Consider the following 64,864-nt stretch of genomic DNA (forward strand, 5'->3'; position numbering starts at 1 on the left):
AAGGATTTGGGGGTGAGGGGGGGGACAGGAAATGGAAAGCATGGTGGAGTGATTGGGAAAAGGGGTGAGGAAAGCAAAGAAATCAGCAGGAGAAATGGGGGCGGGGGGAGGAGTGGCAGGGGAAACAGCATGGAGACAAAGAGAATGGCAAGGGAAGCGAGGGAAGTAGTGAAGGCAGCTGGAAAATGGTGAGGGGACCGAAGATAGCAGTCTGGAAAGCAACATGGGAACAGTGAGGGGAGTGGGGAGAATGGTTAGCGGATCAGGAGGGGAGTAGGGAGAATGGTTAGGGGACTGGTGAAGGGAATGGGGAGAATGATTAGAGGATCAGGAGGGGAGTAGGGAGAATGGTGAGGGGAGTGGGGAGATTGGTTAGAGGATCAGGAGGGGAGTTAGGAGAATGGTGAGGCGATTGGGGAGAATGGTTAGGGGAATGGTGAAGGGAATGGGGAGATGGTTAGAGGAATGGTGAGGGGAGTGGGGAGAATGGTTAGAGGAGTGGGGAGAATTGTTAGGAGAATGGTGAGGGGAGTGGGGAGAATGGTTAGAGGATCAGGAGGGGAGTTAGGAGAAAGGTGAGGCGACTGGGGAGAATGGTTAGGGGAATGGTGAAGGGAATGGGGAGATGGTTAGAGGAATGGTGAGGGGAGTGGGGAGAATGGTTAGAGGATCAGGAGGGGAGTAGGGAGAATGGTGAAGGGAATGGGGAGAATGGTTAGAGGAATAGTAAGGGGAGTGGGGAGAATGGTTACAGCGACGGTGAGGGGAGTGGGGAGAACGATGAGTGAACAGTGAGGGGAGTGGAGGAAGCAGCAAAGGGAGTGGGAAGGTCAGGAGGGAAATTGGGGAATGCAGAAACAGATTTTAGAACACGCAATGATGATGTAGCAATTGGAGAAAGTTCTGTTCACTGAGAGCTGGTGTGGGAGCTGAATTTCTGATTTTCATTTCCTGTTTGTCAGTGGCTGGAGTTAGGGTGTTCATTTTTCTCTGAGGTGTGATGCTGGAAGACTGGTGGATTACTGATATTGCATTGATGTTTTAAAAGAGGAGGAAGATTTACCCCGAGTAATTACAGGCCAGTCAGCCTAGCCTCAGTGGTGAGGAAATTATTGGAAAAAAATTCTGACAGACAGTTTCAATCATTGATTAAAAACTGTCAGCAAGGATTTGTTAGGGATCTGACTAACATTATTGAATTTTTTGAGGAAGTAACAAGATGAGTACTACACATTTTACGTAGTCTGCTGGATTTTAGAAAGGCTTTTGACAATATCTCACATGACACCCTTATGGGATCCAAGTGAAAGTGAAAATTTTATCGCCAATTGGCTTAGTGATAGGAAGAAAAGGGAATGCATGTCGGGTTTTGTGACTGGGCTGTATCCAGTGGGGTTCCATTGGGCTGTGTAGTAGGTCTATTGCTTTTTGTAGTATAGAAGCAGAGAACTGACTCAATCTCTCCTCGTATATCATTCCCACCATCCCAGGAATCAGTCTGGTAAAATTTCTTTGCACTCCCTCCTTCCTCCGACAAGGACACCAAAACTACCCACAATATTCCAGGCGTGCCCTCTCCAAGGCCTTGTATAATAGCAGCAAAACATCCCTGCTCCTGTACTCGAATCCGATCACTATGAAGACCAATGTACCATTTGCCTTTTCTACTGCCTGCTGCATCTGCATGCTTATCTTCAGTGAGCGGTGTATGAGGACACACAGGTCATGTTGCACATTCCCCTCTCCTAACTTATAACCATTCAGATAATAATCTGTCTTCCTGTTTTTGCCACCAAAGTGCAGAATCGATGACTTAACGTTTTATATATAGGGAGCATGATTAACAAGTGATATGAAAGTGTGCAAATGATATGAAGATGGGCTGTGTGGTGGATAGCGAGGAAGCAAGCTCTAGAATGCAGGAAATTATCAAGTAAGAAAGTGGCATTTGGGATTTGATATGAAGAAATGTGAGGTAATGCACATGGGGAGAGCTAACAAGGGAAGGGAAGGATTTACACAAGTGTAGAGGAAAAGAAGGACCTTAGGGTGCATGTTGGCAGATTTCAGAAGGCAGCAGGAGACATAGATCTGTGGTTAAAAAGACATACGGAAAACTCTTCTTTATTGACCAAAGCACAGAATATAAGAGCAGGAGGTTCTTGCGGACTTGTACAGAGCACTAGTTAGATCATAGCTGGAATGCAGCAGCATTCAGTTCTCGGCAAAAACAGAAAATGCTGGAAAAACTCAGCATCTGCGGAGAGAGAAATAGAGTCAGTGGGTAGGATTTTACAGCCTCGCTCAGGTGGGACTGGAAATTCCCACCCAACATCAATGGAGATTTCCATTGCCGGACCCTCCCACGCTACAATTCCATGGCACGAGAGATGGTGGAGTTCCAGGCTATGTTTCAAGCCTGTACAGATTTGAAACATTAACTCTATTTTCTCTCTCCATTGATGTAGCCAGGCAAACTGAACCTTTGTAGAATTTTCTGTTTCTGTTTCAGATTCCAGCATCTGCTGCATTTTGCTTTTATAAGGTTCTATGCACCGCATTTTGAGATGGATGTGATTGCAGTGGAGAGGATATGCAGGAGATTTATGAAGATATTGCCAGGAATGGGAGTTTTAGTAATGAGGAAAGATTGGGTAGGCTGAACAGAGGAGACTGACTGGTTCAATTGAGCTGACTGAAATGTTGAGATAAAGTAGATAGAAGGACCTCTTTTCCATTAATATAGAAGACAATAACAATACAAGAGATTTAAAATCATTGAGAGATGGATCAGTGAAGCGGAAGCAGAAGAGGGGGAAAACATTGAGTTTGTGAACCAGCTACCTTGAATTGCTGATCACTCACTGTTACACCAACCACTAACCTTAGCCGCATGAGAACAAAATAATTTTAATGATCACATTCCAGTTAAACAGAATTTCCCTCTCATCAGTTTGCTTTAGAATGTTTGTTTTTTGGGCCACAATTTGTGTGTATACAAAATAAAGTTTACTTTTGAATTGAGTAACACCACAGAACAAAATAATATGAACAAACATCAGCAGCAACTGCAAGCGGAGAGAAATCAGATAACAGGTGATCAAATATTAGCACAGCGACTGTGCTACATACCAAAACACAAAGATTCAAAAGGTTTGTACACTGCACAGACTCCCAGTGAGGGAGGAAATTGACTGAGAAGCACACTGCACTTCCTCCAGTGAGAGAGAGGAGACACGGTGAGGTACACACTGCGCTTCCTCCAGTGGGAGAAAGAGGAGGCACTGTGAGATACATACTGTGCCTCTTCCAGTGAGAAAGAGAAAACATTGTGAGATACACACTGCGCCACCTCCAATGAGAGAGGAGACACTGTGAGACACACAGTGCACCTCCTCCAATGAGAGAGAGAGGAGACATTATGAGATACAGACTGAGCTTCCTCCAGTGAGAGAGAGAGAGATGGCACACTGTCAGATATACACTGCGCCTTCTCCAGTGAGAGAGGGGAGAAACTGTGAAATATACAATGCACTACCTCCAGTGAGAAAGAAGAGACAGTGTGAGATACACACTGCACTTTCTCCAGTGGGAGAGAGGGAACAGTGTGAGATACAGACTGCACCTCCTCCAGTGAGAGAGAGAGGAGACACTGTGAAATACACGCTGCACCTCCTCCAATGAGAGATGGAGACAGGACACTGTGAGATACATGCTGCGTCTTCTCCAGTGGGAGGGTGGACAGACTGTGAGATATACATAAAAACATAGAAAAACTACAGTACAATACAGGCCCTTCAGCCCACAAAGTTGTGCCGAACATATCCCTACTTTAGAGATTACTAGGCTTACGTATAACCCTCTATCTTACTAAGTTCCACGTACTTATCTAAAAGTCTCTTAAAAGACCCTATCAAATCCGCCTCCATTACTGTTGGTGGCAGCCCATTCAATGCACTCACCACCCTCTGAGTGAAAAACTTACCCCTGACATCTCCTCTGTACCTACTCCCCAGCACCTTAAACCTACGTCCTCTTGTGGCAGCCATTTCAGCCCTGGGAAAAAGCCTCTGACTATCCACGCGATCAATACCTCTCGACATCTTATACACCTCTATCAGGTCACCCCTCATCCTTCGTCTCTCCAAGGAGAAAAGACCGAGCCCCCTCAACCTACCCTCATAAGGCATGCTCCCCAATCCAGACAACATCCTTGTAAATCTCCTCTGCACCCTTTCTATGGCTTCCACATCCTTCCTGTAATGAGGTGACCAGAACTGAGTGCAGTACTCCAAGTGGGGTCTGACCAGGGTCTTATAAAGCTGCAGCATTACCTCTCAACTCCTAAACTCAATTCCTCGATTGATGAAGGCCAGTACACCATATACCTTCTTAACCACATCCTTTACCTGCACAGCTGCTTTGAGCATCCTATGAACTCGGACCCCAAGATCCTTCTGACCTTCCACACTGCCAAGAGTCCGACCATTAATATTATATTCTGCCATTTTATTTGACCTGCCAAAATGAACCACTTCACACTTATCTGGGTTGAACTCCATCTGCCACTTCTCCGCCCAGTCTTGCATGCTATCAATGTCTCGCTGCAACTTCTGACATCCCTCCACACTATCCACAACACCTCCAACCTTTGTGTCATCGGCAAACTAATCAACCCATCCCTCCACTTCCTCATCCAGGTCATTTATAAAAATCACAAAGATTAAGGGTCCCAGAAAAGATCCCTGGGGCACTCCACTGGTGACCGACCTCCAGGCAGAATATGACCCATCTATAACCACTCTTTGCCTTCTGTGGGCAAGCCAGTTCTAGGTCCACAAAGCAATGTCCCCTTGGACCCCATGCCCCCTCACTTTCTCAATAAGCCTTGCATGGGGCACCTTATCAAATGCCTTGCTGAAGTCCATATATACTACATCTACTGCTCTTCCTTCATCAATGTGTTCAGCCAGGAATCAAATTCAGGTCCCTGGCGTCGTGAGGCAGCAGTGCTAACCACCGTGCCACCCCTGTGCTACTGTGCCACAAGGAAAAAGATGGCTGACATCTTTTAGTAAAGGACATTACTGAATTTGATGGGCTCTTTTTCAACAACTGGATGGCATCTTATTCCAGGTTGATTTAACTCCCCAGTTGTTGTGATGGGCTATGTCTCTGGATCATCCACTGATATGACCATCATGCTACTGTTCCCACCTAAAATTAAACAATGATTACATAAGATAAACCTGCACATTTACAGACATTACTAAATTTCATAACTAATGTGATGTTATTTGAAATTCATGTATCTTCCTGATGCATTCAAGTTGCCAGCCAATTGTGTAGGAATCCATCATTCACTGTCCCTTAGGTCAAACACACTCACAGCTTCAGGCCGCACCGTCCTCTGGGAATGATAGTTCCCACACACCCCTGGGCACAGCCGGAGAAAGGGGAGTCGCGAAGGAGCAGACTACAATTCCCAGCTGCCAATGTGTGGAGGCTGCTGCTGGTTCTGGCAGTGAATTGAGGAAGGAGTTGTCTAAGTGTAAATATTCTGTGTTCATTTGCATCAAAGTCTGGACAAGAAGATCAGCCTGTTTCCTTGGAAGGGATTATTGAAATAGTTGTTATTAATTCCCTACAGTAAGTCTGACATTGTTAATGCAGCTCTGCATTGTTTGATGCTTAGCCAGGGTGTGATTGGGTAGCAGGGGTACTTATCTGGTTGGGCCATCTATGTGTCTGCGTTATAAAGGGATGCACAGAATGGACCCATTACAGTGTGCATCTTCACCAAACACTGATGTTAACAATTCAAACACAATCTGAAATTGGAAACAATTGATCTCATCTCATATTTTGTCATTTTTTTTGTGTTTGTTACTGATTGTTTTACTATGTTTCCAGTTTGTGCTCTGTTACCACTGCTTTCCTTTTCACATTCCCTTTTTTATATTTATTTTTCTTTTGTTCAGATTTTGATTTTTCTGGATCCTGTGACATAGGTGAAGTGTTGAGACCAGTCATGCCTGGCACCCAGATGGGAACAGATGAAAGCGAAGACTCAGCAGGTTAAAGAGCAGTGATTTGGAATTCTTTTCCAAACAAAACAAACTAACAGTTTATAAAAGGAAAGGCCAACAATGAGAGCTAGAGTCCCACAGTTTGAAATAGAGTGGGAGGTCGTTTAAAGAGGCATCGGGGTGTAAACAGCAGGAAGAACATACATCACAATCTGGAATTCAGGAGGGACAAAAGAACGCTCAGGAGGGCATTGCCCATAGTTACATTGATGTGGGTATGCCGGCGTTGGACTGGCGTAAACACAGTAAAAAGTCTGACAACACCAGGTTTTAGTCCAACCTATTTATTTGATAATATACTCACTAGCTTTCGGGGTTACCCCCTTCGTCAGGTGAATGTCCATTCACCTGACGAAGGGGGTAACCCCGAAAGCTAGTGAGTATATTATCAAATAAATAGGTTGGACTAAAACCTGGTGTTGTCAGACTTTTCACCATAGTTACATTGACAGTGCACTGCAGATTATCTTCTGTGAAGAGCACACAAATTCACAAAGTGACCAGGTTACATTGTGCAATGCCATTGTTATGTATTTAATGCATTGAAGCCATTTTTTATGGTACAGAGTCTTTAATGATTTCTTTAAGTGAGTCTCATCATTGGTTTGCTGGTCTTATCACTTGCTGCTGTGTAATATTATTTGATTTCTGAAGGTACCAGGTTAACACTACACTACACCATGACTTGGCTTTTTACCTGCCAGATTTGTGGAACTGATAGAATAAATCATCAATAACTAGCAATGATGCCACACAATGCTTATAGTAGTTATTAAATTTAACTGTTTTCAGTAAGAAGAAATAAATAGCTGTAATAAATAAAAATAGGTGAAGTGCTGAGGCCAGTCATGCTGGGCACCCAGATGGGAATAGATGAAAGTGAAGACTAGGCAGGTTAAAGCATTCTATTCTGACAAAAAGACTTCAACTTAAAACATTAACTTTTGTTTCTTTCTTTAGTGATGTTGACTGACTTGCTGGATATTTCCAGCATTTTATGTTCTTATTTCCAGCAGGCACAGTATTTCTTTGCTTTTGTTTAAATAAATAGCTATGATTCCTGTGCTAAACTACAACATTGTTTTGATGTGTCATTTTGCTTTCTTTCCTCATTATACATGGAAGTTATCTGGCTTGACTATATTTAGCAGAATGCTTCAGAGAAACTTGGCAGTTTGAATCAGCTAAGCTGAGAAGTACTTTCCAGAGACTGATGGGGACCAAACAAATTTAAACAACCAGGACCGGATTGCCAGGACCGGATGGAATGCATCCGAGGGTTCTGAAAGAAATGGCGGAGGTTATAGTGGATGCCTTGGTGGTTATTTTCCAGACGTCGCTGGATTCCGGGGAAGTGCCAGAAGATTGGAAAACGGCTAATGTTACGCCGTTGTTTAAGAAGGGTGCCAGGCAAAAGGCAGGGAATTATAGGCCGGTTAGTTTAACGTCTGTTGTAGGTAAAATGTTAGAATCCGTCATCAAGGAGGAAATAGCGAGGCGTCTTGAGAGGAATTGCTTGATAGAGCAGACGCAGCACGGTTTCCTTAAAGGGAAGTCGTGTCTGACAAATTTACTGGAGTTCTATGAGGATGTGTCTAGGGCGGTGGATAGGGGAGAGCCGGTGGATGTGGTCTTTCTGGATTTTCAGAAGGCGTTTGACAAGGTACCTCACAGGAGGTTATTGCAGAAGGTCAGGGGACAGGGAGTTGGGGGTAGGGTGTTAGCGTGGATAGAGGATTGGTTGTCAAATAGGAGGCAGAGAGTGGGGGTCAATGGGTGCTATTCGGATTGGCGGATGGTGACTACTGGAGTACCTCAGGGGTCGGTGCTGGGGCCTCAGCTATTTACCTTTTATATAGATGATCTGGAGGAGGGAACCGAGTGTAGGGTGTCGAAATTTGCTGATGACACCAAGATTGGAAGAAAGGCAAATTGTGCGGAGGGTGTGGAGAGTCTGCAGAAGGATCTAGATAGACTGGGCGAATGGGCCAGGAAATGGCAAACGGAATTTAATGTTGGCAAGTGCGAGGTGGTCCACTTTGGTAGGAATAATGGTAGGAAGGATTATTACTTACGGGGCGAAAAACTGCAGCAGGCGACAGTGCAGAGGGACCTTGGGGTCCTTGTGCATGAGTCGCAAAAACCCAGCTTGCAGGTGCAGCAGGTGATCAGGAAGGCGAATGGGATGCTGGCCTTCATAGCGAAGGGGATTGAATATAAAAGTAGGGAGGTCTTGCTGCGGCTGTATAGGGCATTGGTGAGGCCGCAGCTGGAGTACTGTGTGCAGTTTTGGGCACCGTACTTACGCAAGGATATTTTGGCCTTGGAGGGAGTGCAGAGGAGGTTTACTAGGCTGATGCCAGAGTTGAGGGGGTTGAGCTATGAGGAGAGGCTGAATAAACTAGGCTTGTACTCGTTTGAGTTTAGAAGAATGAGGGGAGATCTCATTGAGACGTATAAGATGATGAATGGGATGGATAGGATAGAGGTGGAGAGACTCTTCCCGCTCAGAAAGGATAATAGGACTAGGGAGCACAGCCTCAAGATAAAGGGGGGGCGGTTTAGAACGGAGTTGAGGAGGAACTTCTTCACTCAAAGGGTGGTGAATCTCTGGAATTCTCTGCCCGTTGAAGTGGTGGAGGCTACCTCGCTAAATATTTTTAAGATGCGGGTTGATGGGTTTTTGATAAGAAAGGGGATTAAGGGTTATGGGGAGAGGGCGGGAAAGTGGAACTGAGCCACGACAGATCAGCCATGATCTTATTGAATGGCGGGGGAGGCTCGAAGGGCCAGATGGCCTACTCCTGCTCCTATTTTTTATGTTCTTATGTAACTGTTCTTTTTAAAATAAACCCTGCCAATCAAATGTAAATTCAAACAAATCCTACAAATCATAATTGAACTGAACGGCTTGACTCACCCCCTGTCTGACCTGTAGAAGGACTGCCAAAACAACATTTCAGTGAATAAGTGGTCAATCTATGGGCTAGATTCTTTAGGGAGACAACTAGAAACAGAAGAAAAGGCTGAGGGACATTACATGGAGGAGCATTAGATGAATAAATTGGTTGACGAAGGAATGCTAACCAGAATGGTGGGACCTTGACCTTTTTACATATAGCAATGTGTCTTAAGAAATAAACTGATGGGGTTTCATTTTGTGTGGGAGTTTGGGCACTGACCACTGTCCTATTTGAAGGTATGGTGCAACATTCACTGGTGGAGAGTAGGCTGGTTCTAACTCAATGTTCTTTCAGTGCTTTCTTGTGAAGTGTGCCTAGTTATTTGATGATTCAAATATTTTATTTTCTGCAGGTTCTCCCCTTGCTCCAGGTTCTAGAAGGACAAGCTTAGATCATGTCAAGCGAAGTAGGGGTGAACACTAGAATCTCGATGCCAGAGCAGGAACAGCTGCATATGTTTTGTAGGGTCTGCTGTGCTTGGATCTCAGAATGGTACATCTCTCTTTACTTGCTATTGTGTTGTAATGCCAGTGAGCCTGGAGTGAGCCTTTAGCAATCCAGCCTGTGACTCATAAAATGGCAAGGTTCAGCCCCTGATAAAGACAATCTTAGCAAGTGGCAGCTGGAACTCTGGGCTGACATTCAGCAGGGATGCTCTTGTTCTGTGGCTGTGAAATGTGGGAGCTCATAGAACCCTTCTAACCAGCCAATCTGTCAGATGGTAGAAAGATGATTTGGGCTATGGGTGGCAAAGTGGCACAATGGTTAGCACTGCTTCTGCACAGTGCCAGAGACCCGGGTTCGATTCCAGCCTTGGGTGACTGTCTGTGTGGTGTTTGCACATTCTCCCTGTGTTTGTGTTTCCTCCAGGGCCTCTAGTTACTCCCACAGTACAAAGATCTGCAGGATAGGTGGATAGGCCATGGTAAATTGATCCTTAGTGTCCCAAAATGTGTAGGTTAGGGGGATTAGTGGAATAAGCTGGAAAAAGGAAAAGGGAAAAGTTAGCCAGAGTTCTCTCTATAAATTGGTGATTCTCTCTTGATAAGTGTATGTGTGTAGTTAGGGAAACGCAGAACCAGACTCTGGTTTATTGACACCTGCAGTCATATTTTCAAGACATGAAAGCTGGCACCTGGGTGAGATGACGGGCAGTGCCCATGGGTAAGTTAGTTGACATTGTTTGTGGGTCAGATGGTGGTCCATACTCATGATGACTGAGTTGGTTACTATTGTCCATGGGTAAAATGGTTCACAGTCAGTGCCCATGGAATTATATCCTAGTATGAGTCAATATTCCTCACTCGTGATGAAACTGAAAGAATATTTCTTTCCTATGCTACGTATAAGATCAGTCTTTCTTTACTAGAAGCTTGTTTATGAAAATTCTGCTGTTTGCTATGAAGGTGCTTTGTCTTGGAAAAACTGTAATTCTTTGTTTTTTTAGTTTGTGAAGACTGCCAGGAGTTCTTTGTGGATATATGCCCAGTACATGGACCCCCTTTGTTTATCAAAGATTGTCTGTGGCACACGGAATACCCTATCAGGCACTGCATTCACTTCCATATGGACTGGCATTGGGCCCTTTTGAAGATCCAGACCAAGGACAAGGAGTTTGGTGTACCTTGAAAACAAAACCTGAAGAAGCTATCTTTGGTCCTTTGCAAGGGGATATTTTTGATAACAAAAGTAAAGGATCTGCTCCGCACTCATGGATAGTAAGTTCAGCAATGTTCTTAATCTTGGGTTATTGAGTATTTTAAGTGGACTATTCTTACCCGTGTAGATTAGTGCATTGAACTGTAAATTCGGAGCCAGGCATCCATTCCCTACATTCTTTTATACTTGTGACTCCCTCCTCTTCCTAATTTCCATCTTCTGGTGAGATTTCTTGTCTAGATCCGATTACCATGAGGAGAAGTCATTGGGAAACATTATTTTCTCCTGTAATCTAGCAGGTGAAGCAAGGAACAAAATGAATGAAATCCCTGAACTGAAGGACCTCATTTGTGGGTAATGGAGTAACTCAAAGAAAATTACAAATAATGCTTTTGTACATTCATTCAAGGATATGGGCTTTGCTGGTTGGTCCAGCACTTATTGCCCTTCTCTAATTGCCTATGCAAATATATTCAACTTTTTAATTATGTAAAAACATAGGAATATAGGATTAGGAGCAGAAATAGGCAAATTCAGCCCTTTGAGACTGCTCTGCTGTTTAATCAGATCATGGCTGATCTTTCCCTGGTCTCAAATCCACCTCCCCTTCTGTCCCCCATATCTCATTATCCTTTTTTATTATTAACAATATATTTATCTCCTTCTTGAAACATTCAATGATTCAGACTCCACCGCACTATGGGGCAGCGAGTTCCACAAATTCACCACCCTCTGCGAAAAGTAGTTCCTCCTCATCTCAGTTTTAATCTACTACCTATACCTGTGAACTCTTGTTCTAAGCTGCCCCACAAGGGGAAACATTTGGTCTATATTTACTTTATCAATCCCTTTTAAAATTTTGTACACTTCGATCAGACCCTCTCTCATCCTTCTAAACTCCAGTGAGTATAATCCCAAACTATTTAATCTCTCCTCATGCATCAACCCTTTCATCCCTGGAATCAACCTGGTGAACTTCCTCTGAACTGCCTCCAATGCCACCACATCCTTTCTCAAATAAGGAGACCAAAACAGGATACAGTACTCCAAATGTTGTTTCACCAACACACAATAGAATTGCAACAAAACTTCTCTACTTTTATACTCCAGTCCCTTTGCTATAAGTGCCAATATCCCATTTACCTTTTTTATTACATGCTGTACCTGTGTACTGACTTTCTGCGATTCATGAACATAGACACCCAAATCCCTTTGCCTTTTTGAATCTGCTTTCCTTTTAATGATAGGTAATAATTTGCCTTTTTAATTTTTCAGCCGGAATGATAGCCTCACACTTATCCACATTAAACTCCATCTGCCAAATTTTGGCACATTCTCCCAGCGTATGAATATCCATCTGTAAAATCTTTATATCCTCTTCACAGCCTGCTTTCCCACCTATTTGTGGTATCACCACCAATTTGCTATGTCAAATGCTGTCTCTGCTTGCAGATCATTTATATTGATTGAAAACAGTTGAGGTCTAAAGACTAACTCCTCTGGCACATCACTAGTTACATTTTGTCAGCCAGAGAAGGACCCATTTATCCCGATGCAATGCTTTCTGTCAGTCAGTCAATCCTTAACCTAATGTAATATTCTACTTCCAATCCCCTGCGAGCTCACCTTCTGGATCAATCTTTTATGTGGCACCTTGTTAAATGCCTTCTGGAAGTTGATATGCCACATCCACAAGTTCTCCACTATCCACCTTGCTGGTATTGTCCTCAAAAAACTCAAGCAAGTTTGTCAAGCATGACTTACCCTTTTTAAAACCATGTGACAATGGTGGATTGAGCTTTGTCTTGCTAAATGCTTATTCATCTCCTCCTTAGTGATTGATTCCAGCAACTTCCCCACCACAGAGGTCAAGCTAACTGGCCTATTGTTTCCTACTTTTTGCCTCTCTCCTTTTTGAATAGGGGCATGACATAGACATTTTCCAATCTACCGAGACCTTATCAGAATCCAAGGAATTTTGAAATATCACAACCAACACATCCACTATCTCTGCTATCACTTCCTTTAATACCCCAGGGTGCAGGCCATCAGGTCCCAGAGACTTAGCTGCCTTTAATCCAATTAGTTTATTCAATACCTTATCTCTAGTGATGGTGATTGCACCAAGTTCCTCTGCATTAACTACAATTTTTGGAAAAATATAATGTGAAACATGTAATGTGAAAAAATATTTTTAACCAAGGGAACAAGTCCACTCACATTCAATTTGAGTATCCCAGATCCATTCACCTCTTGCTGCTGAGAGCACGGGTGTGCTGCTGTGGGACCTTTGCCAATGCCGGTCTCTTGGCTTGTGTAAGACCTGCCTAGAGACTAAATCTTCTGATTTTCCTTCTTCATCTGAGCACTTGCTTAGCTTCTCTCATATATCGGCTTTGGTGAGTATGAGATGTAGGACCCCCTTTATGGGGAAAATGGCAGATTTTTCACGATTTAAGAGCATCTCTTTCTCATATGTATAGGAGTGTAAGAAGCGAGCTCTTCACTGGAGTCCTGAAATTTTTAATGCTGCTGTTGGGAAGTGCAAAAAAAGTGATTGCCCATCTTCCAAAATGGGGAGTTGCCTGGCCTCTGCCCCTTCACAGCATTGTTGCGATCAGGACCCTGCCACATGGAGAAACACGTTCTAACGCTTGTTCCAACTGAGCCATTCGGAATTCCAAAATGTTGCATTACAGTACCTTGATGCCACTGTAGTTATTATTTGAAATAACTTTCCTACCTTCCTTTTGTTAATATAGATGTGCCACTTTGTTGCAAAATGCAAGGCCAAGGAGTCTGAATCAAATTGGATAAGATATGACATGTGGAGCTATTTGTGTAGCAAGTTGTGCTCGATGTGTGCTCGACTTTATCGGTCTGCAGTCTTTTAATGGTTATTTCTTACCCTTTTTTGAAGTATTTACTGAATCATTGTATGTATCTTCAGTGATAGTAATCTTTGCGTATTCAGATATGCCAACTGTGCCTGTAATAGGACTGAGGAAAATGCAGTTCTTATACAAGGACCTGGTGTATTTCCTTGTATGCAAATTTATAGAGCCAGGCTCAGCATTGCTGATGTGGTTCGGTGGCATTGGTCAAAGTGAGGCCTGGGAGAGTCCATTGAAGATCACAGCTTCCAAGATGGAATGTGGTAAGTCGATGGTTTTAATGGAGCAGATGAAGGGACAGGAGATTGGGAAAGTGTTTTCTCTGATCAGAAACGTTCAACTGTTCAGGAACTGGTTCTTCCTTGTCTTCATGCTGCTTCATGAACCAGATGAACCAACACAAAAATGCTACTAATTTAAACCTATTCCATGATATAATCTAAACTTGGTGACTTTTGTTAAATTAGAAGTATTGGTTAAGATCAGTGTTCACTAATTTAAAACAGTGTAAAGTGTCAACCTTGGTTCAGTGCCAGCATCAGTCTCTCCAAGTCAGACAGTTGTGAGTACAAGTTGTGCCGTAGTGAAATGAGCAGAAAATCTAGACTGACACTTTAGTGTGGTGCAAATTGAGGTGCTATCTGCTGTCTCAAATGAAGGTAGAAGATCCCACAATGCTGTTTCAAAGACCAGCAGGGGAAAGCTGTACATTGTCCTGGCCAACATTTAATCTCTCAGGTAATATCACTGAAACAGATTATCGGGTTGCTATCACATTGCTTATTGTGAGACCTTGTGCAGCAATATTTCTCCACATTGCATCACTGGCTATACTTTAAAAGTATTTTATTGGTTTAAAAGTGCTTTAGAACATCTTGAGCTCTCTAAAGGCACTATTTAAATTCAAGTCTTTTCCTTTTAATTGGAGTGGTGAATGTGTTAATTTTTTCAATGATTGATACTGCCCACAATTGCACACGTAGAAACATGGAAAATAGAAGCAGCAGTAGGTCATTTGGCCCTTCAAGTCTGCTCTGCCATTCAATATGATCTCAAACACCATGCTCCAGTGGTCTCCCCATACCCCTTGACATCTTAGAGCCTATTTCCTTCTTAAATATATTCAGTGATTTGGCCTCCACAGGCTTAGAAGCATAGAGTGCCTACAGTGCAGAATGAGGCCACTGGCCCATCAAGTTTGCAATCATTCTCCAAAACAGCATCTTACCAGGAACATCCCGCCCTTTCCCCATAACTCCTCGGATTTACCAAGGCTAATCCACCTAACCTATACATCTCTGAACACTAAGGGGCAATTTAGCACAGCCAATCTACCTAATCTCCACATCTTTGGACTGTGGGAGAAGGTTGGAGCAGCCGGTGGAAGCCAGAACAGACATGGGGAGAATGTGCAAACTCCACCCAGTCACCCAAGGCCGGAAGCTTTCTACAGTAGAGAATTCCACAGGTTCATCACTCTCTGAATGAAGACGTTTCTCCTTATTTCAATTCTAAATGGCCTACCCCATATCCTGAGACTGTGAGCTGTTGTTCTAGAGCCCCCTACCAGAGGAAACAACATCCCTGAATCTGTCCAGCCCTGTCAGAATCTTACAGGTTTCAGATTCCCTCCCATTTTTCAAAACTCCAGTGAATACAGGCCCAGTCAACCTAATCTCTCCTCATTCAACAATCCTGCCACCCTAGGAATCAGTCTGGTGAACGTTTGCTGCACTCTGTCTTTGACAAATATACACTTCCTTAGAAAAGGAGATTTTCATGGGAGGCATTAGAAGCTGGATTCCTTATATTGGAACCTTGAACCCAGTTTTATTGCTTTTAGGGATCTGTGTGGTTTGATGGACTTTATGGTGATGCAGTGACTCAGTAAAATCAGGCATCATACCTATGTCGGGTCTTCCATGGGGCAAATCCAGTTAATCTCACTCCCTGCTCTCTCCCCAGTCCTATTTTTTTTCCTTTCAATTACTTCTCTAATTCTCTTTTGAAAGATAGCTTTGAATTTGCTCCCACCAACCTTTCAGGCCGTGTATTTCAGATCATAACAACACTGTGCTGAATGAAGTGTTTCCACCTGCTGCCTCTGGTTCTTTTGCTAGTCAACTGTTACTTCCCTTTTGCCACTAGAAACAGTTTATCCTTATTTACTCTATCAAAACCATTCATGATTTTGAACATCTCTATCAAATCTCTTCTTAATCTTCTCTACTCTCAGGACAGCAACCCCAGCTTCTTCAGATTCTGTACATAGCTGGGTTCATCATCTCTGGTAGCTACTCCAGTAAATCTTTTCCTCATTCTTCCCAAGGCTTTGACATTCTTGTTAAAATGTATTACCCAGAATTGAACAAGGATGTCTAGCAGAGGACAAAATAGTGTTTTTTATGTAAAAAAGCAACATGTTCTTTTGTACTCTATACTTTCATTAACATTGTCTGAGATCCCATATGATTTTCTTAAACAGCCTTCTCAATTTTTCTTGCTATCTTCAAAGATGTATCCGCAGGTGTCTCTGTTCCTGCACCCCCTTTAGAGTTACCCTTTTTAGTTAAATTGCCTGTCCTCTGTCTTTGTACCAAAACGTTTTACTGCCATATGCCTGCCATTTCATCCGTCTATATCTACCTGAAGTCTGTAACTATCCTACTTGGTTCCCTATTCATTGTTACATCTACAGCTTTGAAATTATGTCCTGTATAACCAATTCCAATTGATTAACACATATCAAAAAGAACTGTGGTTCCAATTCTGATCCCATGTGAACCCCTCTGCACACTCCAAAAGCAAAATACTAAGGATGCTGGATATCTGAAATAAAAACAAAGCGCTTGAAATACTCAGCAGATCTGGTAGCATCTGTAGAGAAACAGAGTTGATGTTTCAGACTGTGATGAGTAGCATCATAACTCTTCTATCCTTTAATCCTTTTTTTTATTCGTTCATGGGACATGAGCATTGTGGTAGGCCAGCATTTATTGCCCATTCTCAGTTGCCTGAGGGCAATTGAGCGTCAAACATATTGCTCTGGGTCTGGAATCACATATAGGCCAGGCCAGGTAAGGAAGGTAGATTTCCTTCCCTAGAACTAGATGGGTTTTTCCATCTACAATTTCATGGCTATCAGTAGATTCTTAATTCCAGAACTTTTTTCAAAAATTGAATTCAAATTTCACCATCTGCCATGGTGGGATTCAAACCCAGGTCCCCAGAACATTAACTGAGTTTCTGAATTAGCAATAATACCACTAGGCCATTCCTCCCCCAATTGGACTCCTTCTTTGGTCCCTCAGTGATTTTTGTTTGATCAAGAGTACCCATGTGCTCCCATGTGAATAGGTTCTACCAACCTTTCCTGAATACATTGTAGCCAGGAATATTTAATTCTCAATACTCCCTTTCTTTGAGCTCGGTATCTGTCATTGCTGCCGTATTTCCATGTGGTGACTTGTGCCTGCAGCTCACCATTCTTATTTATCAGGCTCCATGCGTTTATATACTAGCAGTACAAACCCATCTTAGACTGCTGCATATCTGATTCCTCCCGCTTCTGAACTTACTTTTTCACTTGTGTCATCTGTCTCTCCCAGTCATCTGTGCTTTATGTTTGTCCTCGCTAACGTTTCATGGTTCCCAATCCCTGACGAATTGACTTATCACACCCTCCCCCACAGTATGTGTTAACCTTCCCACAGTGATATTGGTTCCACCTCTGTTGAGGTGCAGCCTTTCTTGAACAGCTCCTCCTGAGCTCAGAACTGGTCCTAATGCCTCAGGAAATTGTAATTTGGTCTTATTAATCATTTCTTGAGCCATGTGTTAACGTGGTTTGTCCTTTATTTCTAAACTTGTTAGCATATGGCACTGGGAGTAATCCAGAGATTATTACCTTTGAGATCGTGCTTTTTAACTTTCTCTCTAGCTCCTGAAACTCTTGACTACTGGACCTCAACGTTCATCCTGTGTCATTGGTTCCTGTGTGAACTATGACTTCTGGCTGTTATTCTGCACTCTCTATCACCCTTTAGCCTGAAACTAGAAAGGCAGCATGCATACTGGACTCATATTGGGGATTTCAGAGAATGACTGTCTATTCCCCAAATATCGAATCCTCTCCTCCCACCGCACTTTTACACTTTTCTGTGTCCCCCTGTGTTGTTTGTATTTGCCTCATGTAAATGGGTACCCTAAACTGAACTCCCCCCCCAAGGTGTTGTTATTCTTTCTGCTATTCAATACTGAATACCAAAGGAGCAATCCTTCTGGGGTCATTTTAATTGGTTAAACTTGGCCGACTGTCGTTTGTACTTTAAACATCTACAGTGTCATCAGATCTCCATATAAAGGGGGAAAATCTGTGAAAACAGATGAAAAGGAGATGAAAAAACACCAGCAAATTCACACCGGCAAGAAGCCCTTCACTTGCAGCAAGTGTAGCAAGAGCTTTCATGTCTCACAGCACCTGAGGAGGCACCTTAATGTCCAAAGGAAGCGAGACGCTAAATTACCGCTGTGCAACCTGGGCTCAGAGGTGGAACTCGGTTTACAAGTGAACAAACACAGATTTAAGAGGGTGGGATATAAGCATGCTGCTTCTCTTTAAACTACTCAGTGTTTTGGTGTCTGAGCGATGGTTTTGGTGAGAAACGGAGCAAAGGATGTGGGGGCAAGTAGCTGCCAAGATTTCTGAATCTGTAACCCAGCATGAAATGGCAGGCAATCCTTGACACTTTGACATTTCCATTCAGGGCTAGGGGATCTGGGAGACACAGGTCATACATACCCAACTACATTTCACCACAGCTCGCTGTCACCCCTTAGGAAAATATAGCATTAATCTGATGTTTGTGCAATTAGCAATCAATTATTAAATCCTGATGCATGAATGATGTGGACACAGTTTTTAAGTAAAGAATTTTTAAAAAAATGTGTTTTTAATATTGAAGTTGTTTGTGTTTTAAAATTCTTCAAACTCATCTGCCTTCCTCTACTCCCACTGCTGCCTTCCACTGAATCAGGACATCTTGTTTGCATTAATCATCTCACTGAGGCTACACAAATCTGTCCACTGTGATTTATTGTTTGTCTCTTCTGAAGCATGTAAATGGGACATTTGCTGAACTCCATAGATCGGTCCCAGCATCTTCTGAAGCTTAGCTCCCACGATCCACACAACTAAAAGACTTGAAGGGCTTTATGTTGGGAGTGAGGCGTCAGTTGCCTAGCAGCCACCTTGCTTTCAGGCTTGTCAGTGGGAAAAACTGACAGTTCATCTTTTCTTGATTGAAGTACAGCGTGGAACAGCTTATGGCATAAGATTTGCAAGAACTGGCCAAAACAAACTGCGGAGAAGATGAGCATTTTTTTAACACCATTAAGTTGTTATCTGGAATGTACTGCCTGAAATGGTGGTGGAAACAGATTCCACAGAAATGTAAAAGGGAATTGGATAAATATTTGAAAAGACAGGCTGTGAGAAAATAACTGGGGCAGTGGAACTAATTGAATAACTTCTTTTTCATTCTCATGACGATCTGAAGAACCACCTCATGTGCTATATGATTCTGTTGGCTGAAGAAAGCATTAGAGTAGATTACATCAACAGAAAAAAAACGACTGAAGCACAGTTTGCATTCAATACATTGGTGTGCCAAGGTGCAGTGTTGGGAATGGATTTGACACAGCCTGTGTACCCCTGCTGTGAGTTATCAATCACACCATTATCAGTCATATCTTGGTACTTCCTGCTGTCAGCATAAAATATAGGGTGATATTTAGGGCTGCACTCTCTGTGGTGTCCCATTTTGGATGATGTGTTAAAATGAGTCTTCCCTCTTGTGGACATAACATGATCCCATGGCATGATTCAAAAATAGCAGGGAATTTTTTTAGGTGTCTTTCGCAATATTTATCCATAATCAACATCTGAAACAGTGACAACGCTTCAAAAGCACTTAACTGGTTGTAAAGCACTATGAGATAACCTGATGTTGGGGGCAGCACAATGGCATAGTGGGTAGCACTGCTGTTGCCTCACAATGCCAGGGAGCCAGGTTTGATTCCTGGCTTGGGTCATTGTTGTGTGGAGTTTGCACATTCTTGCCTTTTGTGTACGGGTTTCCTCCGGGTGCTCCAGTTTCCTCTCATAATCCAAAAGACGTGCTGGTTAGGTAGATTGGCTATGCTAAATTCTTCCTCAGTGTTTCTGAACAGGCGCTGGAGAGTAGCAACCAGGGAATTTTCACAGTAACTTCATTGCAGTATTAATGTAGGTAATATTAATATGTAAATTTTAAACTTTAGGTCATAAAAGATGCTATAGAAATACAAGTCCTTCTAAATGTGAGGAGATTCTGAGTGGAAACTGGATAATTTTTTGGAAGGTAGAGAGAAGTGAATTTCAGAGGGAAGTCATTACCATGCTGCTCTTGTGTATGTCCCAACTGAGATTGGTAATGAAAGCAGATGACCTTCCCTTTTCCTCAAAGACTGTATATGATATGGGGAAGGTTAAGGAATGTCCAAAGGAAAATAATTTTTAAAAAATTGTTCATGGGATGTTAGCATCACTGTCGAGGCCAGAATTTATTGCCCTTCACTAATGACCCTTGCATGAGAAGTGATGAGCCACCTTCTTGAACCACTGTAGTCCATGTAGAGTAGGTGCATTTGCAGTGCTGAAAGGAAGGGAGTTCCAGCATTTTGACCCAGTTACATTGAAGGAGTGGCGATATATTTTCAAGTCAGAATGGTGAGCGGTTTGGAGGGGAATTTCTAGATGATGGAGTTCCCATGCATCTGCTATTCTTCTAGGTGGTAGAGATCACAGATTTTGATGGTGCTGTTGAAGGAGCCTTGGCAAGTTTCTGCAATAAATCTTGCATATGTTATGAGCTGCTGCTACTATGCTTTAATGGTGAAGGAAGTGAATGTTTAAGGGTGTGGATGGGGTGTTTATCAAGTGGGCTGCTTTGTCTTGGATAGTGTTAAGCTATTTCTGCACTGCTGGAGCTGCACTTGTCCAGGTAACTGTGAATATTCCATCACACTCTTGACTAGTGGACAGGCTTTTGGGGAATCTCCTCTGATGTGTTCTTGTAACTGTAGCTGCAATATTTATATGGGTGGTCAATGGTAACCCCCATGATTTTGTTGTGGAGAGGGGAGGTGGTGGGATGGGATTTAATGATGCAATAACATTGAATGTCTGAGGGGAGGGCGGGGATGGGGGAGCGGCTACACTGTCTATTGTTGGAGATTGTCACTGCTTGGTATTTGTGGGATGCAAATGTTACTGATGTTACAATCCCCATGAATAACCATTTTTTAAAATGAAAGGAATCCCTTTCATGATGCCAATGGGAAGAAAACCACTGGGTAAGATTTCAACATTTTAAAACTTTTATGCAACAAACCAACAAAAATGAACATTATTCAAACATTAGTTAACAGGCACAGTGTATTTCAAACAACAAAGTAATTTTCACTTTTAAAAGTCAATACAACAAAGTTAAGCCTCATATCATTTTACAAGCACTTACATTGCATAAACAGAGTACCATGTGCAAGCTCAATCTTTCCAACTCAGCCTTCACTTCGCATGATCTCTCACTTCCCTTCCAATCATCTTGGCTCCTGAGTTGCATTTGTCAACAATCATGTTTCATCCAAAGTCCCTGAACATGGTTACCACTGACAAGGTGCACATCTATGATCCTCCTTTACTTGGGTGATGGCCAGAATCGTCAGAAATATCCTTCTCTAAATCCTTTAAATGGTCTAGTAAGGCTTGGCACCACTTCAATAGCAGTAATGTCTATTGTCCAATCCACAATCTATCTCTCTTCCTGTGATCAGCATTCTGTACTTTCTAACTGTATAACACACACAGTCTCAGTTACCCCTGCTTCAATATCAGGACCTTTTTGAAGGCTGACAAACAGAAAGCTTCAATTTGGAGAGAGCCTGCTTGTTTATTCTTTGCACAAATCCCGAGTATTCTAAACTGCCAATCAGGCAATAACTGAAGACCCAACCCTACTGCACTTAGCTTTCTATTTATCCTTTGATACTTAAATGCTCATCCTAATGGCAAACCCAGATCACATGGACATTTCCTGGAACCTAATTATATCATGGTCAAGCAACCTTCTTTCAAAATATTCCCCAGCATATTTTATTGTTAAAGGTACAAAAAGAAAATGCTTTTTGCCAGGACATGGGTCATTACATTGACTCTATAACTTATTGCTATATGAGTACAGTACAACAGGCGTGAACATTTGTGGAACATGTGTTCCCTGATGAGAATGATGTTAGCAGCTACTTGTTCCACTCTAGGGGCAGGAATTTCTGTTCATGGTTGCCCCAAAATTGGAAAATGCAATCAAATGGACTTTTGCATGGTGTTCTCCCCCCACCCACAATTCCCATGGCAGGTGGGATGGGAAAATTCCCCCCCAGATGTCAGGTAGGAAGTAAATGATAGAAAACTCAAATTGAAGGATATTTCAGACAGCCCTGCCACTGCTACCAGCAAAAACTGAGAATTTGGCATTCAGCCAAATCTCCGTTCACAGCAACAAGATAGCAGCAGGTAGGTTGAAGAATAGGGGAACTGTTGTACCATGTCATGAAGCACCAGAACAGTCCAGGGTATAAGCAGTAAGTAAAATCCCTACAGTGCAGGAGGAGGCCATTTGGTCCATTGAATCTGCAATGTCTATGAAAGAGCATCTTACCCAGGCCCAAACCACCCTCTGCCCTGTTCCTGTAACTCTGCGCATTTACCATGGCCAATCCACCTAACCCGCACATCTTTGGACATAATTGGAGGTATCTTTTAAATTCCTGATTTTAGAATGTAGAATTTACAGGTACGTGCTGATATGGTATTTGGTTTTCCTGGTGAAACATTCTTCTTGTTTATGTTTTGCATTACTGAGTAAATATAGAATACAATGGCATTAGAAATGAATGGAACCATAGAAATGTTTTTTATTTGCAGGATATAAAATATATAATGGCAATCTTGTAAACCTTGTGATTTATATTTATTTATTTTGTAAAATGTTGCTTATTGCCTTGCATGTGACAATGGGTGGATTGGGTGGGGATGATGGTGAGATTCAACTTTGGAGATCAATTATACAGCCTATTTTCTTTCCATTGAAGTTGCTGGAAGGAAACGCAGGCAGTTAGGGGTGCCAACTGTGATTAAGTGTATTCGTAGCAGTTTCAGCGCATGACTTTCCCCTACACTCTCGCCATTAGCTGGCCAACATATCCATCCTTGTGATGCACTGCCTTCGTACACCAAATGAAACACAAAATCTTCCCAATTGGATAACGTTTGTCTGCCAAATAGTCTCTCCCCCTGCCCATTTTCAATATCCTTTAATCTGATAAAATGTTCAAAGAGAATGACAAATATACATTTTTTAGTGTCCTGATGAGTTTTCTCCACGTTTGCATGCAACCGTTTCCTAGAGATGCAATCCTATGACTAATACATATAATGGTTGTTCAATTCCATTCAAAATGAGTTTCATCAGTGATAGATCTTTGTTGTATCAGGCTAAAATAGTGAGCTATGAAATGGCTTTATTTTAATACAAATTCTGCAATCCGTGTCCTTTTAAAAACCTGAGCAATTTGACTTTGTTGTAAAGCAAAATGTCATTCAATTCTGAACTCCTTTCCATTAAAAAAATCCTGAAATGTGATATGTCTCTGTCCAACTGGTGCATATTGCATATAAATCCTGTTTGCCATGATTATGTATCAAAACTGGATGTTGCCATAACTGCAGAGTCTCAAACAGTCCACAAGCCACAGGTGAACCTCTCTGAGATGTGTAACTGCAATGATTCATGCATCTGACATCTTATGCCCATTGCACTTGCATTTACTACTCAGTGCAATATTCAGTTTGCTATCTGGCACAACCAAATGGTCAGTGTAACCCTTGCAGCCAGCTCCATCTAGTGAGGCTAGCTGCCCCTGTGTTCTGCCAAGAAATCCTCTACATGTCTACCACCTAGAGGAGGTAGGTACTCTCACCAGTCACTCACCCAATTCCTTTTCAGGCAGTGGCTCCTATGCTTTATTGAGCAGGTAGAACACACAAGCCTATCTTATCCTGAGATAGGTTGAGCTGCTTCACAAACACCCAGTATGAATGAACACCACCATGGGATATATTGTCTTTTCAAGTTAATTCTTGTGACAAAAGATGAATTCTCTCTCTATCTTTTTCTGAGTTAGTGGCCATTCTGTGCTTGCTTAGCTTTTGCTATTCAGGCTTTCCTAGATGGTGACCTCAGTAAAAATATCTTTTCTGCACTGTGTTGTTGCCTCATTAACACTGCAATGCAAGGAACCAAAGTGCTAGTTCTTTGCTTGAAGCCATCTAATTGCCCCTCCCCAAGTTTCTTCAGGGATGGAGAGCCCTAATTGCTACTTGTCTAACTTGGTCAGCAAGTACTGCAGCTGGATGATTATGGTCACGTCTGAGTTGCATCACCCTCATCCCCTCTACCCTGAGCTACCTGTCTACAACTCACTTGAAATTTATGTCATTATTTATTAAAATGTGAGACAACATGAACAAATAGATTATCACTCTCCTGGCCCCTGACTCAGAACTCAAAATCTGGCTACGTGTACTTGTGTGCTCATCCTGCTTGTCAGTAACTTTATATACGTGACTGTCCTTCACTAGGTCATTGTTTATGATTTCTAAATTTCTTACAACACGAACCCATCACCAGACTGGACAGGTCATATTCATCATGGTTGGGTGAAGGTAAGTAATCAACCTATCATAAATGGGCAAACCTTACAAGACCAAACAACCTTCCGAGATTTCTAAGTGATCAGCACTGGTTTCTCCATAGGCCCTCAAATAAAAAAAAACACCTTGACGTTGTTGCTTCCAGGTTTTGGACTTTCTGGCTATCCCTCTGGTTCTGCCTGGGACAGTGTGAGCAATGGCTGTTGAACAACTTGGTGGGGTGCTGATCATTTTATGTCCTTGAGAGCATAGCTAGGTAATAGCACAGGTGGAACCAGATTAGTCCACATCAGTCTGGGCAGGAAGCTCATCAGGACTACTCCCTCTTCTAGGGTCAAGTTCTCCTTCTGTACACATGAATAAATCTGTCACCTCTACCATGTTTGAACATAAGAACATAAGAAATAGGAGCAGGAGAAGGCCATCTAGCCCTTCAAGCCTGCCCCGCCATTCAATAAGATCATGGCTGATCTGAAGTGGCTCAGTTCCACTTTCCCGCTTTCTCCCCATAACCCTCAATTCCCTTGTCTGCCAAAAACCTATCTACCTGTGTCTTAAATATATTTAGTGAGGTAGCCTCCACCACTTCAACGGGCACAGAATTCCAGAGATTCCCCACCCTTTGAGTGAAGAAGTTCCTCCTCAACTCCGTTCTAAACTGCACCTCCCCCTTATCTTGAGGCTGTGTCCTCTAGTCCTGCTGTCTTTTCTGAGCAGGAAGAATCTCTTTACCTCTACCCTATTCATCCCTTTCATTATCTTATACGCCTCTATAAGATCCCCCCTCATCCTTCTAAACTCCAACGAGTACAGACCCAGTCTATTTAGTCTCTCTTCATTGTCCAACCCCCTCATCTCTGGTATCAGCCTAGTGAACCTCCTCTGCACTCCCTCCAAAGCCAAAATATCCTTGCGCAAGTGCGGTGACCAAAACTGCACACAGTACTCCAGCTGTGGCCTCACCAATGCCCTGTACAGTTGCAGCAAAACCTCCCTGCTTTTATATTCTATCCCCCTTGCTATAAAGGCCAGCATCCCATTCGCCTTCTTGATCACCTGCTGCACCTGCAGACTGGGTTTTTGTGACTCATGCACAAGGACCCCCAGGTCCCTCTGCACCGTAGCATGCTGCAGCTTTTCACCCTTTAAATAGTAATCCCTCCTACTATTATTTCTGCCAAAGTGGATAACCTCACACTTGCTAACGTTGCACTCCATCTGCCAGGTCCTTGCCCACTCGCTCAGCCTATCCAGATCCCTCTGCAGACTTTCCACACCCTCTGCACAATTTGCTTTTCCACTCATCTTTGTGTCATCAGCAAATTTCGTCACTCTACACTCAGCTCCCTCCTCCAGATCATCTATATAAATGGTAAATAGCTGAGGCACCAGCACCAATCCCTGCGGCACTCCACTAGTTACCAACCGCCAATCAGAATAGCACCCATTGATACCAACTCTCTGCCTCCTATTAGACAACCAATCCTCTATCCACGCTAACATCTTACCCCCAACTCCATGCCCCCTAACCTTTTGAAGCAACCTTTTGTGCGGCACCTTATCAAACGCCTTTTCAAAATTGAGAAACACCACATCCACCGGTTCCCCTCTGTCTACCGCACTAGTCACATCCTCATAGAATTCCAATAAATTCGTCAAACACAACTTCCTCTTAACGAATCCGTGCTGCATCTGCTCTATCAAACAATTCTTCTCTAGGTGCCTTGCTATTTCTTCTTTGATGACGGATTCAAGCATTTTTCCAACAACAGACGTTAAACTAACCGGCCTATAATTCCCTGCCTTTTGCCTGCTACCTTTTTTAAACAGCGGTGTAACATTAGCTGTTTTCCAATCTTCCAGCACTTCCCCGGAATCCAGTGAAGTTTGGTAAATAATCACTAAGGCATCCACTATCACCTCTGCTTGACTACTTGAAGGATGACAAAATCATTAAGGTGTCCAAAATCCTGGGATGATCCCTATATGTCAGTTGGGATTTGTGTTGTTGTAGTAACATCCTCCAAAATACTCTCTATGCAGAAAAATGTGATCAAAAATCCCAAACTTGACACACGGCGAGGATTCAATTTTTTCAGAAGTGATTGGGGTGGAGTGGGGGTATGGAATTGGTGAGACTATGACTGCCAGAGCTTACGTAAATCCAACCTGAAAAATATATCCTTTCAGATGCTGGCTGACATCCGTATTTCCACCATTCATGTGTATCTATTTTGTATTTTTTGTTCGAACGATGCTACGTACATAATTACTCACTTTGTTTCCTGACTAATAATCACTTACAGGTTCCTCTGTTGGATTTGAGTGCAGGGCTGTATGATGCAAATGCACTTTTGCCTTGCCAAGTACCAAGCAATTAGTTACTTTACCAGGGCTTCTGGAGTCAGCTAGGATTATTCAAATTTTAAGGATTCCCGATAAGTCTGCCGGTATAATTACTCCAGGGCCTGAATTTTACTTTCTGACGTTGGGTGTGTGTTCAACTGGACAGAACAAAATTGTGTGAAATTATGTTGGGGATGTATCCTGAAGTTATTGCTTTTGAGATGCAATATTGAGGTTGGTGGGTGTGCACATGAGTTGTTTCCACATCTATGGCTAATTAAAGGGCCAATTAAAGTAATTGAAAAGCCAATAGATCACGAGTTTGCCCTGTCTGAGTAAGATGAGATGCGGCTAGTGAGCATAGGCAGCATCCCAAAGAGAGACCTTTGAGAAGAGGCAATGGGCTCAGTTGGTGCAGAGCCAGGTTAAAGTCTGCAAAAGTCTCCATTACCCACTGGCTAGCATCTATGGGCAGCTCTCCAACTACCTCCAAACGTCTGGGGTCCAGTGCCACAGGAGGCTCTGCTTCTCTCAGAACAAAGTGATAGCAATACACCAGATGAATGGACTGATATTGACCTCCAATTGCATAGATGGACACCCCATGTCAATGGTTTTCAAGGTCACAGTGGCCCTCAACTTATACTCTTCCAGTTCTTCCCAGGGCTCAGTGGAGATCTGTGTGGTGTGCCTCAATAGGCTGATCATAATTGCATTAAGCTCATGACTGATGCTATCTTCACATTTATCTATTACAGTAATCTGTTTCATTATTGGAACAGATGAGGATAGTCAGGCAAAAAGAGCCAGAAGCTTTACCACAATGTTGGCTTCCCCCACATCCAGAGTGTAATCAATTGCACTGATATGGCCATCTAGGCACCAGCAATGAGCTGGGCGTCTTTGTGAACCAAAAGGGCATCCACTTGATGACTATACAGATTATCTGCAACCACAGGACAGATTCTCCAAGTCTGTGCCCATTATCCTGCCAGCTCACATGATGCTTACATCCTGTGGCACTCAAAGGGACCAAGGCTGTTTGTGCATCCTAGGTAACAAGGATAAGCTCATGACCCCACTCCAGCACCCAATAACTGAGGCTGAGGAAAGATACAACAGGGGTCAGGCAGGTCCAAGCCCAACCCGTGTTACCCCCAAGGCTGTCCTTGAAGCTGCCTCTCTGAAAGTTGCCACTGTCTCAATGGAAGAGGGTGTGCACTTAGTGCTCAGTGTCAATGCAGTACTCATGAATTCCTTCATGACAGAGACCATTGCATACAGACTCTCAAGGATCTTTGCCAGATTTCCCTACACATCCACATCTGCCACCTAATGGACATCCCCAGAGGTTTATTATCTGTCTCAGACTCAGCATAATCCTAGGCTTCAGCAGTGTTCCTGCTGTTGGCTTCCTGCAACCTCGCTGCCTCTGTCAGCTCCTTGAGAGTCTGATGCGGCCTCATCACTGTGCAGTACCCATGAAGCCGAAGACCTAATGCCCACCAACATGTATCTGTGTTAGTGCGGTGCTGGTCCAGGTCAAATAGTGTCTTCTTCAGAGATTACTGGGGAACGTCTGCTGCACTCCCTCAGTGGCAAGTATAATGTTACTTAGACAGGGGAACAAAACTATAACACTCCAAGTGTTGACTTACCATGGCCCTATACTGCTGCAGTAAGACATCCTTGCTCAAGTCCTCTTGCAACAAGGTGTTATCGGACAACAAATTTTATGAAATTGGGTACACAATATGGAAGCAGACTGCACTCAGAGCCTCCCCACTAAAGCTCACAAGGGAACAGACACAGACTAGCAGGCAAGGACATGCTTTTAGAATGCAAATGAGGGCTAGCACACAAAGGGAACCGGACAGGATGGCACCTATAAGAACTAAATTAAAGTACACCCCCATCCAACCAAATCAGCACCTCTGATCTAATCAAGCAACCCTCTATGGAGACACCTAAGGATTAGCATAACTAAGGAAGCATCCCTGGCCCCACAAATTTTCTGAGAATAGTCAAACACCCATTGTTCAAAACCCAGAGATTCTAGACCATTAATAAACCCATCAGACAGAAACGATTAACACACTTAAAAACATCGTTACAATACTTGAAGACATCGAAACAGGATGGTCAGAGTCGAATACTGTAAACAAAACATTAGCATTTAAATTGTACAATGTATCAAGTTCAGGTATAGCTGTAGCCCATTGCGGCGGGTCTTTAGAGTGCTTTCGGGACAGTTCTGTTTGTATGTCCTGACTGCACCTCCGTCGACGTTAAAATAAAGCTGTACCGCTGTTGAACCTGACTCTGAATCCGTAGTAGTCGTGTTCGCCCACTCACGCTAACAGAGGCCAACATAATTGCTCACTCCACTTGTTTGCTTGCTGTCAGTGACTGGTATACAAGGACACCCAGGTCTTTCATTAACATTCCCAATCTATCATTATTTAAATACTACTCTGCCATTCTGTTTTTCCTAACAAAAGTGGATAACCACACTTTTGCACATTATGCTCCAACTTCTATATATTTGCCCACTCACTCAGTTTACCAAAATCAACTTAACATTCTCTGCACCGCTCACATTCCCAACAAATTATGTGTCATCAGCAAAGCTGCAATTACTACATTTTGTTCTCTCATCCAAATCATTGATATTGTGAATAGCTGGGGCCCCAAGCATTGAACCTGCAATACCACACTAGCCACTACCTGCCATTCTGAAAAAGACTTGTTTATTCCTGTTTTATTTTTCTTGTCTGCTAACCAATTCTCAATTTATGCCATTTTACCCCTAATCCCATGCACTTTAAGTGTGCACATTGACTTCTTACGTGGGATTTTATCAAAAACTTTCTGAAAACGCCTCTTATCTATTCTGGTAGTTACCTCCTCAATAAAGTCTAGTAGGTTTGTCAAACAGTTTCTTTTCATAAATCTATGTTGACTTAAAAAAAAATCAACATGTTTAGACAAAGTGACCTATTATAACATCACAGAATCCCTACAGTGCAGAAGGAGGCCATTCAGCCCATTGAATCTGCATCAGTAACAATCCCATCTAAACCCTATCCCCATAACCCCACATATTTACCCTGCTAATCTCCCTGACACTAAGGGGCAATTTAGGATGGCCAATCAACCTAACCTAGAAAATGGAGTACATGGAGGAAATCCATACAGACATGGGAAAAATGTGCAAACTCCACCCAGACAATCCCAAAGGCTGCAATTGAACCCACGTCCCTAGTGCCATCAGGCAGCAGTGCTAATCAGTGTGCCACCTTGCTGCCCATCCTTTAAAATAGACCATTATTTTCCCTAAGGCTGGCCTGTTCATAATTTCGTTTCCTCCCCTTTTTAAAAAAATCATAGGGTCACATTTTCTATCTTCTAATCAGGACTATTCCAAAATCAACAGCATATTTGAAGGTAACAACCAATGTATCCGCTACTTCCGCGGCCACCTCTTTTACAATGTACAATTGGGGTCTGGGGATTTATTTGCATTCAGTCCCCTTCCTTTCTCTGACACATTTTTTTTACTAATACTAACTTCTGCAATTCCTCCTCCTCCTCACTACACCCTTGCTTCCTTAGCATTTCTGTGAAGTTATTTGTGTCTTTCTCTGCGAAGACAGAACTGAAATAGTTGTTTAATTGTTTGGCCATTTCCTTATTCTCAATTATAATTTCTCCCATTTTGGACTGTAAGGGACATTTGTCTTCACTAATATCTTTTTCTTTTTACATGCTAATGGAAGCTTTTGCAGCCAACTTTAATATTCCTAGCATATTTACCCTCACACTCTTATTTTTATCTTTTTAATCAATATCATTGTCACCCTTTGCTGAATTCTAAATTGTTCCCAATTCCCAGGCCTACTTTTTCTGGCAACCTTAATGACTGTTCTTATAATATCCTTACTTTCTAATGTTATTCTCTGATGAGAACATAGATTGGATACCTCACTTTGCATTCTTTGGCGCTTCTCTGCATTATGGCTTTTCTCCTGAAAGCAGAAACAGAATTCATCATTTGTGCTTCTTCTTAAAGTTTTATTTATTAGTGTCACAAGTAAGCTTACGCCAACACTGCAATGAAGTTAATGTGAAAATCCTCTAGTCGCCACACTCCGGTGCCTGTTCCGGTACAGCGAGGGAGAATTTAGCATGGCTAATGCACCAAACCAGCACAGCTTTCGGACTGTGGGAGGAAACAGAGCACCCGGAGGAAACCCATGCAGACACAGGGAGAACTGCAGACTCTGCACAGTGACCCAAGCCAGGAATCAAACCCAGGTCCCTAGCGCTGAGAGGTAGCAGTGCTAATCACTGTGCCCACCCCTCCCTGAAGGTCCATTCCAACTTGCCCCCAACCCAAGCCAATTAGTGGGATGTATCACAGTGGCACATCTCACCCTTCAAAGTGCTGAAGCCAATCATGCTAACATCCCAGACTCAACAGCATAGGCTTCAGTACCAGTTGACACATACACATTTACACCTTGACCATTCTGAGGAATAAGCGCCCGCACACACAGCCCCCACCCCCCTACCACGCGTGCACACACACACACACACACACACACACTCTTCTCCATTCAGTTCCATGCCATTGTTGCACTTCTCTCTGTTGACCACAAAAGATAACTGAATGGTCTTCGGCCCTGATGCCACGTATGGTACACCATGTCATGCCCACTGACCTGAGCAGCAACTTCTGCCCAACCTTTTTTGGTCAAGTGGGCAGACTTTTCTTGCCATCTCTGAGCATGAGAATGTCCCATCTGGCACTGACCTCTTCCACCAGAATTCCCAATGAGTCATCCTAGAAACAGGGGTTAGAGTGTCCTCTGGACTTGCCCTCCCATCTTCCATGCCCACCAAGTGCTGATGACATGGCTGTTCCTAAAACTCTTACTCACCTTCACACAACTATCTGTCTTCCTGCAACCCCTAGCAGCCCCTTTGGATACTTCTTGCAGAGTTTATAAAACCACCTCCCCCGCCTCAGACAGATCCCCATTTATCTCATTTCACAGAAAACATTAATTATTAAAATTAATTAAGATTGTAAAATTGCCAGGTATGGACATAGAAATATTAGTGGATGCTACTATTCATTGTTTATTTTCAAAGCTGATGAGAACAGGATTACAGCTTTTGAAATGTGGCTCTAGTGAAAGAACCAATTAGTTTATCTGCAGGAGTCCCAGCATTTTTTGGGTTTTTAGACATAGTGAAAAGCCAAATTGAAAAAAATATGATCACAAGGCAGGGTGAAAGTCTGGAAAAAACATCAGGAAAGAAAGTGGACAACATCAGAAACTGGACAGGGGGAGGAAGGACAGCAGTGCACAGAATTGCAATGAACATGATTATGAAAAGGAACTATTCACCATGAACTGGTACCAAATAACATGTTTAAAAAGACAAATAATGGGTACTCTATTCACATCTGAGGGAAGAGCAGTTTGGTATTTCAGCATCAAATGATCTGCAGTGGCTCAGGGCTCACCATCACCTTCTAAAGGGCAATTATGGAGGGGCAACAAATGCTGGCTTGTCAACAACACTTACATTCCATGAAACAAAAGGCCAGGAGATCCAGGATGTAATTTTCCAAATCCTTTCATAAAATTGCGCCAAAGAACTGAAGTTTGAAAAATATCACTGCTGCCTGCAGGAAGGCAGCAAGAAGCCTGGATATTATTGAGCAGATAATCTTTTTATAGTTGTTGGTAAACTGTTCAAGTTAATATGGGATGAAATCAATAAACATGTGGAGAAACACAGTTAATGAGCTATTGGGGAATGAGGAGAACAGGGAATGAAAATACTTCTGAAATGCTAAGAATTTTCAAATGGAATTGAGGAACTTGGGTGTGAAAATACACAAATTACTAAAGGTGAAAGCACAAATAGACAATGAAATAAATAAATGCAAATTAACTCCTTTAATTTGCATCCAGAGGCATAGGATGCAAAAGTAAGGTGGTAAATACTGAACTAATTCAAGACCTCACTCCAGTTAGGAAAATAGTGAATAGTTCTAGGCACCCTGAATTGGAAACAAACCTGAAGGTATTTACACAAATGTTACTGGAAATGAAGGGTTACATTATCGGGAAGATTTGAGAAGTTATGTTTTTCCTCATTAGATCTGAGAAGGATAGCACTGACATGCTACAATTCTACAATTATAAAGGACACTAGTAGGGCAAACAATGATAGATTGTTTCTACTGGACAGTGATGAGAAAAACGTTCAAAATGGCGAAAAAATTTAAAGGGGAAATTAGAAAAAAGTTTACACAGAAGGTGCTTAGAATGTGGAATTCTTCACACAAGGATGAGCATTAAAGGGTAAAGGGAGCAAGCAGGACAGTAGAATTAGAATTGGAAGGACACTGTGAAGGAAAAGCACAGATTTCATAGCCCTCATGAACCCCCGTCTGTACTGCAAGTTTCTCTAGCCACTGATAGCTATTGTTTGCAATAGCTATCAGTGGCTAGGCATTTGTTCATTTGATGTTAGGAAATCCCAAAACGAGTTGTCATTCCGAGCTCTACAGACTAATCTTTCAATGATAAGCAATGAAGAAAAGTTTTTAATTTTTGGATTCTATCAGTAATTTGCACATTGGGTGCAATCTTAGGAAAAAATTGCTGAGATTCTCACCATCCTCCCTCCCTGATCACTCCTTGTCTATAGACTTTCCCCATCCCCCCCACCAATCACCACCCCCATAAATCTACACCTCCCCCACTGCAGAGTTACTCCCTTGCCTCCCCCGCTTCATTGCCCCACTACCACCGCTCAAGCCCTACTCTTACTCAGACTCTACCTACTTAGCACTGCCTTTGCAGTTATGGTGCCTGGTGGGCAATGCCAGGCTGACACTACCCCACGGGCACAGTCCAACTATGCTCCTGACCACCTATGCCAGTAAGATCATTTGAGGTGAGAAAACAGGAGCAGACCCAATTTTTCGCCTCTCATACAATCTTACCACCTTGCCTCACCGAAAAATAACAGGATGAGATTGTAAGATTGTGTCCATTTTGTGAACTCTTAACAGAAGACTCTTGCACTCCAACACCAGAACTGAATTTCTCTTCACTTGATTTTTTTTATATGTATAGTCCCATACTAGAAAAAAACCTCAGATAAAAAGAGCAGTGTTTGTTTTCATCAGACTATACTGTATCTTAATTCTGGACAGTATGGTATGTAGGAGTTATTTTGGAAAGTAACTGCAGTAATATCATTAACTCAGCTCATCTTGTCTCTTTCCAGATGAAATGGCGTAAGGAACTTTTAGTGAATCTCTTGCATCTTCCTACTATGTTTGCCTGGGAAAAAGGTTTGGTTCAACCACGAATCAAATTGTCCACGATGGTGGCAGCCAGTCTTGTTGAACTACTGCATATAGTCTAGTACAATAGAGTCATTTTTTCATCCAGTTCAGAGAACAGTTAAGGTCAACAACGCTGTTTTGAATCTGGAGTCACATGTAGGTCAGACAGACCAAGGAAATCAAGTTTCCTTCCCTAAGGAACATTAGTCAATGAGTTGGATTTTCATGACAATCCAACAGCTATGTCATAACTTTTATTGATATTTTTTATTTCCACGTTTGACCAGATTTCAAATTCTCAAATGGGCTTGATGGGATTTGAACTTACCTGCTGTGAATTATTAGTCCAAGTCTGGATCACCAGATAGAGTCCATTCAAATTAATTGATAGTCATCACCTGTATCATTGTTATTCCTTGTTCATGACCTGCAAATTATCCATCTACTCTTGTAGCAGACATGTTACAATTGTTAAGCCTTTAGTGTAAAAATCATTGTCATGAAATCTCTTCAGCAGCTCATTTCAAAAAATATGCATTGCAGACATTTCTGAGGCTGCACTAATTCAATTTGTTTCAGTGTTATGCAAGAGACAGATGACTAATACATTCCTTGCAAATAACAATGAATTTTATACTGAAGTCTTAACAATTGTGAAATGTCTGCTACAAGAATAGATTGATAATTTTCTGGTCAAGAAGAAAAAATAACACCACTTCATATTTAGCAAGTAGCTATCTATGATTTGCAATGTAAAATCCTTCGAAAATGTATCATGCGGTGACTGGTTCAACTGCTTTTGCTCTTATAGCTGTAACACAGAGCATCTGTTTATCATCAATACTCCAGGAAATTCTGACAATTACTACTGACAACACTCTCAACTTATACCTTTGTACATGCCCCTTATCAACTTTGGAAATAGATTGCAAATAAATCCATTATAAATAAAAACAGAATCATAACTTATGTAATTCCACCTGCAAAGCAATTTGTGGGAATCAAGTGCAAAGATACAGCTTCTAGGATATACACTGTCATACCAATCTAGAAGTAGGTTTTTCTAGGCAAACAAGCTAGTCACACAGCAGAAGGGTCAGTTACTGTGGAAAGTTATAACATATCAGATTGCTAAATGCAGGAAGTATATTTTAATACCAAGTTAGACACACTAATAAAGACACCGTTATTGGAGTTCAACTGCCAGTCGATATCTCTATAATCTCAGCAACAGTGTTAAACCCAATATCCTCCTCAATGACAACAGCATTGTTAGCCAATTTCTCCTGCTCTACAACAACACACTTTCTGGTATTGGCTCGTTCCCCATAATCCTCAGTGTCCGGAATAATTATTTCGATGATATCTTCATTGAGAGATTGCTGACTTCCTGCCAAGGCCTGAGCAACCACATCTTGAGAGGGGTTTCCAACCGCTCCTTCAGTCTCCAAGGTTACATTGTGCTCTACCTGCTGGAATGTAACACTGGGTTCACCCGAGCTCTGACCATCAGTATTTAACATCATGTTCTCCTTCTGTTCTGTACTTGGGATTTCCACCATTTCAATAGTGTGCACATAGAGGTTTAAAACTACACTTTCGTTTCCACCTGAGTTAGCGCTCTCTTGGTCATTAGCATTTAAGCCGACTTTCCTAACTCGTTTTGGAGTCAAAATAAGAGCTTTGCTTTCACAGCTTTCTTTTTCTAAAGAGGCAATAGCTTCTGCAACCTCCCCTAAACTTCGTACATCACTCTTTTTGTGGGACGCCCTGTGTCTCTTTAAGCTTTGGGTCATAGTGTACCCCTTTCCACATATATCGCATTTAAATGGCTTTTCAGTCAAGTGGATTCTTTGGTGCCTGCGAAGCTTGGTGGCAAGGGTATATGCCTTCCCACACTCATTACATTTAAAGGGTCTCTCTCCTGTGTGCAGGCGTTCATGAGCTCTGAAAGTGTGTGGATCCCTCAGCGTTTTTCCACATATTGTACAGAGGTAGACCTCTCCAGTGTGAGAAATCCGGTGCCTCCGCAATTCAGGCAATTGAGAGAAGAACTCTCCACAATCCTCGCATTTATATGGTTTCTCTCCAGTGTGGATTCGTTGGTGGCCCCGAAGATTGCCAATCTGCCTGAAGGCTTTACCGCAGTATGTGCAAGTGAATGGCTTTTCACCCGTATGTAGCCTCATGTGATTCTTCAGTGAGCCTGGGTTGGCCAGCTCCTTGTCACACACACTGCAGCGGCAAGCTTTTGGGTTGCCAAGGTTCATGGCCTTCAGACGGTGGAGCTTCTTATGAATCCGGAGGGATGGTGGCCTGGCAAATGCTTTTCCACATTCACCACACACAAAAGGGCGCTCCCCTGAATGCACTCGCTCATGTTCTCGGAGGTCTCGCTTCAATGCATAGGCCTTATCACATTGCTGACACTTGAATGGCCGTTCGCCTCTGTGTAGCATCTGGTGGGCTATTAGAAAAGATAGTGAAAAGATGGTGTTTAAAACAGCAAGCAGCTTGTATAGAAAAACCCAGCAAAACATGCCAAACTGTTCTTGGCCATGATCCCAAGTAAATAATAGATCTCTTGTCTTAGAAAAGCAAGCATGGTTTCTGTCTCTTTTAGCTTCTCAATTCTCCACTAATTAATTACCTTCTGAGGGGGGCAGAATAGTGCTGATGCATGGTAAAAGGATCATGGAAACCATGGACTAGCACCCTCAACTCCCATTAATGTTTTATTTATTCAGAGGGGATGTAGGATTGCTGGTCAATCCATAATGGCCCCCAAGAAGGTGGCAGGGAACTGCCTTCTGGAACCATTGCAGTCCATGTGGAGTAGGTACACCCACAGTGCTGTTAGTGAAGGAGTTCCAGGATTTTGATCCAGCGACTGTGATATATTTCAAAGTCAAGACAATGAGTGGCTTGGAGGGAACTTTCAAATGATATTCTTATTTGTCTACTAGCCCTACCCTTCTAAATGGCAGTGATTGTGGTGTGCGTTAGTGATAGAGCATGCGAATGTTTGTGGATGGAGTCCCAGTCAATTGGCTTGCTTTGTCCTGGATGGTGTCAGGCTTCGAGTGTTATCAATGCTGCACTCATCCAGGCAAATGGAGAACATTACATTATATACCTGACACGTGCCTTATCGATGGTGAACAGGCTTTGGAGTCAGGAAGTGAAAGGTTCCTAGCCTACTCTTGTAGCCACAGTATTTATATGATTAGTCCAGTTCAATTTCTGGTCAATGGTAACTTCCTGGAAGTTGACTGTGGGGAATTCAGTGATGGTAATAGCATTGAATAGCATGCGATGTTTACATTCGTCCTTATTGGACATGGTAGTTACCTGGCACTTGAGTAATGTGAATGTTAATTGCCACTTGTCCCAAGTGTGGGAATTGTCCAAGTCTTGCTGCATTTGAACATGAGCTGCATCAGTATCTAGAGTCGCGAATGGTGCAGATCATTGAGCAGTCAGCAGCAAAACCTCCCTATTTCTGACCTTATGATGGACGGAAGGTCATTGATGAAGTAGTTGAAGCTGGTTGGGCCTAGGACACTACCCTGAGGAATTCATGCACAGATGTCCTAGGGCTGAGATGATTGATCTCCAATAGCCACAACCATCTTCCTTTGTGCCAGATATGACTCCAACCAGCGGAGTGTTTACCTCATTCCCTGTTTCGTTACAGCTTCTTGATGCTACACTCAGTCAAATGCTACCTTGATATCAAGGACAGTCACACACCTATCCCACTGCCAAAGTTGCTTAGAAGAATGTGACTTAAACAATGTGATGAGTGAGCCTTGCATGTGGCACCAGACTAGCCATCTAGATCATTGAGTGGCTGGCAAGGAGCAAGGTACTCCTTCACCACACTGAAAGCAAGTCAGAGTTGTTGAACAAGCTCAGACTTGGAATAGCGACTGTTGGGAGATATTATTTGGGAAGACTAATACGAGAACATCTACATGTATAGCCAGGATTTGGTGCTTACGCAGAGGAAATGATATGATGCTGAAGCTTTACGGCAATGGAACAACTTTTCTACGGAGCATGGTGTGTATTTGGCATGATCTCAATCATTTTACAGTGAACTGTGCTGTTCATTACACAACCTGTGAGAAACTCTACTTTCAGTTTGTCTCATTAGTTACTAATGAACAAATAGTGACCATCTGTATTCAAGGTGGAAGGAAAATAACTGGGGCTTCCTTTGGATCAGATTGTGGTAGTCCAGAACTAAATCTGTAGCACAGGCTGTAATCTCACACCTGTGTCAGGCAGATGAGTAATACTGTTAATAGAACTTACTTAAGAGTGGAAATTAGGGTTTTTCAGGTGTTACTGGAGTCACACTCATCCAGGCAGGTGGAGAATATTTCATCACACACTCAACCCATGCCCTGTAGCTAGTTAATATGCTTTAGGGAGTTAGGAACTGAGTTACTCACTACAGAATTCTTAGCCTCTGATCTGCTCTTGTAGCCACAGTATTTACACGAGTAAGCCAATTAAGTTTTTAGTCAATCTTAACCCCCAAGATAATTTGCTGGTAGAGGATTTAGTAACGTTAATGCAATTTAATGTCAAGGGAAGGCGTTTAGATTCTTTCTTGTCGGAAATGGTCATTGCCTGGCACTATGTGGTGTGAATATTATCCAAAGCTGAATATTGTGCAGTTCCTGCTGCTTAGGGGCAAAGTTAAAGTTTATTTATTAGTCACAAGTAAGGGTCACAGTAACACTGCAATGAAGTTACTGTGAAATTCCTTTAGTTGCCACAGTCCGGCGCATGTTCAGGTCAATGCACCTAACCAGCACATCTGTCGGACTGAGGGAGGAAAGAGGAACACCCAGAGGAAACCCACGCAGACCAGGGAGAACATGCAAACTACATGCAGACAGTGACCCAAGCCAGGAATCGAACCTGGGTCCCTGACACTGTGAGGCAGCAATGCTAACCACTGTGCTACTGTGTTGCTCAATTAATGAATTACTTTAGTATCTAAGGAATCATGAATGGCACTGAACACTTTACAATCATCAGCAAATATTTATGGCCTTATGATGGAGGGATGTTCACTGGTGAAGCAGCTAAAGATGGTTGGGTCTTGGACAATACCCTGAGGAACTCCTGTACTCATGGCCTTGGCTGAGACAATAGACTTTCCTTTGTGCTGGGTATGACTCCAAACAGTGGAGTGTTTCCCAACACCCCTCAGCTCTCCCACCTCACTTGAGTCACACTGATTTCAATTCTGCTGGGGATTCTTGATTCCACACTCGGTCAAATACTGTCAAGGGCAGTTACTCTCATCTCACCTCTACGGTTCAGTTTTGGACCATGGCTGCAATGAGGTCAATAGCTCAGTGACCCTGGATGTAAAGGAGCCCTTGGGCAAAATAAGAGGAGCAGCAGCGTTCTCACCACTGATCAATATTCATCCCTCAGCAACATTATTAAGACAGATTATCTAATAATTATTTAATTGTTGTTTATGGCAATAAAATGTGAGCAAATTGGCTCCTGTGTTTCCTAATGATAACAGTAACATCAAAAGCTGTAAAATCTTGATCAGCCCTGAAAGGTACTACATAATTCAAGTTTTCTCTCTCTTTTTCATATTTAAAGACTGATAAACATGATACCAAAGAGCTGGTACTCTGCATCAAAGGATGCAAAATTGTATCTGCTGATCCTCTGGCAGTCTGCCAGACAGCTTCTTCAGATGTGGAGTGCCAATGATGCAAAGGACAGCTGGGTCCTCTTCCAGCAAATCCAAGTGGCTGCTTACAATACAGTACACTTGGCAAGGTCTGTGCCAAGCTCTCCTAACTGACACAGGAAGAATTAACAGGATGTGGGGAGATATTTTAAAAATGGTTTACACAAAACTAGAAGAATTCTATTGCTTTGCCTCTATAAAATCTACTGGTTTAGCATAATAACAAAAAAAAAAATCAGATACAGAATGCTTTACATAAAAATAAAAAGTCCACACAGCATCAACTCCCTCTCTGGTGTGAAAATGACTACAACAAATTTGGGTAGCCCCTTCCTTTTACCTCTAAAACTCTCCTCGGAGCTGTAGCTCTTTCCACACTCATTGCACAGGTATGGTTTATGCCCAGTGTGAGTGAACCGATGCTTCTTCAGGTGGCACAACTGGATGAAACCTTTTCCACAGTCATCACATCTGTACCTTCTCTCACTGGGATCAATCTGGGAACTGTCACGTCGGCAGAACTTTCTCCTGCCTCCTGATTTGATTTTAGGTTTGCGTTTTCCAATAGTTCGAACGTGCTCTCCGTTTTCAGCAGAAGGTTTTAATCCCTCCACCTTTTTGTGTGGCGTGGCCAAACCAGTGCCTGAGTTCTCTTTTGCTGCGTGATTCTCTAGAGATTTGGCTTCTGTATTTTGAACACAGCATTTCTCTTTTGCTTCTTTAGACTTTTCTTGGTTGTCTTTTAACATTGCTTTCTTCCTCCTGCTCTGTTTTGGCACCTGCTGCTTCAGTGTTTGTGAACTGGGCTCAGGGTGCATCATTTGAGCTTTCCCAGCTGTACAAACTCCAAGGCCCTTGTTGCATACTGATGACCTTAAAGTCCTCTCACCAAGTTCAGACTGATTAATTTTGTTCTGCTTTTTGGGCTTCATTTCACTAGCATCCTGCGCTAATTTGCCAACCCCAGGGTCATGCTGCTTTTTCGTATCACCCCGTTTGGAGAAAGAGGCTGGGGACAGTACTTTTTCAATAGTATTGGTTCGGTTTAATTTAGATGGAGATCCCAAGGCAACCCAGCTCACTTTGTTCTCTGACAACACATTCTGTGTTTTATGTTTGATCTGAAGCCGCTGTGACCTTTTAACTGGTTGATCTATTTTCACCGTGTTCATGCACTCTGCCTCTTTTTCAGCTATAGGTGGTTTGGTACATAGTGGCTGCGACAGAGGAGACTTGACTGGCACATCAACAGCATGCGCTGGTGCGTTGTCCATGGGCTCTTCATCTAGTACATCTGTTAACAAGAGGTCAGAGCATTCAATATAGAAACTCATCTGTATGTAACTGTAGGTCAACAATTAACTAAGTATAAAATGACAGCACCTAACCTCCTCCATAGCGATACTACTGGATTAAAACTCTAAGCATAACTGGTACTTAAAAGAGGAAGTCTTCTCTTGAGTATTGATACACAACTCTATACACAATACTCAATGTGTGAAATAGACGTCAGTCACTTACTAAGATAAAAGCAAAATACTGCAGATGCTAAAATCTAAAACAAAAACAGAAAATGCTGGATAATCTCTGCAGGTCTGATAGCATCTTAGGGAAAGAATAGAGCCACTTTTAACACATTCTCATCCTTCTGTATCCTCATTTATATTCCCTTTGTCCTTTTCCATTCCATCCCCACTCCACTCTCATAGTAAAAATCTCTGCTTCTCCTGACAAGTCCATCTTTGATCTTTTGTAATTTGATTTATTGTCACATGTATTAACATTCACTGAAAAGTATAGTTTCTTGTGCACTATACAGACAAAACATATTGTTCATAGAGAAGGAAATGAGAGAGTGGAGAATGTAGTGTTACAGTCATAGCTAGGATGTAGCGAAAGGTCAACTTAATACAAGTTAAGCCCATTCAAAAGTCTAACAGCAGCAGGAAAGAAGCTATTCTTGAGTCAGTTGGTATGTGACCTCAGACTTTTGTACCTTTTTAGCAAACGGAACAAAGTGGAAGAGAAAATGTCCAGGGTGTGTGGGGTACTTAATTATGCTGGCTGCTTTGTCAAGGCAATGGGAAGTATAGACAGAGTCAATAGCTGGGAGGCTGGTTTGCGTGATGGATTGGGCTACATTCATGACCTTTTGTAGTTCCTTGCAGTCTTGGGCAGAGCAGGAGCCATACCAAGCTGTGATACAACCAGAAAGAATGTTCTACCGAATGTTCTGGCAAACCCCAACGCAAACTGGAGGAAGGGCACCTCATTTCCCGATTGGGCACGTTACAGCCTTCTGGATTGAATATTGAATTCAACAACTTCAGAGCATAAACTCTCTCCTCTACTTTCACCTCATTTTCATTTATTTTATTTCACTTCATTTCATCGCATTCATTCATTTTATCATCCTTTTTTATCACTTCCATTTTTCCACTTCTCCATTCCAGCTCTTTCTTGCCCTACCCTCCCCCCTTCCAGAGCAATTGCCACATTCCTCAGGCAGTCCTTTAACAATCTGTAGTTCTGTTCTGCCATTCACATATTCTGATCACTTAATAGACACTTTTAGCACCTCAGTCTTCTGTATCCTCATTTACATTATCCCATTCTCCTCCTCAACCCTCAGTCTAGATCTCTGCTGATTCTCTTTGCTCTCATCTAGACTTGAAATGTTGCCTCTATTTTTTTTCCCACAGATGACATCAGACCCGCTGAGATTTTCTAGCATTTTTTATTTTTGTGTCAGCTGCTGTTAATTAGCTGTTAACAATAGTCTTTTGTTAAACTGCTGTTAAAAAACACTCGGGAAACAATTATAATGTGGATGAGCTAAACATCCCGAATATCAATTGATATGGCCTATCTGTAATCATGAATTCACATAGTGGAGACGTGTGTTAAGAATACACACTGAATGTTCCAGCTATTGGAGGTGGTGGTACCACAGATCTTGTTCTGCCTATCAGGAATGACTGAACAGAGGCTTTGTCCTTCCTACTGGGTGTATGACATCGGTGTAACGATAGGCCTTAGCTTATCCAAAGCATACATCATTTCCCTGGCCCTGCACTCAACCCTGGAACATCTGGATAACAAAGACACCTAGTCATTGATGGCAGTTCAGCCTGCAACACCATTATTCCTATCAAACTCATCTCCAAACTCTGTGGCTTGGGGATTAGCTCCTCCTTCTGCAACTGGATCGTGAACTTCCTAACCCACAGACTGCAATCAGTAAGGATTGTCAACAAGACCTCTTTCACCTCAACACTGGTGCCCCATGTGCTGTGTCTTTAGCCCCTCATTATACTCCTTTTGCACCCATGACTGTGCTGCCAAATTCCCCTCCAACACACTTTTCAAGTTTGCTGATGACATCATCACAGGGGGTCGGATCTCAAACAATGACAAGACGGAGTACAGGAAAGAGATACAGAATCTGGTGAACTGGTGCAACGACAATAATCTCTTTCAATGACAACAAAATGAAGGAGATAGTTATTGACTTCAGGAAGTGTAGTGGAGAACATGCCCTGTCTACATCAATGGGGACGAAGTAGAAATGGTTGAGAGCTTCAAATTTTTACATGTCCAGATCACCAAAAATCTGTCCTGGTCCTTCCATGCCGGCGCTATAGTTAAGAATGCCCATTAATGCCTCTACTTTCTCAGTTGACTAAGGAAACTTGGCATGTCCGCTATGATTCCCACCAACTTTTAGACCACAAGAAATTACAGAGAGTTGTGAATGAAGCCCAATCCATCACTCAAACCAGCCTCCCACCCATTGACACTGTCTACACTTCCTGCTCCCGCTGCCTCAGAAAAGCAGCCAGCATAATTAAGGATCCCACACACCCTGGACATACTCTCTTCCACCTTCTTCCATTAGGAAAAAGATACAAAAGTCTGAGGACATGTACCAACTGACTCAAGAACAGTTTCTTCCCTGCTGCCATCAGACTTTTGAATGAACCTACCTCGCATTAAATTGATCATTCTCTTCACCCTAGCTATGGCTTATCAAATGTCCTTAGTCTTCTAAGAAAGTAGAAGCGTTGGTGGGCTTTCTTATCTATAGCGTCAGCATGGAGGGACAGGTTGTTGGTGGTCTGGACACCGAAAAACTTGAAGCTCTCAACCATTTCTACTTCGTTCCCATTGACGAAGACAGGGGCATGTTCTCCACTACACTTCCTGAAGTCGATGACTATCTCCTTCGGTTTGTTGACATTTAGGGAAAGACTACTGTTGCAACACTATATTTTGCACTCTCTCCTTCCGTGCCCTATGAATGTTACGTTTTGTCTGCATAGCATGCAGGAAATAATATTTTTCACTGTATACCAATATATATGACAATAATAAATTAAAAGAAGACCATTTCTACAAATGGGGAATTCCAGAAGAAGTGGACGTAATTTTAAAATTAGAGTCTAGCTATAGAGGATTGAAATCTGGAACTCTCCGCAGATGGCTATGGATGCTGGGTCAATTGCTTATTTTTTTCAAGACTGGGATTGATTTTTTGATGGGTAAGGGTATCAAGACATATGGATGAAGGGATTCAACTGCCCTTCAAGCCTATCTAGTCATTTGATGAGATCATGGCTAATCAATACTCTGTTCCATTTATCCACCTTTGATCCATATGCCTTGATACCCTTACCCAACAAAAAAAAAACAATCCCAGTCTTGAAAAAAATAAGCAATTGACCCAGCATCCACAGCCATCTGCTGAGAGTTCCAGATTTCAATCCTCAGTAGCTTGACTCTAATTTTAAAATTACGTCCACTTCTTCTGGAATTCCCCATTTGTAGAAATGGTTTCTTTACGTCGACCCAATTGAACCCTTCACCATTTAAACAACTCAACTAGATCATCTTTCACAGTTTTAAACTTAATAGAATAAACCCAAGTTTATCCGACAGTCCCCATTATTTAATCCTTTTGGAATGGCCGACCACAGACTGTGCACTAGAAACTGTGCCCTATTGCGCAAGAATGGTGGGACAAAAAAAAAAATCCCTATTTATCTAGTGTAGTAGAAGCAGAGAATGTATTCTATCTACTGGAAAATGGAACAAAAGACTGCACCAGACCTCAAAAGAGAGTGCTGAAAACAGTGTGTGCCTGATGTACCAAGAGTGAATTAACCAGGCACTGTGCCCATAGCTTAGTATATGCAAGAGATAGTCTTTGCAGTCCCATTTCTAATAAACAGCATCAGTACCCATAGTTCAATTAGATAGAATATGAGACTATCGTGGCAGTGGGGCTGACAGCAGCAGCAGCAACAGCAATTGGTTCTTGTGGTTGTTGAACACAAGGACTTTGGTGATACGAGGGGCTGAGCTTTACTTAAACTGAGAAACATGGGCCTTGAACAGTTATGAAGACCTGTGAATGAGCGAGGGCTGATAAACGCAAGGACCTTCCTCTACGTCTTCTGAACTGAAGTGAGTACAATGGATAGTAAGGACTCCCATTGCTAAGGTGATCCACTCCATATTGTGAAGGTGGGGAAGTTTTGTTTGATGGGAAATCAGTCAGCATCATTGAAAAACTCATCGAGATTATCAGCTGTCTGCAGGAAGATAAAGTGAGATGACCAGAGGAGAGTGAAGACGACTGAGCCCCAACAGCATTTTGCAATCTAGCTCAAGGGAGTGGAAGTGAAACTGTCTGACCACACACAGGAACTGAATAGGCTGTACTCTGAGCTGTGCACAATCAATCTGAAGAAACATTTTGAAATACTGGTCTTGGAGAACGATCAATTGAAGCAGGGATTAAATAGCTGCCAGATTCAGTTGCAGCAGCTCCAGATCTCTCTGCCAGGGTGCATTGACTGTAACCACAGAAAGGAAAACACACTGTTGTGAAAGCAAACAGCTGACCTGCAGCTGGAGCTGGGAGAGGAGAGACAGCTCCTGGCTGAACTACAGCAACATCTCAAAGATGTCCTTCAAGACAAACTGAGAGGCAGGAGAGGCTAATTAAACAGATTACGGACTGCCATCTAGCCCTGGTCAAGCAGCCCACACCATCAGTTAAGTATATTGCCAAAAAAGTGGAATGATAGATTATGATGATGCACTGTATCTATGTGAAGCTTTAGAAGCACAATTGCAGCTAGATGGACTACAAGTTATGGAAACATAAACTGCATGGTATCTACATGAAGGTGTGGAAGCAGGTTTCATACCACATTTACCTGTGTGAACACTAACTGTCTCATTGTCCTCGTGTGCATTTTTTACATCCTGTATTACTTGAACTTGATTCTCCTCTGGCCATAAGAGAAGTTCTTCGCCAAGTTCAATGGTTTTAGAAACCCGGTAGTAGATCTTTCCATAAAACTGGAAAATGACTGCATTGCTTTCCTCTTTTGTTTTTGCCTTGTTTGCATATCTATGAAAACAAAAATCCTCAAATTAATTACCCAACTGTAGCTGAGGTTGGGCCTCTGCAGATACTCTCTGTAATGGCTGTTCATTTGACCAACTCACAGCTCAATTTATTGAACGTATTTAGAAAGGTATTATCTTTAATTTAAAATGCATACCCTGCCACTAATGGAGAGCAGAGGCACTAAGGCATCTTCTAAACATATGAGAGGTAAAGGAGGAAAAAAAAAGAGGGATTTTATAGCAAAATATCGCAAGTAAATTGTAACTTTTGTGGAGATGTATTTATTGTGTCTGCATTGTTCACAGGTATGATGTCTAGACAGTTTTGTTCTCACAGTCTATGACACAACTTAAACATCCCAATTAGATTCAGTCTGTACTAATTCTCCCAGTATTCTCCAATATATCCAAATTCCCTTTATAACATCTTGGAATTGTTCCTGTGTATCCACTTTTAAGGTCAGCCTTGAGTGAAATATTTACATGTTTCAATGGAGTAAATCAACAGAAATGCCTGCATACAAACACATAATATACTGGATGATACTGGAGACCCTTATGAAAATGAACTTATTCAAAATATATTAAAATACTGGAAAAGACCTGAGAAAAATGAACTAGGTGGCCATGAAGTAGAAAGAAGTGGAAAGAGTGATTTAAAGGCCAGTCTGACTGTTTCAGGTTTTCTTTTTGATTATTGTCACATGTATCGGTATACAGTGAAAAGTATTGCTTCTTGCACTAAACAGACACAGCATACCATTCATACAGTGCAGAGGAGAAGGAAAGGAGAGGGAGCAGAATGTAGTGTTACAGTCATAGGTAAGGTGTATCTTTTTCCCCAACAGAAGAAGGTGGAAGACAGTATTTTCACCTGCTCAGCTTTGTACATCTTTACTGAAATGGAGTGTCCTGGGGCAATGAACATTTTTTGGGATCGAGTGTAGGTGGGCCAGTTCACTCAATTTCAAGTGTTTGAAATAAACTTGCTTTTATGGGTGGCACGATGCACAGATATTAGCACTGCTGCCTCACAGCTCCAGGGGCCTGGATTTGATTTCCGGCATGGATCACTGTCTGTGCAGAGTATGCATGTTATTCCCATGTCTGCGTGGGTTTCCTCCAGGTATTCCAATTTCCTCTCTCAGTCCAAAGACATGCAGGTTAGGTTGATCGGCCATGCTAAATTCTCCCTCAGTGTCCCAGGATGCGTAGGTTAGAGTGATCACAGGGGTAAATATGTGTGGCTACAAGGATAGGGCCTGGGTGGGATTGCTGTCAGCGCAGATGCGGTGGGTCCAATGGCCTCCTTCTGCACTGTAGGGATTGTATGGTTCTATCACTTCTCAGCAAATAGCTAGACGAAGCAATTTAACAGCATCAACTTGTTCTTACTTCTGTAAAGGGAAGAAGAATTGAGAAAGAAAAAGAATTGAGTAGACTCAACTTGTTCTGCTTGATTGAAACTTGGCACTAGTAACAACTATGGAGGAGTCAACAGTCTTTAAATACTGTCTGACGATGCCATTATAGGTACAGGAGCTGGTCACTGATTAGATCACAGTGCTACTATCTTCCTAGGCCAGTTAACTTTTTGCACTGTTGCTAGTCATTTTCAATTCCTCCAATGATTTTAAAGCTTTGAATACCAGTTATAGTGGTGTAGCTGGTTTCAGGAGATAAAAGTAACATTAGAAGTATTTAGATATTTGTAAGCTTCCATTGTTAGGAACAGCATCCTAACAGTGAAGATAATTACTTTAAATCTTTTCAGGGGTTCGGGGTAGTGACTCACTATGTTCGTGTAGATCAAGGTGCCAACATACAAGTTTCACTAGAAAATCAGGTATTGATCCTCTTGGACCATTACAGGATTTTTGAAGTACAATCCACTCACCAAAATGACTATGGGAGAACAGAAAAATCAACAACATCGAATTAGAATTTAGAATAAACCAAAATATAACAAATGGAGACTCTGTTGAGTGCTACTACACTTATACATTACCTCATCCAATTTGACAATGATTGATTGACTGTCTGTTCTTCTGGCACTCCTGTGTTTTCATCTTTTTCTCTAAGCTGCTGTAACAAAGACAATCAGTCACGGTGAATAAAATACGCCTTTTCATACGAAGGAAAGCGCAGATTCATAGCATATCTGTTGCTGTTTCTCGTACTTGTTCACACATTTACAACGTTTTCTAACTGCAGGCACGTCACTTCAATGGGGACATTAATATTATTGCTATAACGCAGGCTTGATAAGTCAGAAACATAAATGATTATGTAATAAAGATCACAATAGAGCTACTAATTCCTGCCCCAACTACATGCTATGAATGTAATCTGTTCAACAACAAAGCCATTTGTTATTTAAAATTCATAATCAAGATCATCCTTACAATATCCATGGCACCTTCGGAAATATAGGATGACATCTTACCAAAGAATGATAGAGTGTTGGTTCTGGCATGAAAAATGGAGCGTTTTGTGCTGACAGCATCATTGTGTTTTTGGGCCAAATCTTATACCTTATTATGGGTGGCACAGTAGTTGACACTGCTGCATCACAGTGCTGGGGACCTGGATTTAATTCCAGCTTTGGATCACTGCCTGTGCAGAATCTGAACATTCCCCCTCCCCGTGACTGCAAAATGGCCTCCTTCTGCACTGTAGGGATTCTATGACCACTAGTATTAATTTCTATTCCCTCCGATTTCATGCCATGTTGGTGGTGGGTTCCCTCTAATTCACCAGCATCACAATGACTGATCAGCTGCAAGACTGTGGAGCTCCAGAGAAACAGCTCTGGCCAGAATGCTGGACGGAATGGTGTAGAGGCAGCAAACCCTTTACCCTCGCAGTAGTCAACAGCCATCCAACAGCAGGGTGACCACCTTTGCCTGGGATGCAGTTGCAGCCACAGCCCTAGTGAGTGAGAGTTCTGTGCAGAAGAGGGTTGGGCAGCAGTGCCAGAAGAAGATGAATGATCTTTGTTCAGCCAAGGTAAGTGAACCATCCCAGGACTCCCACTGGACTCCCCACCTTTGTATGCCCAACCCTCTTTCTCACTCAGCCACTTTGCCAACATCAGACACCAGGTATCTCCCTCCCTCCCGCAATCATCATGTTCTCCCAGTAGCTGCTATATTCCTCACACTCCAGCTCTCACCCAAGACTTACACCTCATCATCATAAATGTCAACAGCCTGACCCACACTCTCCCTATCCATATCATTTCAGGACAACTGGAGCACAATGGGCACGAGAGGGCGCAGCCATCTCCCTTCTCTTGCAAGCTGACCATTGGAATAGGCTGAACCATCTCACATCCCTTGGAACCACTACAGTCCAGCAGTGTGTAGGGGGACTTCTCCAATCCCACCTTGAAGTAGTGTAACAGCTGTCACCCACACCAGTGCAGCACGATGGCACAGTGGTTAGCACTGCCTCCTCACAGCGCCAAGGACGCAGATTTGATTCCTGGCTTTGCAGAGTCACTATCTTTGCAGAGTCTGCATATTGTCCCCGTGTCTGTGTGGGTTCCCTCTGGGTGCTCGTGTTTCCTCCCACAGTCCAAAAGACGTGTGGTTGCTAAATGCTAAATTCTCCCTCACTGTGCTCGAACAGGCACCAGAGTGTGACGACTAGGGAATTTTCACAATACCTTTATTGCAGTGTTAATGTAACACTAATAAATAAACTTAAATTTGAAACTTGAGATATGAGCACCTTGATGGGTCCACTTAGTTGGCAGGCTTCTGGATCACTCACTGGCGCGCACCACACAGCTGAAGATCCTCAGCAGGTAGAGGCAGGGACAGTCCTGGAAACAAGCACTCAGAGATGCTGGAGCTCTCGACTCCCTGAGCATCTTGACAATGATGTGCCCCTGAGCCCAGTTGTCCCACAGTGGCTGCAGCTACAAAGGCAGAGTTGTGAAACTCAGGGATGGACGGCAGCAGTCTCCAGCCTGTGTAACCAAGCTAGGGGGTACCAGCAAGCTTGCTTGGCACCTCAGCCCTGTGGAGTGTGAGAATGGCAATGCTACATCCTCCCACCCTCTTGCCAGCCCTCAATAAGGAGGGCAGTCCCTCAGTTGTGACACAGATAGGAACCCAGGATGGAGGACACAGGAAGCGTTGCTTGCGTACAAGCTTCACAATCCCTTTAGAACAAAGGGGGGCCCCGGCATGAAGGATAGAGAAGGTCTGCAAGTGACCCTTCCCGACCCCTCTCCTCAAAATGGCTACCATGGAACACCTGGCACCCATCCATGCCCCTGGGTCCTCTCTGATGTCCCCTGAGCAGTGCACAGTGCGTAGGGTGCTGGCTGCTGAGTGCTCGCTCCGTAGCCCCCGTCAGAGGTGAAGGCACCAGCTTCACGCTTCTGTAGACCTGTTGTAAATTACGCCAGCTCAAAATTCGGTGCAGGCTTAATACCCAGAGAGACAATGACAAGCTAATGTATTAAAATGAGCTTGTTTCAGCAGGAGGTGGGTAAAATCAGATTTTGGAAACTTGCTGGTGCAAATCACATTCTCTGGATTTTGAGCTCCGGCTTCCATTCCCATTGACAGAGAGCACTGGCTCAAAAACGCCCCCATGCTCTAATTTTACTTGCTAGTATGGAGTTATGGAGATAAATTACAGTGCATTTATGAAGGAATATTTGGACTGCAAAAGACAGGAGTGATTTACTTCATCACTGCTAAGCATTAGATCTTTTCCTTCATCTCTTAATTTACTCCTCTTGTCCATGTGGAGCAATACCAAGTTTGATGGGGTGCAGCGAACAGCTATGAATTTGGACATGCAGTCAATTTCTTATGAACTTTTTGCAGTAGACTTAACAAGTCTTAAAACTGCTGTGTAAATGTTAAACACCAAGGATTCAAGCGCACTGACAAGTATCATGAGTTTCACTCTGCGTCAATTGTTTACAAAACGTGTAAAGTATCTAGCAACACCAAGAACAGAGTACAGAGAAGATGATGGTGTCAACAAACATTTCTATTTAAAGATTAATCACACTCACCTATTAGATATACTTGAATCAATTGGTAGTACAGAACTTGACTACTGTTGAAAAATAGGCAAGCTGGTGAAGCTTTTCTTCTTGCACTCATCAGGACAGACGCAAGAATGCCAAATTTCAAATGAAGCAACAATTTATACGGCATGAGAAAAGGATGTTCATTGGTTGGTAAGTTGGCTCTGATTGGTCAAGGTGTTGACATGGAGAATGTGCCAGGTGCTATTTTCCTCCATGCTTTTGTTCAATTCAAAAAAAAGGTGCAATGCCTGAACACAGTCCTTTTGCCTGCACATTAAAAATGTAGCTTTTAACAAGCATTTGTGAGCTACATTGCAAACGAACTAATAATCTTAAAGTGGTTGTTAGTTTAATTTTCAGCACGCTCAGGATTGTTTAGCAAATGCTGCCAATCACGGAATCACATCTAATGCTTCAACAGCATGTCTGTTTATTCAGTGATATATTTTTAAACTAATGAACGTTACTGTCTATTTTCCAAATCTATCATGCAGGGTCATGATATTAAAGGGGTTCTAGGTAGGAAAGTTTATATTCTGTAAGTTCTTTGAAATGAAAGTTGTTAGTCCACTTACGTCATCACATTCCAGTTTTCCTTCGAGAGGTCCAAAAAATACTCCTCTGGGAAGTGCCTTGGAAACACACCAGATGCCCAGCTGGTTTTTCAGAGTCGGGGAAGGTCCTGCTGCCAGACCAAGGGGCAGTGTGTAAAAGGCTCGGCATGGCAACCCAAGCTCCACTGGTGTGTCTTTTATAAAAGGTGGCAGGCCGTGCACTGGACATCTCTTTTCAAAGAACTCCTGACAGCCCTCACAGACTGAAGAAAAAAAATGAAACAGTAAAATTTACGGAACATTTAAATTCAAGAACAACTAGGTAAAGCAACAGATTAATGAAGAAAGCTGTGGATTTTCATTTTTTTGGTGTTAAATTATCAGACATGGCTGGTGGCTGAGAGCCACCGTGCGGTCATTCTCATTGCCGCTCTTCCAACAGTCAGGAGTCATGAGGAAAGTGCTGTTTAAAGTTGCCCATGCACTCATCCACTTGAACAAAATTCTGTGTATATAACACGTAAAGCTCCGAAAGAGAGTTGTTAACCTAGTTCTGATTATTACCTTCTTTGCGGCTCTATTCATTGTTGGTTAGCATTGTCAATCTATATTTTGGTTTTGCATAACACGCCTGTTTCTTTTGCTCCATTTAACCCATCCCCATCTGACTCACTTAACGAGTGGAAATATAAAAAAGAGACAGCATTGCCAATAGTCACCACACCTTTTGTTTGAGTCCTCTATGAAGTGCTTTGGGGTGGTTCATTATGTTAAAAACACTGTCCAAACTACAAGATGTTATTGTAGTGTTAATAACTTGGGCTCCTCCCATCACTTTTTACATAGCCTTGTGTATTCATATTTTGTTAGGCATTTCCTGTTGCCACCAACAGGCAACACACATTGATACTGACACACGCTTGTAATAATTGTTATAATTCAGGTCAGAAACTCCAAAGTGTTTTATGAAGTCCGCCTGGATCATATATTTCACACTTCGTATTTTTCTAGGGTGAGCATAAGCTACTTCACTTCTGGTATGATTCAAATGACCCACTAGGAAGTTTTTATCAAACAAAGTTTATTGGAAAATACAGTTAACATGTATAGAAAGAAGATTAGCAATAACTTTTCCAATTACAAACAAGAAAAGAAACATGATATTGCATAACCCTTAACAAATATAAGAAATGTTCCAATCAAACAAATTCCATTACCAAAACATTTGCCACGGTTTAACACGGTAAAATGCAAATACTCACATGATGTTGGAACTTAGTTTTTTGGGTGGAGACTTCCTGGCCTCATAACTTCTCGCAACCCTCTGGATATACACCCAGAACAACTTGGGAGTCAGAACAGTTTCGAAAAATACCAGGGAGAGACACTCTAGGCAAGCCAACCACTCCAGGAAGGCCAGAATGTTAGTTCAGCTAACAGCAGAATTTCCAAAGCTAGGGAGAGCGCAGTATGATGGCACAATGGTTAATGCTGCTGCCTCACAGTACCAAAGGCCCGGTTTCAATTCCTGGCTTGGGTCACTGTCTGTGTGGAGTTTGCACGTTCTCTGTGAGTTTCCTCTGGGTGCTCCAGTTTCCTCCCACACTCTGAAAGAGGTACTGGTTAGGTGAATTGGCCATGCTAAATTCTCTGTGTACCCGAACACGTGCCAGAGTGCAGTGTTCACGTAAGCTCACTTATGACATTAATAAGTAAATAGGAGAGAGATAAACACTTCTTTTCAGCTTGATGTCCACTTCCTTTTAAACTAAAATAGAAAGCAAGTCCCTGAATTCTTCTGCGGAGGAACCACCTGACTTTGACTTGTCAATCAATTTTCCCCCTCACAATGCAGGACCATAAAAAAATCCCAGAGTAAAAATAAACAAAACCCCACTTAAACCAATGAAGGAACAATGAAAGGACTTCTAGCAGACAGCCGATGCCATAATGACATTGAAAACCTGGTCAAGCGATGCAAACACTGCCAGGAAAATCAGATGGTCCAATCAGCAGCCTCCTTATACCTCTGGCAATGGCCAGGGAGACCCTGGATGTCAGTGCATGCAGACTTTGCAGGGCCATTTATGGTCTTAATTGTTATTGATGCCCAAAGTGGATTTGCATGCACCAAATAGTCTCAACTACCTCCAACAACACTATAGAAAAACTCCAGCAATCTCTTCGCACGCATGGTATACCTGAGGTGTTCGTAATTGACAACAGCGGGGAGTTTCAGAGCTTCATGAATACAAATAGATGAGGCACATCTGCACAGCACCCTATTTGTTGTGCTCAAATGGTATGGCTGAGCGAGCAGTTCAAGTATTCAAAAATGATGACAGGCTCTTTGGAAGCTAAGTTTGCAATCTTCCTTTTTAGTTATAGGGAAGCCCCATATATGACAACTAGAGAAGCCCCGGCAGAGCTACTGATTGGCCGACATATATGAACTGGGCTTAGCCTGATTTTTCAAAATCTGGGCAGCAGAAGATGTAGTCCAGAAAAGGGGCCACATTGAACATAAGCCTGACAGGACCTTCAAACCAGGAGACACCACCCACGTATGAAACTTCGGGGACAGTGCCCCATGAATTCACAGAGTTGTTCACTCAAAAACTGGTGTCATACACAGTAAAGACTAGGGTGAAGACTACATTAAAAATAATGTTGATCATCACCTCTGCCATTGGGGATGTTCCTCAGAGGCAATTTCTTCACTGGAAACACTATCATTGGCACCATATATACTGGACTGCGGACAAGAAATTCCATCCACAAAGCCCAAGACAGGTCTACGAAGGCTCAACCTCAGAATGGAGACAGAAGCGGTGGACACGCAGTCAGAGATCACCACTGAGAACAAGCCCTTTGCAGTGGCTCTTTGACATGCCACAGGGAAGAGATGTTCATCCACTCTATAATTTGGCCCATAGTCTCATTTCTGTCATTTGCATGGACTGGTGGGGGGCTGTATACAGAGAAGGCACCATCACCATTGAAGAGAAGGGGGACCCTCTGACTCCAAGGGAGAGGGGAATGATAACCTTCATGAGTTCCATGAGATTCACTAACTGATCTGAGGGGATGGTCTAATGAGTTCCCTTGGTAACAGGCAATAGGCTGGCCAGCTGGAACTCATCACCTGAACCCTTTTAAGAACATAAGAACATAAGAAATAGGAGCAGGAGTAGGCCATCTAGCCCTTCGAGCCTGCCCCGCCATTCAATAAGATCATGGCTGATCTGTCGTGGCTCAGTGCCCTCTCCCCATAACCCTTAATCCCCTCTCTTATCAAAAACCCATCAACCCACGTCTTAAAAATATTTAGCGGCGTAGCCTCCACCACTTCAACGGGCAGAGAATTCCAGAGATTCACCACCCTTTGAGTGAAGGAGTTCCTCCTCAACTCCGTTCTAAACCACCCCCCCCCCCTTATCTTGAGGCTGTGCCCCCTAGTCCTATTATCCTTTCTGAGCGGGAAGAATCTCTCCACTTCTATCCTATCCATCCCGTTCATCATCTTATACGTCTCAATGAGATCTCCCCTCATTCTTCTAAACTCTAACGAGTACAAGCCTAGTTTATTCAGCCTCTCCTCATAGCTCAACCCCCTCAACTCCGGCACCAGCCTAGTAAACCTCCTCTGCACTCCCTCCAAGGCCAAAATATCCTTGCGTAAGTACGGCGCCCAAAACTGCACACAGTACTCCAGCTGCGGCCTCACCAATGCCCTATACAGCCGCAGCAAGACCTCCCTACTTTTATATTCAATCCCCCTCGCTATGAAGGCCAGCATCCCATTCGCCTTCCTGATCACCTGCTGCACCTGCAAGCTGGGTTTTTGCAACTCATGCACAAGGACCCCAAGGTCCCTCTGCACCGTCACCTGCTGCAGTTTTTCGCCACGTAAGTGATAATCCTTCCTACCATTATTCCTACCAAAGTGGACCACCTCGCACTTGCCAACATTAAATTCCATTTGCCATTTCCTGGCCCATTCGCCCAGCCTATCTAGATCCTTCTGTAGACTCTCCACACCCTCCGCACAATTTGCCTTTCCTCCAATCTAGAGGGAATGAGTTTGAGCTAAGAAGAGAAACTTGTTTTTACACAGAGGGTGGTATGTATGTGGAATGAGCTGCTGGAGGAAGTTGTTAAGGCACTGGCAACATTTAAAAGGCATTTGGATAGATACATGGATAGGAAAGGTTTAGAGGAGTATGGGCCAAATGCAGGCAAATGGGGTTGGCTTAAATGGGCATTTTGGTCGACATGGACCAGTTTGGGCTGAAGGGCCTGTCTTCGTGCTGTTGATTCTACGATTCTAATTTGAACTTGTTGCCTCAGTTGAGATTAACTAACTCAGTACAAATTGGGAATGAGGTCTCACCATCCAAGTCAGTTATGCCATTATCAATAGCTGTTATATTTTTTAAAAAACGCATACAGAGTTTTACTTACACAGCTGCTGCTTGTGTTCTGGTAGAATAAGGTCATCATCAGTTAACCCTAATCCCGCACTTTCTTCATTTACTCGTGGCATTTTGTGGTAACATACCTACAAAGAGAAGACTTATTAATTTAAAACTAGAAAAATAAAGCAGAATAAATCTATCATATCCCCTTGATCAAATTTTGTCCTAGGCATGCTGAGCCTGTGTTTAGTCATTCTAACCCATGCCATGGGAAACTACGCTCAAACAAGAGTATAATGTTAGCAAAGTGAGGTTATCCACTTTGGTAGAAATAATAGTAGGAGGGATTATTATTTAAAGGGCGAAAAGCTGCAGCATGCTATGGTGCAGAGGGTCCTTGTGCACGAATCGCAAAAACCCAGTCTGCAGGTGATCAAAAAGGCGAATGGAATGCTGGCCTTTATAGCGAAGGGGATAGAATATAAAAGCAAGGAGGTCTTGCTGCAATTGTACAGGACACTGGTGAGGCTGCAACCGGAGTACTGTGTGCAGTTTTGGTCGCTGCATATGTGAAAGGATATATTGGCCTTGGAGGGAGTGCAGAGGAGGTTCACTAGGCTGATACCGGAGATGAGGGGGTTAGCCTATGAGGAGAGATTGAATAGACTGGGTCTGTACTCATTGGAGTTTAGAAGGCCTTATAGAGACATATATGATAGTGAAGGGGATAGGTAGGGTAGAGGTAGAGAGATTCTTCCTGCTTAGAAAGGATAGCAGAACTAGAGGGCACAGCCTCAAAATAAGCGGGGGGGGGGGGGGGCAGTTTAGATCGGAGTTGAGGAGGAACTTCTTCACTCCAAGGGTGGTGAGTCTCTGGAATTCTCTGCCCATTGAAGTGGTGGAGGCTACCTCGCTGAATATATTTAAGTCACGGGTAGATAGGTTTCTGATAGACAAGGGAATTAAGGGTTATGGGGAGAAAGCAGGAAAGTGGAACTGATCCACTTCAGATCAGCCATGATCTTGTTGAATGGCGGGGCAGGCTCAAAGGGCTAGATGGCCTACTCCTGCTCCTATTTCTTATGTTTCTTTTGTTAAGAGTTAAATTTGAACCAGGCCCTCACTGGCTAAATCACACTCAGGTAAGGTTTAAATGGGGATTGAAAGAGATTCTGGTTCCTGAATGAAAGATATCACAGTTCACATCATAGATCACCCCTTCTCACACAGTAAAAGTTATTAAAAACCTATTTATTTCAAGGATATAACCTACATGCTGAAATTACCTATTATATATAATGCTGTCATACGCAGTCAATTGGATCTAAATATTTTGGAACTAAAACTAGGGTGGCACAGAAGCACAGTGGTTAGCACTGCTGCTTCACAGTTCCTGGGTTCAATTCCTGGCTTGAGTCACTGTCTGTGTGGAGTCTGCACATTCTCCTCATATCTGCGTGGGTGTCCTCCGTGTGCTCTTGGTTCCCTCCCACAGTGTGGGTTAGGTTGATTGGCTATGCTAAAATTGCCCCTTAGTGTTCTGAGATATGTAGGTTAGAGGGATTAGTGGGTAAATATGTAGGGATATGGGAGTAGGGAATGGGTGGGATTGTGGTTGGTGCAGACCCAATGGGCCAAATGGCCTCTTTCTGCACTGTAGGATTTCTATGAAAACCAGAGACTGAAAAAGGCAGCATTCAATTTATTTTCTTAAAAAATGAGTCCAACAAACTTATTTTGTTGCTTGGATTGAATAACATAATATCATATGCATGTAAAATATTCACACTCTGCTTAAGGGTACCCAAGAGCAACTAATCCATTTATATGATACCTAATAGGCCACTAAATGACATTCTAGTGGTTACAGAGATGGGTACAGATTAAGTGGACGATTATATGGTGGTTGGATACTTGAGGTCAGTTTCAAGAATATATTGATGCCCAAGAGGAAACCTATTGATATATCCCCTTGAAGTCAAGTTGATTTCTACATATGCAGAGAAGTGAAAGATTGGGAAATGTTGACATATAAAGGGACTATGGTCCGAATATACCAGTTACTGGAAGTAAGCATTCAGGAACAGCAAGCAGTTAGGAAGGCCTTCATTGCAAGAGGACTTGAGCACTGGAGCAAAGATGTCTTATTGCAATTGTACAGGGCCTCAGGGAGACCACACCTGGAATAGCGTGTGCAGTTTTGGTCTTCTTATCTAAGAAGGGATATACTTGCCATAGAGGGGGAATAGGGAAGGCACACCAGGCTGATTCCTCAGATAGCAGCGTTGTTATAGAAATAGAAAGAGTAGGCTACCAGGCCCTTGAAGCCTGCCCAGCCATTCAATACAATCATGATTGATACAGCACCCTTTCTTTCTATGCCAGTTCCCCATAGCTTTGTATTCCTTGATCTATCAGCTAATTATCCACCTCCACTTTAAATACTTATAATGATCCAGCCTCCACTACCCTTTGAGGCACAGAATTCCAGACATTCACCAGCCTCTGCGAGAAGAAGTTTCTATGCACCTTGAGTTTTAAATGTCTTTATCTTGTCCTCTTTTAAAGTAGCTATGTCTCCTTGATCAAGACTCTCTCATTAGTGAAAATATCTCACTGCTCACTCTTCTAAACGCCAAGAAGTATAGAGCCAGACTACTTAGTCTCTCTTAATAGGACAATTAAGGTGAATCTCCTTTGAAATGGCTCCAATGTTACTACATCCTTTTTTAGTTAAGGTGACCAAAACTGTACACAGCATTCCATGTGAAGCCTCACCAACACCCTATACAATTGCAACAAAACCTTCCTACTTTAAACTCCAACCTTTTTGTAATAAAGGCCAAAATGCCATTTGTTTACTTAACTACTTGTTGGATCTTCTTCCTGTCAGGAAGAAGATACAATATTCATGTATCAACCAACTCAAGAACAGCTACTTCCCTGCTGCCATCAGACCTTTGACTAGGTCTACCTTGTATTAAGTTGATCTTTATCTATACCTTAGCTATGACCATAACACTACATTCTACACCCTCTCCTTTCCTTCTCCCCAGTACTCTATGATCAGTATGCTTTGTCTGTATTGTGCAAGAAACAATACTTTTCATTGTATACCAAGACAGTTCAACAATAATAAGTCAAAAGACCTGCTTGCTAGCTTTTTGAGATTCATGCACTAGAACACAACTTCTTCTGTACTTCACTGAACTGCAGTCTCTCTCCACTTAGATAACAATCTATCTTTTGATTCCTCCTACCAAAATGCATGATTTTACACTTCCCCACATTAAATTCTATTTGCCAGGTTTTTATCCAATTTACTTATATCCATTACAGAATCACAATATCTTCATCACAACCTGCCCTTCTACCTCACTCGAGTGAACCTGTAGAATTCTCTACCACAGAAGGCTGCAGGCTAAATCGTTGAATATATTAAATAAGGAAATAAATCGATTTCTAGGCTCTTAAAGGTGTCAAGGCGTGCAAAAAGAATGTGCGACTATGATGACGAGATAGAGAATTAGCCACGGTCATGTTGAATGGCAGAGCAGGCTTAAAGGGCTGAATAGCCTACTCCTCCTGCTCCTACTTTCGATGTTGCTACGATCCTGGGGCCTGTCTTCAAGAGAGAAAGTGAATGGCGGCCACGCAGACAGAACGTGTGCAAAAGGCAGCTAGAACTTAAGGAAGAAACAGGAAGAGAGACAGCGATACGATAGAAAGTGCTCAGCATGGGAGAAATCCAATGATTTGAGGCAGAAAAAAGAGAAAGGGCAAACAGTTACAGAAGGGAGACTTAAAAATGGTCACGAGTAACTCAGGAAGACATCCCATTATGAAAATTATATATTTCGTCTAGTGTCCCTGTTGACTAGGTTAAGCTGGATGAACGAGGAGTGGTGTTGTAAATTCAGCAATCTGGGCGAGAATTGAAACTTATTCAGTTTGTGAAAAGCAGGCTATAGGTTTGTGTATTGCTCCTAATGGCGCTTGTGCTGCTGCTACTGAGCCAGACTCTCTGGGTTTAAAGATCACAGCTGGTCTTCCAGACACTTGCCCCGAGCGCAGCCTTACCGGGTTTGTTGTCAGTGGTAGTTAAACTCCATCCCCGGGCTGCAGCCGCCAATACCACATCCCACACCGCTGCGGGACGCCATATTTGAGAGAACCGGCCCCGCTTTGCTTCCCCGCAACAACATCAACTCAGAACGAACGTTCCGGCCCCACCACTGTCAGAATGGAACAGAACCTTCACTGGCACAGAGTGGGAAATCACTATAGTGGCTGGCACTATATGTCCTGGTTACGATTTAAACCAAAATAAGTTATAAGTGATTGCCAGGCACATATTCAAAACCTTATTACAGTGTGTTCATAAATCAGTATTCACCATTTTTATTTCATTCCAGCGATTACGGATTTTGCATTACTTAAAAAAACCCAACAAGTTGATTTCAGGAGATAAAAAATGTGTTGGCAAACAAAGGTTTCTCACATTGCCTGATATTATGGTTGAAGGCGGTGTGTGTGGCTTTAAGCCCTAGTCCCAACTGAAATGTCTGCCAAACGCTGTTGTGTACTATACTTTAAAGAGCGTTTGATTTGAGAAAAACATCATCACATTAGCAGGTCAATGAACATTCATTCAGATATTTGAATGTGGACTTTCAAAAAATTGTGGTTAAATTAGTATCATTATTGCAACAGTATTTCTTTAAATTAGGTAAGCAAGGTCATTTTAGACCACAGATGGTCCTTTACGCCTATCGCCCCAGGCCTAGGTAAGGGTAAGGAGGCATGGCTAGCGGCAGAAACATCAAATGTTTGGTGGTGGTGACAGTAGACTTGGAGAAACAGTAGAACCTGGAGAGATGACACACGGAGGAGGATCATTTGGGAAGCTGAGACTTACGTAAGCACCAGTGAAAGGCAGTGGAAAACCACCATGTATTTTAACTAGTCCTTGAACAAACTGGAGAAAACTATTGGGATAATGGGTTTAGTGAAAAAGCCAAACTTAAACAACTTCCATACTGGAGTTGAAAATGGGAAGCCCTTAACAACCAAGTGAAGAGGAAGGTGTAAAATCATGTAGAATAGGGCTACACAGTTGTTAGTATTGTTGCCTCACAGTGCCAGTGACCTAGGTTCAATTTCGGCCTCAAGTCACTGTATGGAGTTTGCATGTTCTCCCTGTCATGATGTGGGTATGCCGGCGTTGGACTGGCGTAAACACAGTAAAAAGTCTGACAACACCAGGTTTTATAGGTTGGACTAAAACCTGGTGTTGTCAGACTTTTTACTGTGTTCTCCCTGTGTCAGTGCAGGTTTCATCCAGGTGCTCCAGTTTCCTCCCACAGTCCAAATAAATGCAGGTTAGGTCGATTGACCATGCTAAATTGACCCTTAGTGTCAGGGGGATTAGCAGGGTAAATACATGTTGATAGGGCCTAGATGGGATTATAGTCGCTGCAAGCTCGAAGGGCTGAATGACCTCCTTCTGCACTGTAGGGATTCTATTCTATGTTAGTGAGATGTAGAGCAATAAGCAGAGAACCGGCCTTTGTGCAGATCACCACTACTACTTTTTCATATTCATGATTTCTAGTTATACTTTCACCAAAGAATCAACATTTCTTACTCTGGCAATAGGACAAAGTTGTCCTTGTTTAAAAATAGATCTGGGAATATAAATACGAATTTTGTCAAGAATTGAGCCTTGTGACTTATTTATAGTCATAGTATTATGACTGAGATGGGAGCAGTGCACTGTCTTCCACTACTCCATGGGGCTCAACACATATAGAATCCCTGCAGAACAGAAGGAGGCCATTCAGCCCATCAAGTCTGCACTGACAGCAATCCCACCCAATCCCTGTAACCATGCATATTTACCCTGCTAATCCTCCCGAACCTTGAATCAATTTAGCATGGCCAATCAATCAAATCTGTACATCGGTGGACTGTGGAAGGAAACTGGAGCACCTGAAGAAACTCATGCCGACACAGGGAGAACATGCAAGCTCCATACAGAGAGTGACCCAAGGCTGGAATTGAACCTGGGTCCCTGGCGCTGAGAGGCAGCAGTGATAATCACTATGCCACCCCTATATATAAATGATTTCTCCAGCTAGCTCTACAGCCAAATATGTATTTTACCTATGAATCTCAGAATGACCACTTGATGTCCAGATTTCTTTAATAAATAAAATTATACATTTATTATAAAACCAGACTTGTCATGTAGATAGCAAAGCTTATTATCATACAGTATGAAAAATGCAAGTGTAATAGTTCTTTCTAAATACCCTAACTCTCACATGCAGACCTATTAAAAAAGAAGAATTCTGCCAGAAGATTAAATGCCAAAGTTAAAGTTTAAAAGTTTACTTATTAGTGTCACAAGTAGGCTTACATTGCAATGAAGTTACTGTGAAAATCCCCTAGTCACCATACCCCGGCACCTGTTTGGGTACACTGAACACAGAACATAGAAAAACTACAGCACAAACAGGCCCTTCGGCCCACAAGTTGCACCAATGATATCCCTACCCACTAGGCTTACCTATAACCCTCAATTCTATTAAGTTCCATGTACTCATCCAGAAGTCTCTTAAAAGACCCAATCGAATTTGTCCCCACCACGACCAACGGCAGCCAATTCCACTCACCCACTACCCTTTGAGTGAAAAACTTATCCCTGATATCTCCTCTGTACCTGCTCCCCAGCACCTTAAACCTGTGTCCTCTCGTAGCAACCATTCCAGCCCTGGGAAAAAGCCTCTGAGAATCCACCCGATCTATGCCTCTCAACATCTTATACACTTCTATCAGGTCACCTCTCATCCTTCGTCTCTCTAAGGAGAAAAGACAGAGCTCCCACAACCTATCCTCATAAGGCATGCCACCCATTCCAGGCAACATCCTTGTAAATCTCCTCTGCACCTTTTCAAAAGCTTCCACATCCCTCCTGTAATGAGGTGACCAGAACTGAGCACAGTACTCCAAGAGGGGTCTGACCAGGGTCTTATAAAGCTGTAGAATTATCTCCCGACTCCTAAACTCAGTCCCTCGACTGATGAAGGCCAGTACACCATACACCTTCTTAACCACATCCCCTACCTGTGAGGCCGATTTAAGAGTCCTATGGACCTGGACACCAAGGTCCTTCTGACCCTCTACACTGCTACGAGTCTTACCCTTGATATTATACTCCTTCATCCCATTTGATCTGCCAAAATGGACCACTACACATTTATCTGGGTTGAAGTCCATCTGCCACTTCTCCACCCAGTCTTGCATCCTATCTATGTCACGCTGCAACTTCTGACATCCCTCCAAACTACCCACAACACCACCAACCTTCGTGTCATTAGCAAACTTACCAACCTATCCCTCCACTTCCTCATCCAGGTCATTTATAAAAATCACAAACAGCAAGGGTCCCAGAACAGATCCCTGGGGCACTCCACTGGTGACTGACCTCCGTGTAGAAAAAGACCCATCTACATTTAGCCATCCACTGAGGGAGAATTTAGCATGACCAATACACCTAACCAGCATGTCTTTCGGGTTGTGGGAGGAAACCCATGCAGACAGTGACTCAAGCCAGGAATTAAACCCAGGTCTCTGGCACCGTGTGACAGCAGCGCTAACCACTGTGTTGCCCAGTCAGTGGTTCAAGGGAAAGGGATAGTTGATGGAGTCCTTGAAATGGTGTCCAGGTTATATGGTTGGTCTCTCAGCACTGGCCTGCAAAATATTTAATGATTCTTATGCTGCTTTTCAGGCAGACATCACAGAAAATCGTGGTACGGTAGCACAATGGTTTGCACTGCTGCTTCACAGCTCCAGGGTCCTGGGTTCAATTCTCGGCTTGGGTCACTGTCTGTGTGGAGTTTGCACATTCTCCTCGTGTCTGCGTAGGTTTCCTCCCACAGTCCAAAGATGTGCAGGTTAGGTTGATTGGCCATGCTAAGAAATTGCCCCTTAGTGTCCAGAGTAGCGGAGTTTAGAGGGATTAGTGGGTATAATATGTAAGGATATGGGGGTAGGGCCTGGGTGGGATTGTGTTCGGTGCAGACTCGATGGGCTGAAGGGCCTGTTTCTGCACTGTAGGGTTCTATGATCTATGAAAACATATTCAATTTCAGAACATTAAGTGACTTCAGAGCAGCTTCTATTCACTTTTGCTTTTGATGGGGTGTGGAGTTTCAAAAGCTGTTGTTATATTTACTTAAGTTGTTGATCCTTCTTATTTATCCCCAAAAGCAAAACCAATGACCAGCTTTTAAAAGTTTTCCAGGCATTTTATTTTCCAGAGCCATAAATCACAGTGTAATCCTTTTGTAAATGTCCAGCAGGGTCAAGAGGTTTTCAGCTTTTTAAAAACTGCTTAATTACCTTTTCTTATAAAATGCTGTATTTTCCAGTAACAGTACAGCAACCAGAGTTTTTGCATGAAACCTTTGAAGAACAAAGTATTTAAGAAAACAGAAACTCTCCAGAATGTTCTTAGTCCCTGAAGATGA

At 42.7% G+C, this 64,864-nt stretch overlaps 1 protein-coding gene across 2 annotated transcripts; it reads right to left on the reverse strand.

The window, feature by feature from the left end:
- Positions 1-33,605: 33,605 nt before the first annotated feature.
- znf408 (zinc finger protein 408) lies at positions 33,606-60,524 on the reverse strand. 2 transcript variants are annotated; one of them, XM_080190512.1, is made up of 7 exons: positions 60,408-60,524; positions 56,374-56,470; positions 51,931-52,172; positions 48,305-48,378; positions 46,101-46,297; positions 40,217-41,170; positions 33,606-36,609 (listed from the first exon to the last, which is right to left on the reverse strand). In XM_080190512.1, the coding sequence occupies exons 2-7, from the start codon at positions 56,453-56,455 to the stop codon at positions 35,339-35,341; spliced, it is 2,820 nt and encodes a 939-aa protein (XP_080046638.1). In that variant the 5' UTR covers positions 56,456-56,470; positions 60,408-60,524; the 3' UTR covers positions 33,606-35,338. The 2 variants fall into 2 exon arrangements, with proteins under 2 accessions (XP_080046638.1, XP_080046637.1); XM_080190511.1 differs by having other exon boundaries at positions 48,305-48,381.
- Positions 60,525-64,864: the final 4,340 nt, after the last annotated feature.

The sequence above is a fragment of the Carcharhinus amblyrhynchos genome, chromosome 6 (assembly GCF_965287045.1).
Source record: "Carcharhinus amblyrhynchos chromosome 6, sCarAmb.v2.hapA, whole genome shotgun sequence".
Lineage (NCBI taxonomy): Eukaryota > Metazoa > Chordata > Chondrichthyes > Carcharhiniformes > Carcharhinidae > Carcharhinus > Carcharhinus amblyrhynchos.

Excerpts from the sequence above, each read along its gene's own strand:
- znf408 (XM_080190511.1), bottom strand. The coding sequence starts at position 56,455 with ATGCCACGAGTAAATGAAGAAAGTGCGGGATTAGGGTTAACTGATGAT. Across the intron at positions 46,298-48,304 it reads TCATTGTCAAATTGGATGAG|ATATGCAAACAAGGCAAAAA; the intron begins GTAATGTATAAG and ends TTGTTTTCATAG. Across the intron at positions 41,171-46,100 it reads GACAGTTAGTGTTCACACAG|ATGTACTAGATGAAGAGCCC; the intron begins GTAAATGTGGTA and ends TCTTGTTAACAG.